Below are 72,089 nucleotides of genomic sequence, written 5' to 3' on the forward strand. Positions count from 1 at the left end.
TGGAGGTGGTGGAAGGAAGGAGACAGGAGAGAAGCGACCATGCAGACCCCAAGGTCAGTCAGTGGGGAGACGAGGAGGTGTGCTGGAGCAGAGACCTCCCTGCACTCTGTGGTTAGACAGCAGCTGTCCCTCTGCAACCTGTGGAGGGTGATGGTGGAACTCAAATCTGCCAACAGCTCATGGAGGACCCCACAGCAAAGGGGATGGCTGTTCCCAAAGGGGATGTGAGTCTGTGGGGAGCCAGTGTTGGAGCAGAATGTGCCTGGAGTTGTGCTGCTGTGGAAGAGTTTGTGAGAAGCTGCAGCCCTTGGGAAAGGCTCACACCAGAGAGGTTCATTAAAGACTATATCCTGTGAGAGGGATCCCATGTTGGAGTGGGAGAAGATGATGACTAGTCCTTCTCTGAGGGAGAAGGAGTGGTAGAGACCATCTGTAAGAGACTGACCACAGCCTCCATTCCCTGTCCCCTTGCCCTGCTGAGGAGGAAGGAGGCAGAGATACTGGGAGCAGGGAGCTGAGCCCCAGCAGAAAGGAGAGGTGGAAGAAGATCTTGATGTCCTGGTTTATTTTTCTCATCCTGCTCTGCTTTTGCTTTCTGACTGTTCTATTTCTAGTTGCTAGTGGATTAAACTGCTCTTATGTTCTTCCCTAAGTTGAGTAGTCAAGTCAGTTTTACCTGGAAGTATAATTTGTGAGAACACCTCTTCTGTCCTTGTCTCAATCCACAAAGCCCTTGTTTTCTCCTCAGATCTTCACCTTTCCATCACAGGGTAGGGATGTGTGTGGGGGAGGTTGCCAGTTGGGCTTAAACTGTGACAATTTGTTACAAGTGTAGCAAGTGTGCTTCAAGATTCTCTGACTACTACATTTTAGCTGAAAAGAATCCTAACAAACACTCTGGTACTGGACCTCTAGTATCTAATTAAAGAGCAATTTAGCTTTCAATCTAAAGTGCTTGGACATAGCCAGCTTGATTCACATTTCTCTGGTTTTCATAGATTTAATTTTCTTTGTTTTTCACAAGTTATGTGAAACTGTATGAACTTAAATTGACTCTTGATTTTGTCTTTACTTTCTTATTTCCCAAGATTTGTTTTTTTCATTAGTCTTTATCTTCTGGTTTTTTTCCCCTGGTTTTTCTTAACTACATTAATTTTATCAAACTCCAATTACTACTTCAACATTCTGCATTTATTTCCAAAATAGTTGATATTGCACTCTATTATGCCAGCCTTTTAGTGTGAATAGAGTGGACCTCATCGTACTTCCTGACCCATTATTACTAAGGAGAAGTGGACAGCCCATGGTTGAAAGGGAACTTCAGATTCTGCCGTCTGCATTTATTGGTACCTTTGATGAAGGAGCTTAGATCCCATATACACACCTAGTAGAAGACATGATATCTCTGCAGTCAGGTATGGTGTCAAATTGCATTGCAGGAGACATTTACTGTACCCTAGGGTAGCACAGATTTGAGAATTTTTCCCTCTGAAGTGTTTCCTCTCATAGCATCATCTTGTCCATTTTCTTCTAGTAAAGTGTACAAAGACTGCCAAAATTGTGTGCACTTCAATTATGGGAAATAGGGAGCCTTGTCTAGCACTGTCTCATGGAGATCTCCACTTGTAAGACAAAGAATAATCAATTTGCAAGAATCCTGTCAGGATTTAAAAAAAAAGAAGAGAGTCATTACTATATCACAATGATATTTCAAAGGCAGCAGGTTCTTCTGTGCATGGGCCTATCTGTTAAGCAATGCATATCACTAAAATGGGTCCACACATCAACCTGAGTCACATCATTTCATTCTACAGCAGTCCATTACTCTTAAAGTTTAAAAAAGGTACTATTCAGTGAAACAGTGCTATTTTAATAACATTATGATAAAAATATTTTTTAAAAAAAGTTTTCATACATTACATGCAGATGATTACAAGTTATCATTGTCAGATCTGTTATATTTTATAATTAGAAATACACAAATTCAAGAAACATTTGACTTTTATAAAGCTGTAACCAAGAGAACGTTACAGAATCCTACTTCCCTTCTCTCTCCTGGTGGCTATCTGCCTTAGGTCTTACTCTCAACTTCTCCCTCATTACATCTGCCCTTAGTTTCAGTCTCTGTCGCTTCTTTACTTCTTCTACCCTGCAGCACCACTTTCCCTATAGAACATAGGATCTGAGGATTTGTGCCATTCTTATTACTGCTTCTCTTCTCTATGTGTCACATCAGACTGTTCCAGATGATTGTCTCATCAGTCACAGATTCATCAGGCTCACAAGAGAGAATTTTATCAACATTTAAACAAGACTAAAAATCTTTTTTCCTTCCACCTCCTTCAGAACAGCCAGAATTCAGTTAAAAAAAAAAAAACAAATATGAAAAAAGACTTCAATAAAATCAACAGTATTGAACTCTTCATGCTAATATAACAATGGAGTTGCCCTTTTTCTCTTGTTAAGTCCTCTTTTCTGGCCTATTAACATTCCAATGAAATACATTCAAAAGCACTGCAGAAATATTTTCAAGAGCACTGCAGTTACTTTTGACCTATGTCTGACTCCTTGGCAGCAGTCAAGTGTTTAAGTAAGTCAGATGAATTAAAATAATGGGATTTTTTGTCTTTTTCAGGAGAACATTGAAAAGTTTAAAGTAAAAATAGGCAGCTTGACACTTCCAGTAGTTCTATGTCATAACAAGGAAAAAGACTTCATTTTTGTAACCATTTTTTGTTCTGTAATATGGTATTTCCATATTTTTTTTATTTTTTGTGGTTTTGTGATTTGGTTGCTTTTTTTCTTTTCTATTGGTAACTCCTCCATTAAAGCATCTTTTCAGTTTGTCTTTTTTTCCCAGACTATCTGCTTCCTTTTAATGGTTCTGTTCCTTGGAAACTCTTTATCTAGGTAAATGATGGACTATATCTTTTCATACTGTTAAGTGTTTTACTGTGACTATCTTGTCTATTCTTGTATGCCTATTGGTAGAATCCTTGTAGATGTTTCTTTTTCATGGTTTATGGCTGCTCTAACGGCTATGAATTCTTGGTCTTACTACTAGGTTGTGATCTAAAAAGCTAGTCCTGTGAAGAAAATATTTGCCAGTGGTTTAATATGTTCCATTATTTTTTTTTCTTTTTTTCCTTTTTTTAATCTAGCTGAATATTTGACTAATTTCTTAATGTGACATCTTTGATTGATTGTACTTCTCTTTAGGTTTCTGTGTGCTGTTTCCAGGCATTTAAAGGACAAGAGGGTCATTAGGAGCAGTCAACATGGTGTTACCAATGGGAAGTCATATTTGACCACCCTGATAGCCTTTCATGAAGATGTAACCAGATGGATATATGGTAGTAGAGCAGTGGATGTGGTTTATCTTGATTTCAGTAAAGCATTTGATTCCATCTCCCACAGCATCCTTGCAGCAAAGCTGAAGGCTGAATGATAAGGTAGTGAGGTAGATTGTTAACTGGTTGAAGGGAAGAAGGCAGAGAGTTATGATCATTGGAGCAGGGTTTAGTTGGAGGCCTGTGTCTAACAGAGTTCCTCATGGGTCAGTGCTGGGAGCAGTACTGTTCAATATATGCATTAATGATCTTGCTGAGGGAACAGAGGGCACTGTCAGCAAGTTTGCACCTGGAGGGAGTGGCTGACACACAGGAGGCTGTGTTGCCATCCAATGAGACTTGGACAGGCTGGAGAGTTGGGTAGGGAGAAATCAAATGAAATTCAACAAGGGCAAGTGTAGAGTCGTGCATCTGGGAAAGAATAAATCCATGTATCAGTACAGATTTGGAACGAACTGTTAGTGTAGGGGAAAGAGACCAGAGGGTCTTGGTGGACAGCAGGATGACCTTAAGCCAGCAACGTGCCATTGTGGCCAAGAAGGCCAATAGCATCCTAGGATGTGGTTAGTAGGTAGAGAGAGCTTCTCCTGTCCCTCTGCCTTTGTGAGATCTCATCTGACCCCTTGGTTTGAGAAGGACAGGGCGCTGCTGGAGAGAATTCAGTGCAGGGCCACAAAGATGGCTAAGGGAGTGGAGCTTGTGAGCTGCGAGCGCCTTTTCCTTATGAGGAAAGGCTGAGAGAGCTGGGGCTCTTTAGCTTGGAGAAGAAGAGACTGAGCGGGGATCTCAGTAATGTTTACAAACATGTAAAGGGCGGATGTCAAGAGGATGAAGCCAGCCTGTCCTCAGTGATGTCCAATGATTGGACAAGGGGCAATGGGTACAAACTGGAACATAAGAGATTCCAAAGAAGTAAAGGAAGAATTTCTTCATTGTGAGGATGAACAGGCTGCCCAGGTGGGTTGTGAAGTCTCCTCTCTGGGGACATCCAAAACCCACCTGGACAAGTTACTGTGTGATCTACTCTCGGTGGTCCTGCTCTGACAGCAGGGTTGGACTAGGTGACCTTTTGAAATCCTTTCCAACCCTTAAGATTCTGTGATTCTGTATCTTATCATTGTTTTTCCAAACTCGCCAAGAAATGGTCATGTGATTACCCTTTCCAGACTGAATATTTAATAGATTTCAGCAGAACCATAGAAAAACAAGTTTGTGAAACACATTAACAATTTCAGAAATGTGACAAACTTTCCATTGCTGAAACCTTTAAGGTCAAGATCAAGAGGGAACATACATGTTAAAGAGATGCAAAAGAGGGGTTTTTTTTCTTTCTTTTTTATTGGGTTTGATGCTGGAATTCTTAAGATGACATTCTGTCTCTGGGTCATGGAGAAAAGTTAAACGCAAATGATTATTATAATTCTCCTCGCCTTAAAAAATTGCAAATTTTCTCACTTTTTTCTTCATCCCTATTGGCTTTCTCACTTTTTCAGTTTAGGATGTTGATTTTTTATGGAATCTTGTAGTTAATTTCCTGACCATATGTGAAAATAGCAGTTCATGATCAAGTGTCATGCCTTGGACTCCCACTTTGTATTTACTAAGGCTCTGCACTGTCCTTTGTTAATGTTGTAGTAAGATACATTAATGGGATTAACATTCTTGAGACATTTTAGCATTGTCCAGCTTTCCCTGTAGGATATTCTTTATTGTGATTTTATTAAAAAGGTTTTAAGTCCCAGCTCAAGATTTATCTTTGACATAATTTGCCAGGATGTTCTTAATAACTCTTTCTTCTTAAGAAAGAAATTCCTTTAGATTTTCTTGTTTTACTTTTTCAGATATTCTCTAGCAAGACACTAACATTTATTGCATTCAATGATTTAATGGAATTACATGTGTCTTCTGGAGCAAGGGATGAGGACTGTGTTAACTCCAACATGCTCCCATGATTTACATAACAGTTGTTTTAGGCTGAACCTGGCTGAACACCAAGTGCCGACCAAAGCTACTCTATCACTCCCCTTCTCAACTGAACATGTACAAGAATATAACGAAAGGCTTGTGGCTCAAGATAAGAATATAAGAGATCATTTGCCAACTACTATCACAGGTAATACAGCCTTAACTTGAGAAAAAGTAATTATTAACAATCAAATCAAAGTATGATAATGAGAACTAAAATGAAATCTTAAAATATCTTTCCCTCATCCCTCCTTTTTTGTTAGACATAACTTCATTACCAATTTTTTCTACCTTTTTCCCAAGCAGCTGAGGGTTTGGGAGTTGTAGTCAGCTCATTACACTGTCTCTGTCACTTCTTCATCCCCACATGGAGGACTCTTCACACTCTTCCCCTGCTCCAGTGTATGATTCTTCCCATGGGAGACAGTCCTCCATGAATATCTCCAATGTGAGTCATTCTCATGGGCTGCAGTTCTTCAGAAACAGACTGCTACAGCATAGGCTTCAATCTCTCCATGGGTCCACAGGTCCTGCCAGGAACCAGCTCCAGTTTAATCTTCTCACAAGGTCACAGACTTCTTCAGGTACATCTGCCTGCTCCAGAGTGGTGCCCTCCCCAGGCTCCAAGTGAATGGCTGCAGGGACAGGGTCTGCCTCACCATGAACTGCACCACGGGCTGCAGGAGAATCTTTTCTCTACTACCTGGAGCATCTCCTCCCCCTTCTTCACTGACCTTAGTGTCTGCTGTTGTTTCTCACACATATTCTCACTCCTCTCCCTAGTTGCTGTTCTGCTGCAGGGTGTTTTTTTCCTGTTTCTTAAATCTGTTAACACAGAGACACTGTCACCATCACTGATGAGCTCTGCCTTTGCCAGCAGTGGGTCTTAGAGCTGTCTGACTTTACGTTTATTGAAAACAGGGGAAGCTTCTAGTGCTTCTTACAGAAGTTAGTCTTGTAGTTACCTTGCTACCAAAATCTTGCCACACAAGTCCTTTATAGCAATATGCTACAAACTGAAGACAAAAAAAATTGTGATGTCACCTACTGACACTGTGTGACACCTTTTTGAGACATGGTAAATTCTAATCTGTAAGTTTAATAATGATAACAGACAGTTACTGTAAGTATTTCTAATAGTTAGATGTCCATTCGGTTTTTTCCTCCAGACATGCCAGTAGAAAACTGAAATGGATTTTTCAAGATCCTAACATATCTTGCTGTTAGGCAAAGATCAATTTCCTAAAGCACAGCTTCCTAGAATTTTCTGTTGGTTACCTTATTTTAAGTGGTTAAATGTGATTCTTCATATTCAGATATTAACAGTAATGGCCATCCAAATGTATAAATGCTGTAGAATATCATGACTGATACCTAGAACAGTTTGCTGAATCTAAGAGTTCACATGTCTGTTCTCTGAGAGGCAAAACCTACATCTCTGAAGCCAGTTGTAATACTTAAGGAGTTTTTTCTTAACCAATTTGCAGGTTTAAAAAAAAAAAAATGAAGTATTAGATTCCAGTATAGTTTAAGTGGATAATAAACTGTCAATATAAACCAAACATAAATGATATATATTACATTTTCAAATTCAGTTGCTCTTAGCAGACGTTCCACACAATTAAGGTGTTTATGAAGAAAAAAGGCTCATTCCCCCATTGTTTTTCCCATTGTCTATTATAGCTCTTCCATAACCATTTATATCTATTTTCAAATTAAGGAAACTGATGCCAAACTAAGTTTTATGACCATTTTATTCTGTTATCTTTTCCTCATTGAATTAGCAGGACACACATCCCTATTCTCTCTAGATCACCTCACATTTTTTTTTCCCTAATAATAAAAAAATCCAAATACTTGAAAAGTGTCTCACCTACACTACCCATTTTTGTTTCCTTTTCCTCTTACATTACAGTGGATTGCATTTTTTGAGACTTCTGCTATAATTTCAAATTCTCAAATATTACCTTATTCTAATAGAATTTAGGGCTTAACTTTTGTTGTCTCCTACAGTGAGTAAAAAAAGAACAAAAACCCCCATAACTGTGATAGTTTTTCTTTCAAAGCTATCTATCTGCTACATCTTTCTTATTGTCATTTCATTAAAAGCAACGTAGCAGATGGTGTAGGAGAGTTGGGCAGAGAGGAACCTCATGAGCTTCAACAAGGATAAATGCAGAATCCTCTATCTCGGGAAGAACAACCTCATGCACCAGTACAGACTGGGGGTCAACCTGCTGGAGAGCAGCTCTGGGATCCACTGGAGAGAAGGGAAATATCTGAGGGTTCTAATTGACAATAAACTGAACATGAGTCAGCAATCTGCTCTCATGGCCAAGAAGGTCAATGACATTCTGGGATGCATCAAGAACAGTGTGTCCAGTAGGTCAAGGGAGGCTCTCCTTCCCATATATTCTGCCCTGGTGAGGCCTCATCTGGAATCCCGTGTCCAGTTCTGGGCTCCCCAGCTCAAGAGGGACAGAGAACTTCTGAAGAATGTCCAGAGCAGGGCCACCAGGACGATCAGGAGACAGGAGCATCTTCCTTATGAGAAAAGGTTATGAGATCTGGGTCTGTTCAGCTTGGAAAAGAGGAGGCTGAGGGGAGATCTTATTTATACTTAGCAAGTATTTGAAAACAAAGTTGTCAAGAGGATGGGGCAGCACTTTTTTCTTTAATATCCAGTGATAGGATGAAGGGTAAGGGATAAATGTTGGAACACAAAAAGTTCCACTTAAGGAAAACCTTACTGTAAATGTGAGGGAGCCGTGGCACAGGCTACCCAGGAAGGGTGTGGAGTCCCCTTCTCTGGAGATTTTTAAAACCTGCCTGGACATGTTCCTGTGCAACCTGATCTAGGTGGACCTGCTTTAGCAAGGGAGTTGGACTCGATCTTTAGAGGTCCCTTCCAACCTCTACCATTCTGCGATTCTGTGAAAAATGGAGAACCATCTCATAAAGCACCTCAGTCTTTTTTTGTTTATAGGTATTCTAAAAAAAATCTGTTAATACATAATTTTTAACTTGCTACTCTGTGGAAAATCAATAAACTTAAGTGAGTAGAATTAATGATACTCATCCTGATGTCTTTACTTACTTTAAAATATAGAGCCTTTACCAGAAGGAAATCCTCCCTGAAACATTACCAGAGCATGGAATGACTAAAAATGCCATTAAAGTTTCTGAATTTTCTCTAATAAACTATCATTACATTCACTTTCATCTTGTGCTGTGTAAAATGATTACTGTTTTAGAAACAAACACCATTCTTTGGTAGAAATTGAGTTTTAGGACATCTACATGTCTCTTGTTACCTTTATGTAAAAGGATGTGGAAATGAATACAGTGCTAGGAATGACTGCTGAAGGAATTATTTATAAAAGACAATATGGAATATTGATTGAAAATTCTCCTTGAGCCTTTGTCCTCTGATGTTTTAATGAGAAAGTTATTCTGATGAGTGTGTGTACTACATAGACCTTGGCCCTTAAATGACTAGTTAGGAAAATGTGATCAATTAAGAGAGAGTGAGAGAAAATAAATGAAGTCACACAGAGACTTGGAAGTGCCAAAGTAGTCCCTGGTCTTATGTTTTTTTCTTCAGGAGGAGCTCATCTTTCTTAATATAGGGTGATCTTTAGAAGATCAACCAGCTAGTGTCAGTAGCTGAAGGTGAGTGTCATTAACCTTGTAGAAGGATTTTAGATGATATAAGACAGAGCTGGAAACAATGTCAATTATATTTAGGGAAATCTACATCTGCTAAAATTTTGAATAAGGCTTTTTATTGCATAATGTGGATGGTAAGAATCATCGGGAAATACGGTTTAATACTACTGAATTACAGACAAATACAAAACCAGGAAACAGCAGCTGAAATAACTGCTGGAGTTAACTTCTAAACCAACAAACAAGTTAATCTCACTGATTAGTCTGTACTTAATCGTGATTAGTAACAGTATTTGGGATACCATTCAATAAGTATAATAGTGATAATGTGACATTTTTTTTCCCCAAGTAAAAATGTTTTTATGACTATGAAACTAAAGAAAGAACTTAGGAAATGTTTTAGTAGGAGGAAGACTTATATATATTTGTAGGCAAAATCCAGATGCTAGTTGGTAATTTAAGATATAAGATTGAACACTAATGAACTCAAAAAAGCTTTACAGAATCTTATATGTATTAACGTACTGTAGCCTCAGTATGCAGAAATATGATCTTTCAGATCTTTCAGCCCTGGAAAATTTTTGAGGCATCAAATTCTGAGGTCAATGTGTTTGAGAATTTAAAATATAGTGTTTTTATTTAAAATATAAGTATTTTTAAAGGTTTGGTTTAGTTTTTGAGGGGTTTTTTTGAGAAAATAGCAGGTAAGAGTGGAATTTAAAGCTATTAGACGATGTGAATATGAAAATAAAGTGGAGAATTTGGAGTGTCTTTGTAGCTTTTGTGTGAGTTACAAAATCTTAGACACAAAAATTGCTGATATCATATTCTATTTTGACATTGCAAAAACGGCACCAAAGACACGTGATGGAAAAAAATGCTGCCAAAACCCCATGATGAGGGCATAACGTCTGAAAGATAGGAACTCTACTGAATGTGCATTGTTTTACATTTGGTCAAGTAAGCTGAGAAATAAATTGCAGGCTTTAGTAGTTGTAAGATGATAGGTTTCTTTCATCATGCAAAATTGACTTGGAAGTTAGTTGGTATTTGCTATTAACTTCACGTACATATAGAATTTTCTATGCTTTTCTTGTTTATGATGTAGAGGTGGAAAAATCAAATAATGGTTTTAAGGAAATTAGTCAAGTGAAATCTAAGAAGATGAGGTCATAGGGACCAGGGAAATTGTTAGATTCACTTAAAGAATTTAAATTTCTTTTAGACTCTGTATTTGCACTCAAATTTTCCTTTAGGAAAATAATTTGGACTCGGAAAGAAAGTCAATCTGCTGGATTTTCCTAGCAAAAAGTCTTCTCACTTGTCTCAGAGACATTATACTTGAAAAAACTGTCAAATACATACAAATTTTGTAATTTTGCAACTATGATCTCTCATTTACTACTGAGAACACTGACAGTTTTTTGCTTGTGAAATTTGTTGTAGTAGCTAAAGATACTTTTTTTGTCATACAGCATGTGACTAAAACACTCCTTCCACATGTCCCTTTTCTTTTGTCCTCATTATCATTCTGCTGTTCATTTGCTTTTGCAATACCCAGTTTTAGAGACAGGTGATTAATGCTCTGATTCTTGCACAGGCAGAATTCCTATACTTTGCATAGAAGACAGATAGAAACTGCATTTGATGACTAATGGTATGCCTATATAACCTTACTATTTTGGAATACATTCCAGCATCTCATTATGGAAAAGGTAATGAAATCAACTGAGTAGAATAGGTTCTGTTCAAAGAAACAGAAGTGCCAGTAGGGAATTTCTGTCCTATTTTAAGGCCAGATCATTTGAAGAATTCTGCTGTTCTCACTTTTAAATAACTTCAATAAGAACTAAATTAATTAAGAGTTTGAATCCTGCACTCATTATTACTACCCTCAAGTACTTAAAGAAATCCTTATACATAGATTTTTAAGCACAGTGTATAAATGATTATGCTGTTATGCAGAAATGTTGATCACTGCCTTGTTTTTATCACTTCAGAAACTCATTTTTGGTAAAAGTGTTATAAAACATTCATTTAAAAGTGATACAGCTTGCTATGCTAATCAGTCTGAGTGTTCAGACTGACCAGAATACACTGTTTGCAAGCAGAGAAGATTATTAGTGATCTATGAATATTGTCATTGGTTATATTTAAAACAGAAAGATACTTAAGGTAGCATGTATTCACAACTAAATTACTTTACATTTGTAGACAATAATAGACTGTTTCTGGAAATGCATTTTTAGACCAGTAGGTACAGTTTTGGACATCTGAAAGAAATTGACTCCAGATAAGAATTCTGCTTCTCCATGAAGTTTGCATTATTTTTAATAATGCAAATAATTTTCATCTCTGAAAAGCCTTCTTCTGGCTTTATCCATTGTCTTATCTGACTACTCATAGGCTCTAAAAAATCCATCAAATCACAGAGATGTTTTTTATAATCATTTTCAATCTCAAAGCTTAAAAAGATAGCATTATAATACATTAATTTTGGTAAATGTATTTAACGGGCTGTTTTGGTAATACACAGTGTCTCCAATGATGAAATGTATAAGTGAAAGATGCTGAAATCCCCAGTTGTAAAAAAGATCTTTAAAACTCCCAAGAATGATCAAATTTGTTGTATCTTGAATATTGACTACTATAATTTCTATTTTTTATATCTCAGTTGTTAGAGGTATATGTCGAGTGCACAATGAGCTGTTAAAAACTGATGTTAACTGTGAATTTAATGAGTCCTGCATTAAGAGTCAATGCATTACAAGGGAATAATGCAGAGCCAGGTTAGAATTCAGTTTTTTTTCCTGAATTCTCCCTTCCATTCTCTCTTCTTGCCTTTTGCTCCACAGGAAATATTGGCATCTGACTCTTACTTGTTGCAGGTTATTTTTTAAAATTATTTTTTTTACATTGGATCCTACGACTAGATTTCATCTCACTTTCAGTATGCCAGTTCTCTTGTCTTCCCAGGATGAGTGACATACCCTTGTGCTCTACTTCTGATACAGATTGCAAGTGAGGGTAGATGCAGGGATTTACTCTTTTGTAGACATACAGAAAGTGACTTAATGAGACCAAAATATTCTAAATATATTGTAGAAACTTCTCCATTGATTATACCATGAATCTATCAGAGCTGCACAAAAGTAGTACTGTTGTTTTAGAAAAAATAAATGCAACTGTTGACTGTCATTCCTTCATGACATGTCAAAGTAATTACTACTTATGAGGAAGGAAAATAATTTCTCTACAGATATTTTTCTGCTTATCCATCTTATGCCAAAATGTCCTCCTATTACTGTTTATATTAAAAAAAAAAACTTTTCTGATGACATAAATCAACTTGTGTAACAAATTGCAATAAACTGTGATTTTTGGAGCTAATATTTCCTCTCAGATGCTACTATTGTCAGACTAACCCTTTGTGAATTTTCTCCTTTAAAATGAGTCAATAAAGCCTTGGAAAGGACTGTGAGGTCAGATCCTGATTTTAGGGGATAAGCCAGGTATTTTGAAGCACATTTATGGATATTTATATTTATCATTATCTATGTAAACTCTAATTGGAAGTGCAAAATATGTAAGTTAAAATTGTTTTTGTTAATAACTAGCAACTTGAAGTACACTATGGGAACATACTCCTAGTATGTCTTCAACTCAAATTATTGTGATTTGAGAGTGTAAAATATGCATTGTGCCTATATAGACATTTCTCTTCAAAGCTTCCTCTTCTGTTCTGTGTAAATAGTACTTAAATATGAAAAACTTCTGTGTGGAACTAACATACTCTGACAGTATTGGTAGACTACATAGCTTTTTTTATTCAATTAAGTGAAATAGAGTCCATTTAAAATTACAGGACCAAATATGCTGTCATGTTTCCTCTTAGGCAGAATAAGAAGTAGAGATGAAAGCATGCTCAATACAATTCCTCCCCACACAAGAAGAATACATACAATAAAGGTAGAAAGAAGCAAATATGAAAGACTCTATCAAAAAAATGTCTGTTATCGTCTGTTACTTATAATGAGTCTTAACAATCTCCCTCTGGAAAAAAAAATTCCCTGCATTTAGTTTGTAGGTTTAGTACTAACATAGATTTGTTTTGAAGTATCCATGAAGAAACTAATCTAGTGCCTGCCAAGAGTTCAGTTATTTGTATCTTGTTAGTTCAGTTATTTGGTGTGATCTCCAAAATCAGGTTCACCTGACATTTCTTGACAGTTTTTTTTGGTGGCCAAGTCAAGATCTTTGGCATGAGTAGAAAGTATACTCTTCTGGAACAATTAACTTGAAAAGTTACTCAAAGACTATATGTTATGAAGTATGCTCTTCATAGAATCACAGGATGGTAAGGATTAGAAGGGACCTCTAAAGATTATCTAGTCCAATCCTCCTGCTCAAGCAGGTTGACCTCAATCAGGTCTCACAGGAAGGAGTGCAAGTGGGTTTTGAAAACTTCCAGAGAAGGAGACTCCACACCCCCCTTGGGCAGCCTGTTCCAGTGCTTCTTCACCCTCACAATTCAAGTGGAACTTTTTGTGTTTTAACTCGTGTCTGTTAGCTCTTGTCCTGTCATTGGACACTACAAAAAGACAACTCACTCCAATCACTTAACACCCTCCCTTTAGCTAGTTTTAATCATTGATAAGTTCCCCTTTCAGTCTTTTCTTCTACAGGCTAAACAGCCTCAGATCTCACTGCCTTTCTTCATAAGAAAGATACTTCAGTCCCCCAATCACCCTGACCATCTTGGTGGCCCTGCACTGGACTCTCTCCAGCAGTTCCCTATCCCTCATGAACTGGGGAGTCCAAAACTGGACACAAGACTCCTGAGGAGACTGTACCAGGGCAGAATAGAGGGGGAGGAGAACCTCCCTCAACCTGTTGGACACTCTCTTCTTGATGCATCCCAGGATGCCATTGGCCTTCTTGGCCTTGAAGCACATTGCTGGCTCATGGTTAGTTTGCTGTCAACAAGGACTCCCAGGTATCTCTCCACACAGCTGCTCTCCATCAGGTCAGTCCCCAGCATGTACTGGTACATGAGGTTATTCCTTCCCAGACGTGGGACTCTATACTTGTCCTTGTTGAAGATCATGAGGCTCTTCTCTGCCCAACTCTCAAGCCAGTTGAGATCTCTCTGAATGGCAGTGAGAGCCTTACAAAGAAGTGCTGTTTCAATGTGAGCCACGTGACTTTTGCTAACATCTTACTTTCTGGATCAAGATAAAGAGCAGAGGAAGAAACTAGTTTATCTTTTATGTATGCTGGCCATGGATAATATAAAAATAAAAACAGAAAAGAAAGCTTAAAAAAAATAGTTTGATTGTGTTGATTTTTTATTTTAAAATTGATTAATATTAATGTCTTTATCAATATGGATACTCTACGATATCAAAACATCTAGGAGAACACTCTCACTTCCTTGTGCAGCTGTTTCATAAAAGAGAAGATACAGAATAAACAAAAAAAAGTTTTGGAAATACTAACACAGAGAAAACCGCAATTCTTAAATTCCGGTTCACTTCAAATATTTTGATAACATATTATGATTCAAAAATGCTTAAATAAACCAAAATTTTTATGCTAGTCAATATACAAATTAGATATCAATTAGTATTTTTGCAGCTCAGGTTAAATATAATTATTTTAAAAGCTTTTTGTTTGGGAAAAAGATAAAATTAAGACTTCAGGAATGACAGTGCAGACTCTTCTGTATGATACTGCCTTTCATACATTTCAAAACCAAATGAACATAGCATTTGTTCCTAAAGTCTTAAGTAATTTTGACAACAGGTACATTTCAAAGTAAATAAACAACTGTGGAATTGTTAGTCAGAACAGGTAATCACAAGGGAAAAGAAGAAAGTAACAATGACAGTTACGTGTTGGTATGTTACCAGAAATAAATGTGACCAGACTTGAATAGCTGCCAGGACTGTGGTGGGAACAAAACACCATGCACAGGAAATATATGAGAGGAGTAGGTTCATTATCTACATCTTAAAACCTTAAGTAAAAAAAAAAATCAACAACTCTAAAAAAGTTTTGGATTATTTACTTATAAACTGCTTCCAGTTTACAGACAATTCAAACAGCAAAATATATCTGATATTACCTCAATAGAAATCTTGCCAATGGACTCCTGGTTCATAGAAACATTCCTAATCAGGGTGGCATTACAGTGTCCTTGTTTATGGTATGTAATGATATCTCAGAATCTTCTTTGAAAGATGAAAATTAAACATATCATTCACTCAAGCGTGACGAAAGCCAGTATTACTTATTCTAACTAAAAAGGGAGTAAAATAATACGTGAATCTGAGCATCTTCAGAATTTGTATCTGTATCATGTCCCTGTCTATATTCTAACAATTGTTTTGTGTTGGAATTGTTATTTGATTTAACTGAAAGGATTGGAACATTGAGGTAATACACCTGGGATTAGGCAACAGTTGAGAAACTGTTCAAATTGTGGTTTTCTTAATCTGGGATGAATCTAGAACATACTTTCCAGCCCCCACCCCCCCCACAAGAAATGCATGTTAACAGCACTGTATAGCAGTTCAGTTTGAAAGGTTCTGATTTTTCACACTGAGACTTTTAAATGGAAACAACTAGCTATAGGGCACTGAGCAGCAGGAAAAATCCCAAACAACTCACATGAGAATGGAGAGTCATCTCATGGTATGTTTTTCAGTAGACATAAATTTCCATTCTGAAACATTTTAATTTTTATTATGTAAATATTTACTAGTGCGCAGCTAGGCCTAGATTATTCATGGCTTTGGAATTACTGAAACATTATATAAGTTATTAATGCATTCTAAAAACATATATTTTTACATATGCTTTGGCGTAGTCATTTGCACATTTTATACAAAGCATAAAATTTGTCCTGCAAATTCATAAGAAATAGTCAGTTATATGGAAGCAGCCTATGGCTCATGAAGCTTCTAGAATGATGATTCTGTGAAGATGAAAGGGTGTTTTTAGAGATGTAACATGTCTGTTGTAAGATTCCTCAGGCACAGGGGAAGCAAATCCTCAGCCCACAGTTTCCATTTCAGTTAATATCCTGCTTTTTTGCCTCAAGGACCAGTAGAACAGATTCTTTATGGCAGCCCTGTAGACATGTCTGCATTGCATCAGAAATGCACTTCTGAAGTGAAACTCCTGATACCAATTATTAAAGCTTATTGTTCTTTGGTTTGTATGAATGTGGTACGGGACCACATAAACTGGATTTCATTTGGATGAAACTCAATTGGAAACTACATTCCAGCTATTCATGGGTGTTCAATTCATTAGCTTTGGACCAATCCAGCGCTAGTTTTCATTAGAAACATTTGAATCATGTTTAATGTCATTATCATATTCTGAGCACAACTGTTTCATGCCACAGATATGCTCCTGGCCAATATTCGCCCATGCAGATTTGGTTGTATAATGCCTAGATTTCTACTGGTATTAACTTCTTGAATTGTCCATAAAAGTTAAGCTTGACTCAAATGGAGGATCTCATTCCTTACATCTAGAAAGTCTTTAGTTTCTTACATGTGTATTTATTTAACATAAGAAAATTCTGGAATGTAATGATATAGTGCCAAAGAGCACAGAATATGAAGACATATTTTAACAGAGTTCATTTGTTTCATTTTAAAACATAAATCAGATTTATTAAATCTGTTTAGAGCACAAGTTCATCAGTAGACCGAAAAACCAACAAACCCAAACCAAAAACCCACTCCCACTTTCATGAAAGTTGACCTGCAAAGGAAAACAGTGTGAGTTTATAACCTTTCTAGTTTTACCACAGTGCAGTCAGAAAGAGAATATGGGGGAGAGGACATAATGGTTCTGAGTTTTATTTGTTGCTTAAATCTAGGATTTTACCTTAAAATCTGCAAAAGGAAAAATTCCCTATATTACCTAAATTCCAGTTAGACATTAAAAATCTCTTTCGGGCACTTATCTATGTTCCTTTAGAACGGTGAGGTTTTCCTTCTTCATGCACACCAAAATAAGATTACTGCTTGAATAACAGAGACAATGTTGGATCAATGTGTTGGGAGAGAAGGGAGAAAAAAAATTGTGAAATGCAAAAGAAAGACTTAGCATCTTAAATATTTCTAATTATACATTTCTTCTGACTATGAGATATAGTTTAAGCTCAGTTGGCAACAAAGCACCGTACAGATGCTTATTCATTCCTGCTTTCCGAAGTGACAAGAATTGGAAGAAAAAGGTAAAACCTCATGGGTTGAGATAACGATGATTTAATAGAACAACAAAACCAGAAAAGAAACAGCCATAACAACATTAAAGCAATGTATAAAGTGAGCCATGCCTAGTGTAACTGCACACCACCAGGAATCTGACACTCATTCCCAACCAAAAAAACCACAGTTCCAGTGTACTACTGTGCCCCAGTCTAAGCATGACATGAGCATAGTATGAAATAGCCTGGCTAAAGCCCCTCTAGGTGGCTGGTAAAAATTAACCCTATCCCAGTCAAACCCAGGAAACTGATTATAAAATAAACTGTACTTTGTCCCCTAGTTGTATCTTGATATAAAACTATATGTCATGGTTTTGCCCATCCAGGAAAAAAACAAACACGACTCCTCCCCCTCTGAGAGGAACGGGGAGGGGATCAGAGAGAAGGGAAAAGAGCCTGCATAGGTTGAAAAACAGTTTGATAGAACAAAGTTCAAAACAAGTTAAGAAGGAACAGCTGTAACAATAAAAGAGGGAATATACAAAAGGGACTGTTGTGTAATCCAATTGCTCACCACCCAGCACCCAGCCCGACTGACTGCTCTGGACTGTCAGCTGAAAACCACAACCCCGGCATAGAGTGCCTCCCGGCCAACTCTCCACCTCTATACTGGACATGATGTCAGGATGGTATCAAATACCTGCTGGCCAGCCTCGGTCAGCTGCCCAGGCTGTATCACTTCCCAGTTCCTCATAGGAGTTAACTCTATCCTAGCCCAAACCAGGACACTATACAATAAAACCATACATTTACTGGATTTTAGACAAACTAAAAATTCCACTGAGCTATTTTAGGAATGTCTAAAAAATTTGAATTCAAAGTGAGGGCTGAGACAGTCTGCACAGCCAGTTTCATTCTAAGACCTTCAACTTAAAGGGACTTTGACCTAACCACAGTTGGTGTTAGGAAAGTGTAACTAAAGAAAGTACTGCTTAGTTCCTACTTAGAGAAAGGTGCACACTTCAACTCAGTCTTCTTTTCACTCCCTCTCTGCCCACTGATGTAGGTAAACACAAAAGAGATCACATAGAACTGAAAATTCTGAAGTGTATGAAGACTCCTTCCACTGCACAGCTACATTATGGCTATGAGTTTTTCACATTGTTCTAAGCATTTTATAGTAGTGGGCTTGAGCTATGCCAAGAGTAAGGATAGGATCTGGGACCTTTTTAAAATTAAAACTTTTGTTGTCCTTTTTAAAGATTGCTGTAGTCCACTGATATCTCAACATATTTCCAGTTGATTGCCAGATCTACCAATATTTTACCTCAAAATGACCTGATTCAGTTGCAGCTCTGGCTAATTAATGTTATGGGAATCCTGGTTAAACTCTACATTCACTATCTAGTGTGGCCAGGAACGTTAACTATAGCTTGACCTAACCTTTATTATTGCTTTAGATACTGTAGCAATAATAGTGACTACCTTGATTAACTTTTAAAAAATTCTTTCTTTTCCTATCAATCCAAATGGTTTTGAAGTAGTGTGTTTAGTGAGTGGGAAAGCCCAACATGTGTAAGTAGTTTCTGTACAAACAACTTCCAAAGACCTACTGAGATAATGAAATTTATCTCACTGTACATGAAGTTGAAAACCAATATTCTGTTCTCTTTAACAACATGTTCTGTGTAATGGCTTTGTGTTTGTCTGTCATGAATAATGCAGTCAGTTGCAACTGTCTTTAGGTTCCACCAAGCTTTCATTTCTTCAGGTATGAATTCAATCAAGATTCTAAGCTCTTCCGTACATATTACCGTTGAAATTTTCATGGATAATAAGTATAAATTCATTAAGTTAGAGACGTTTCTGTGATGAAAAGCTTTGCCTTTGCCCATGGGATATGAATGATTTTTCTTCTATTTATATTATGAAAAAAAAAACCCAAAACAACAACCATAAAAAAACCCCCAATCACAGAAAAAAGAAAGAGAAGTATGCCCAAAGAGATGCAGGGAAGCTGCTATTTATATACTATGTGAAACAATCTAGTGAGTGTAAAGGGTGAAAGTATAATTTTTACGATGAAATCAAGAGAAAATGAAGTGAAAATGAACAGTTTGTAAAATTTCTTGAATGTGAATCAAATATTTAGAGAAAGATTATCCTTCAAATCATTACTTTGACACATATTGATTCATCACTTACTGTACATTCTTTCAGAGTCCTTTATTTACGCATCATTTTAGTACTCTTTCACTGTTGGTAAAGTATAATTTAGGTTTGCTTTGTAGTTAAAAGGAGTAATTTAAGAAGTATAGGACACAGTTACAATGACTGAAGCCAATGATGGAAATTTAGCATTTGGTAATGAAAACTGATTCTGATTTTCACAAATTGACCTGGATTTTTCTGTAATTACAGTTAAATCTATTGAAGTGAAGCTTTCTTATACTGAAGAAAAAATCCAAAAGCCCAGGCTTTATAGAAGTCACAAATATAAAAACATGGAATGGATACAGAAAATAAGGTAGTTTATGTTCGCTTACTCAAGTTCCTAATCAAACCTAGTAGAAATATTCAGGTACAGTATGCTTTGAAGTAAGTGACCTATCATGACTTAAAGCCCTGAAATATCTTTTGCCCTAGCTTCTTCCAGTGTTTACTAACCTGGAGTTTTACAATCTCTGGATCTTTCTCTGCCAAAGACTTTCTAAGACCTTGTCTTTCTTGGAAACCTTATAGAGAATATTCTTGTTCCTACTAAGCACCTTTGTTCCTTCGCCTTTTCAGATCAATCCCTCTTTCTCCAGCTGTATCCAGGTAGCTCTTTCTCTCTCAGTTAAGGACACAGCTCACCTCAAGGTTCCTCACCTCTATTTCTTCTGCAACAGTTCCTCTACTCCAGGAATTGAATTCCAGACATTTTACACCTTCATCTAGCCCATGCCATTATACTCTTGTCAAATAAAGGTTTTCTTGCCTACCTGTCTCTTCAGAGCCATATCCCTGACTTCTGTTTCTAACAGGGAATGAAAATAGATTAATAAATATCCTAAATGATTTCTGAAGCAAGACAAAAGGCAAAAAAAAAAAAATCCTACATGTATGATAGCCTAAAATTTTGGGCAGAAATAAAATTATTGTGAGAGAATAAAATACTCTGGTTGTGAAATGACATCTTGGCCCATTTCTTCCTTATTACATGTGTTCTCTGTCCTCAAGGAATATTTATTAAGTATTAAGCAACCAGTTACCAGAACTATTAGTCCAAATGTAATGATTTCTTTTTAAAATCACAACCTAGAGACATGATCTCTTTTAGTTTCTTTAGTTTCCACATGTCTGCTTTCATTCTTGACTTGATACTACCCCTTTATGGCTGCAATCTGTTGGTAAAGCTTATATTAATATTTTCACCAGATTTGCAAATCTTTAACTTCAGGTGGTTATATTGCCATTTATTTTCTCTGGTCAGTTTTGAGAATATAGTCTTTAATATTTCCTTTTATTTATTTATTTTTCTGAGATACTAATTTACTTCTACTAGATTCTAATACAGGTTGAATTTCTGTTTCTACTTATATGTTAAAGTAATTCAGCTTTAAAATAGCCTAAAAAGCCTATAAAATATTCTTCATTTTAAGAGTCCTACAAAAAGTAGTTCTATATTTCCAAGTTTAGCAAAAGGGTTTTCTAAACCACTGCCAGATGCCTAACATGTTTTTCAATTATTATAAACATTCTGAACTCACTTTTATAACTGATATTACTACTGAGTTATAAGGTTATTCAATTCCACACTTGTTCATAAAATATTTCACTACTCATGTAGCAATAATATATTAGTATATTAGAATTTTATATGTGTATATAAACAGCAAATCAGAATCATCACAAAATGCATTTCTACCCTACTAAGCATGTAAGAATAAATACTTTTTATTCTTTGAGAGGAAAAGTCAATTTGTTGTAAGCAGACTGTTTGGAAAGAGGGAGGGTTTTGAATGGAGAAGGAATGAAAAGAGAGACAAAATTTTGTGAATTCAAAAGAATTCACAAATCTACACTCAATTCCTAACTAAAAATAAAAAAGAGAAAAATGACAGTAGCTATATATTAAATACCTATTTTCTATTCAACCACTCTATGACCCATAGCCAGGATTAGGTATCCTTTTAGTATGACCAATTACAAACCCATTAATTATTTGAAATACAAGAATAATCCATTAAAATATTTAATAGTGAGGGTAGTCTGCTCATTCAAATGTTTAGAATCAGATTGTATGATGTATTTCAGAAAAAAAGAACGAAGATATACCACTTTGTTGTCTAGAGCATGGAGGTTGTACAAACTGTTTTCTCTGAAAGGGGAGATATTGTCCCTTAACTTTGCTTAGGAAAAAGGTCAGTTTCCTTGGAAATTTTCTGGACATGATAAGATACAGTTATATACTCCACATTACTCTCACTGTGCTGAATTACATTTTTCACTGCCTTCTTTTTCTAAGCTGTCATTGTGCACCCTGGGAATCATTCTGTCAGATCTTGTCATGGTTAATGTATGGTAAGACTAGTTTGTGAAGACAAATGAAACTTTACCTAAACTACAATTTTTCAGGTTTGAGACACTATTTTTTAAAATATATTTAATTAAATTTAATTTTTTTAATATATATTCACATACATATATAAGCATTTTGATATTTTAAAGGTTAAAATCCAACTTTAAAGATTTGCATTTAAAAGAAAGATTCTTTAGACATCATCTCAGTTTCTTGAAAAAATTAAGATAAAAATTAATTCCTCAACTCCAAAGCAGTGAGAGAATTGCCTTTTTTCTAATATTGACATCGTATTCAAATAGAATAGAATTGAGTCTTTTTAGTGGTTTTATTATATTTTATATATACTATTTTCTGGTAAGAAGTTCCAATTTATACTGAAAGAAGAGGACGATAGTTTAATACCAGGGTTTTAGAATAGGTAGGGGAAGCATAAGAACCTTATCAGACTGTGAACAAAATGTTTTAGTACTTTACTATATTTATGGGCATTATTTCAAAATGGAATATGAAAGTTGAAAATCTTCAAATATAGAAAAAGATTGAGAAAGAGTAATTGTTGTAAATTTGATTATAAGGCTCTAAATTAGTCTCTTCTGCCTACCTGGAGTATACTGGTAATCCATTCCTGAAACAGGGCCATAGACCATGAGATAAGGAATAAAGGCTTTTACAGAATCCTTCAGGCGATTCAAACTCTTCCTTCACTGGGGAGAATTAGAACCTGTTCACAGACCATTATATGGATTTGAATAATTTTTTCATAATTACTCTTCAGTAAGTATAAGCTTCTCTCTTCCCCTTCTTGCCCAGTTGCTCTTATCAGTAGTTTTTTTATCTTTAACCATATTGTGAAGTAACCTCTACTGTTACCAGAACATTTGGTCAACTTTCCATGAATAATAAAGCTTTCCTGTGATTTCTGGATAGTTTGTTCAGATATTCACATACACCATGATATAGATTTCATTTGAATTCTATAGCTTAGCACTGAATGATAGAAAGAAAGTGTCTAATTAAAATTTGCTTTGTGTTTACATCTAAAGTTCTACAGAAAAAAAAAGTCCCTATCCTGGAAGTGAGTACTTGAATCTTCAGAATCGAGGGAGTGTCAGGAGTGGCCAAATATATGATGCTAACCATATTGCAGTTCTTGTGTGCTGTTAACCAGAGAAATTATAGTGACAACTGGGTTAGTTCAGTGTACCCATGGAACAGATATTTAATTATTACTATTATTTCCTGTATTTTATTGGTGCATCTCAGAGTACTATCAGCTGTCCAGAAAGTTAAATATAAAGCATGTAGTTATGTTTCTGGATGAGGAATGGACATGAGGCATACAATGCCACGTATCTTTGAGTTGATTTGGTTTCTGTTCATGTACAATCTTAAACACTGAGAAAAGAATTTACTAATTCTCTCAGGGGTAATGTTTCAGATAATGTATGGTTGAGTAAATTAAGAGTTTCCTGAGGTAAAACACAGTTCTGCTGTTGAATTTAAAAATCAGACTTTCACTTTACATTCAAGCACTGACACATCAGAATTAAAGGAGTTTTTAGCCTGTCCTTTGCTATTAGCGCCAACTGATGAAATACTGGTATGAAACCTGCTGCAGAATAGGTTTTAGAGATCTTTATGTTACCCATATAAACTGTCACAGCTTCAGACTGTTTGTGGAGGAGCACATGCAGAAATACATAGTATATACACAAACTGACTAGTTGCTTATGTGTCTCTTTCAAAAATAGAAAACCTGTAATGCACCAAGACACAAAATACTTAAGTCTTGGCCAAGGTTTTAACAGCACAGGTTATCAAAGAGGAATAACCTTTTCTCCATGCTGAACAGCCCCAAATCTTTCAGCCTTTCATCACAAGGAAAATGCTCCAGTCCTCTGATCATCTTGATGGCTCTGTGCTGACTCTCCCCAGAAGTTCGCTGTCCCTCTTGAGCTGAGGAGCTCTGAACTTGACACAGGACTCCAGATGAGGCCTCACCAGGGCAGAGCAGAGAGGGAGCAGAACCCCTTTTGACCTGCTGCTCTCTTCTTGATGCATCCCAGGATGCATCCATTGGCCTTCTTGGCCATGAGGGTATATTGCTGGTTCATGGTTAGTTTGTTATCAAGCAGAACTCCCGGGTTTCTCTCTGCAGAGCTGCTCTCCAGCATGGCAACCCTGAGCCTGTATTGGTACATGGAGTTGTTCCTGTCATAGTACAGAGCTCTGCACTTGTCCTTGTTGAACCTCATGAGCTTCATCTCTGCCCAGCTGTCAAGCCAGTTGAGATCCCGTTGAATGGCAGCACAACCAGTCCTCCCAGTTTGGTGTCATCAGGGAACTTGCTGAGGGTACACTCTGTCCTCTCACCCAGGTCGTTGATAAAGATGTTGAACAAGACTGGTCCCAGAACTGATCCTTGTGGAATTCCACTGGCCACAGGCCTCCAACTTAATTCTGTGTCCTTGATCACCACCCTCTGGGCTCTGTCATTCAGCCAGCTCTCGATCCACCTCACTGTCCACTCATCCAAGCCACACTGCCTGAGCTTTCTGATGAGGATGTTGTGGGAGACAGTGTCAAAAGCCTTACTGAAGTCAAGGCAGATGACATCCGCTGCTCTCTCCTCAACTAGCCAGCCAGTTATGCACTCATAGAGGGTAAAAGGTTAGTCAAACAGGATTTCCATTATTAATATTGTTCCTATAAATATTATTATTATTGTTCCTGGTTTATACTCTGCTTTATATAGCGTATAGATTTTCTTTATTTGTATATCATTGCCATATCATTTTTGGAAATATTTCTGTTTTCATGAGTCTTATTCTCTGAGAAACTAAAAAATTTAATTATTAAATTGATATGATCTTTTGATACATTCATAACACCTTCTTCCACAAACATGTTTATGTTATTCCATGCAAGAACTACAACAAAAACTGCCTGCAAAAAACCAAAAAAAACCAAAAAGCAGCTGATTAAACTAATAAGTGTCATGAGGAAACAAACATTGTATATTCAGAAGAGCTGCTTGTTAACAATTGTTACAAATTTTCATGGTTTTGTGTTTTTTGAATGTAATTGGAAACACCAGCTAAAAAAGTTAGAGAGATAAGCAGCTTCTACTGCTTAAAATAACCCTTAGTGTAATTACATTTTTCACCTGTAGTGCTCCACTTTTCTTTCTTTTTCACCTTCCACTGGATTTATCACGTTCTACACAATTACTTTACAGATGAGAAGAACATATAAAGCATGATGACCACAAAATAAAAGTTGCATTCGAAGTGGATGTGTACTTCTGTTAAAAAATTATTATGGAACTGTAGCTTGTTCTGTAATATGTGATTTGTAATGACTGGTACATACAAAGAGGCCATGCAAAGAGTACAAATGGCAATTCTGCCTTATCATGATGCTTCATACTATAAGAGAATGACACAATAAACGTGTGCTTTTATTATCAAGAGTTACAGAATATTTATAGGTCAAATTTCCTCTACATCTACTACGTAGAAGCAAAGCTGTGGTTAAATGAAGTTTAATTGTATTTTGAGTTTACCATAGGAGAGTCTGAATTCTCATGGTGCTTCTGGTGCCCTAACGTTTTTTTTCAATTTTGTTAAATTAAGACTTCCTTTTGATTCGATTTTTCACTTCCCTCTACTCCTGTAATTCACTTTTCTGAGGTCTATAGGAGCTCTATAGAGCTCATCGAGTTAGAGGTTTTACGACTTTATGTTATCGCATCTCTCACAGACAGCCAACAGTCACTTGATGTTTCCTCCTACTTGTTGCAGATTTTAGGCTATTTCAGTGTGGGAGATTTTTGGTTACTAAATTGGATCAAAGGCAAATATGTATTTCTTTATTGCAAAACCAACTTTACCTTTCATTCCTTTGTCTTTTTTTCAAGTTTTCCTGTCTGGATTTTGAGGGGATCTAACATGCTGTCTGAATAAGAATTCCTCCCTCCCATTGTGTAAACCAGATTGCAACTGGTGATGTTCTGCAAAAGATCTTAGGAAAAACTATCTTCATTCTAGCCTTGTATTATTGCTGCATAAACTGTTTTATCTGTTTTGAGCACTTGAGTCCAGTTGGTTGACCAGTTCAACATATAGCTAACATAGTTCTTCATTCTCTAGGTAAAATCATGGTTTGAGAACATATCCTCCAGATGTTCATCTGTCTAGCTGCCTGCTGTGAATATCCCTGTTACTTGACTGAGCAGGTGTTATATTTTCAGAGCCTAAGTCAGCACAGAGTGAAATTAACAGAAAAAATAGTATCAAGTACTATGCAAACTGAATGGCTGGATGCCCATGGGAGACTTGTTACTTCCAGAAATATGTCAGAACAAACATAACGTTGTGAAAACTCTAATGTAATCTGTATAAATTCAATAAACAAATACAAGAAAATATCAAATCATGATTTCAGAAAAAGTGTCTATAATGTTGATACTGGAAAGAATCCAGCAAAAGGCCAAGAAGATGATTAAAGGACTAGAGCTTTTTTCCTATGGACAAAAGCTAGGAGGACTAGGACTGCTTAGCTTAAAGAAGAGAAGGTCCAGGAGGAATCTTATCAATTTGTTCAAATACCGGCAGAGAGGTTTCAAAGAAGACACAGTCATAATCTTTTCAGTGATGTTTAGTGATAGGATAAGAGGCAATTGGCACAAACAGAAAACCTGGAGATTCCCTCTGAACATCTTCTCAGTTGTCCAGAGAAGCTGTAGATGCCCCATCCCTGGAGGTGTTGGATGGGGCTTTGAGCAATCTGGTCTAGTGGAAGATGTCCCTGTCCATGTCAGATAGTTGGAATCAGATGGTCGTGAAGGTTCCTTCCAACCCAAACCATTCTATGATTCTACTATCAAGAAAGCCTTTTTTACTGTGAGGGTGACTGAACACTGGCACAGGTTTCCCAGAGAAGTTGTGGAAGCTCCTTCCTTGAAGATATATTAAAAATCTGTCTGGATGAGTTCCCGGACAAGTAGTGAGTCGTGATTTTGCCCAGCTAGCAAAGAAACACCGTGATAGTCTCCCACTTGGTGTCTCTCATTCACTCCCACCCTCGTTAGGATGGTAGAGGCCCTAGAGAAATGGGAGGAAGAAGATAAGCAAGGTTGTTGTGAATTGAAGCAAGGACAGGGAGAGCTTGCTGCCAATTACGGTTCCAGGCAAAATAGACTCCAGTACTGGACTTAGAGAGGAAAGTAGGAAAGTTTATTCTACTAACTGACTCTGGTCCCAACGGCTGTCATGTCAAACCATGACATGATGCCAGGTGGCACTACTTGAGCAGGAGTGTATGACCTCCACAGGTCTCTTACACCCTCAACCATTCTGTGATTGTTTCATTCTACTCCTAATTTTTTTTTTATTTAGGAATCATTCAGTCACTGTGAATATGTACATATTGTCCAAATACCGGAACTTTTATTCTGCCTTTTGTTTGTGAATCATAACAGACAGATGGCAAGTATTGAATAATCTAGCTCTAGAGTTTTTCAAGTATTCTGATAAAGAGCTGAAACACCACAAGACAGAAACTGAGAAACACGGCATTATGCAGTAGTTTTGTTAGAACTTGGTGAACATATCCTAGCCTGTGCTGTAGCCACAAAGGGATAATCTATGATCGTTTTTCCTTTCAAACTAGCAGCATAAGAGACTGATATTCTCCTCCTGCTTTTTTAATTTCTTCAGTCTGGTGAAGTTTAAAAGGTACAGAACAGTACAAATGTTGCTATTTTATCAGCAGGGGTATTTTTAAACTATTAATTTCTTAGGTCATCTTTTATAATGTCAACATGCTAGAGGAAGACTGCAACATTCTTCATTGTCTTTTTCCCTGTCTGGGAGATAGGGGAGATATAAATAGAATTTCTGAATTGTTTTCACAGTAGCTTTAGGCTGTATCTCCAAATGATCTTTTCTGTTATTTATTTTTCATTTTTTCCCCACAATTACCTAAAAGGGAAACCCCAGACTTCTTAGGAGATAGGAGATGGAGTATTTTTATTTCAGGCAAATAGTACTTTTCTGTTATTACACAAAATCAGACAAATGCATTTACCTCCCAAAATTTGTTGGCAATAGCAGTTTCCTTAGTTAATTGTATATTTTCCATATCAGTACCAGTAACTGTATGGCCTACAATATGTTTGAAGTCAGGGCACTTGCAGAAGACAACAGTATCATGGGATACTTCTGACACAAAGGTTGCAGCAAGCACTGTCTGACATTTCATTTTTGTACCTGACTGGTAGTCTTTAGAACAGGCAAAGGCAGCCTCTAAAAATGAGGCAGCAGTGATTGATGTCTATGTAACTGCTGTTGAAGTTTCAGAGCTTCTCCTCAATAAACATTTTACTTTTTTATTTTTCTGTATTTTTAGGAAAGATATTCCCTTCAGATGGAATGACATATAAATGTTTCTCTCTCACATAACTACAATCGTGTTTCTTCATTATTTGCAATGAACAAAACCATAGACAGCTGTAGAGTCTGTCAGAATCTACTGTCTCTCTTGATTTTTGGGTTTTTTTGCAAGGTCTTTTATATATGTTTCTAACAGGGAAGAAAAAAGTGCTACCAGTAACTGCTGCCTTTTATCTAAGAGGCTTGACGGAACTTCCAGAAAGCCTTGGTTATCTCCAGGGTCAGCTTTGACTTGTTCTGGCAAAGTGACTATAGCACAATGTAATGTCATTTTAACTCCACTGTACTGAAGATGGGAGTGAAATTAATGTGTAAGGCTACTCATGTTTTCCCTTTCCTTAGTTATTGGCCTTGTTCCTGAACTACAAGATGAAACAATAAATTGAAGTATAATTTCACTGCTAGGAGAGATGCATGGTGCTGTTGCAGTCCAAGTTTTTACAGTGTGACAGCAAAAAAGTGTGTCATGTAAGTATAGAGAGGTCAGTGTTTCTTGAAAAGGTGATGTGATGAAACTAAAAAGAACTAACTTTTCATAAACAGAAACTGAGATGCAATCTAGGTTAAAACTTCTGCCTCACTGTCTGCAGAATGCCTTTTTGGTGTTGAAAAACAAATACATGGTGGAGTCATTTGTATTCCAAGTAGGAAAAATCTCATAACACAATGTCCATGAAAGAAACAATAGTCTTTAGTGTTGCCAGAATCTGCAGTATTTATTACATGAGGCAAGATAAATGGAGTTATCCTGCTGGCTGTGTAAGATGTAGACCTTCTCCAGGTTTAAATGTTTGTTCTCGGTCATAGATGCTGTCATATTACAACAGGATAACTTGGTAGTGCTGCAGCTCTGGACAGTAACAGTTCTATGGTTAACAGAAAAAATACCCTTCAGTATTGACAGAGCTACATGCTGGTACTACCTACAGCTTGTTCCAGGGAAAAGGCTTTCTGCAGGTTTTTAAGTGTTTGGGTATTTTGGTGGTTTTTTTTTTTTTTTTTTAATAATGTAATGAAGCAAATTCCTTCAGATATCTTGAAGGAAATGAAAGCAAAGTCTAATAAGTACAAATGAAATAAATCACATGTTGGCAAAATTAGAAAATGAAACTTCGGAAAATGTGACATCAAAGATGGAAATTCAGACTTCTATATTCACATTTAGGAATCATTCTGTCAGATGGACGGTGTAAAGAAAATTTTATTGAGTGAATGGAATCTGGACAGAGTCTACTCCACTGGGAGCATGCCATTAGCACTTAGACACTGTGAAGTCTTATTCTGTTATATATGCCCATAAATTATAGGTCATTCTATGCCTACGGAGAGCATATAATCCATGCATTAATTACCAGAGCAAGTAAGTAGTTCTGAGCTTCCACAAGATTGCTAGACTCAGAATGAAAGTAGAGTTACAAAAAAAATCACTTGTGGTAAATGCACTTGCATCTTAAGGCATCTTTTCTAAATCATATACTGGATTCAGAGATAACTAATACAACTCCTGCTATAAAATGGTAATACTGTAGTGAGAAACACCATTCATACAAATCAGAGCTTAACACATTAATTTTTCCTTCTGTTACCATTCAAATCTTTATTAAGCTCAGTGTGATGTTTCAATGTCAAGTCTTGTCCTATTTTATATAATTTCTTTATATAAGAGTTTGGAAAAGATTTTTTCATATTAGAAAATATTTTGTCATATTAGAAATCTTACTGATTTCATAAAGCAGTGTTCTGTGTTCGCTGTCCCGAAAACCACATACTATTCTCACTCCGGGAGAGAGACACCTTGCTCAATTCACCATTAGCAAGTGAGTACTGCTGTGTAAAGGAGATTATTTCATATTCTCTCAATCAAAAATCTTTCTTTAAAAACTTCTGATTTGTTTATTCTTTTTTGGTTAAGTCACAGATTTTGCCCTTACTGTCACCCAGATTAAGGGTGGAATTTATCTATTAAATTACATCTGTTTAATTTCACACTGTACAGTGTGAAAATATAGTCTATTCCCTTCATAGTAAATGGAATAGGTGCTTATAGGACATAATTCAAATCGACTCTTTCAGATTGTTTTAGAATAAAATGAAGTGTCTTTAGTCAATATCATTAACCCTAAAAAGAATACAGACATCTAGCTGGTATTTAGGTGTTAGAACTTAGGCAATATCGGTTCTGTCTCTATTTCAAATATAGTAAACATTCACATCCATAGTTACACACATGTATCTTCTAAAATAAAATAAAAAAAAGATTACTTCCAGTTGGCAAATTGGAAAACAAGCTTTTGGTTGTATATACAATTGAACACCAAGTGTAAGTAATCTTTTCCATTAATTATTATATTGCATATTATATCTGTGACTTTATGTAGGTGGACCTGCTCCTGCAGGAGGATTGGACTAGATGATCTCTAAGGGTCCCTTCCAACTCCTGCTGTTCTGTGATTCTGTGATTCTAGTAATCATCAGTTATTTATGGGTTTTTTTTGTATCCAGTATGAAAATAGTCTTGAAGTTAGAGAATGAAAGAATGTTTTCTTTAAGACATTTTCTTAAATCCAACATGATTTTCCTCAAGAAATATGAAATGTAATCAAAATATATCTATGGTTATTGAACTTTACAAGATGGTGAAATTTCAAATCTTATTGAAAGGAAAATTATGCCCAAACAGCAGAAGACAATGAGATATCTCTGGTTTTGTTTACGCAATTTTGGACTGGACATGAAAGGTCACTCTGTAGAACTTCCAGTTTGTTTTCTAGGTTGTCCTTTATTCGAAAATATTCTAACCAGAATGTGTTCTATTTCAATGATGATATTACTTCTGGTTTATTACATGCATCCTATGTCTTTCCACTGCTACAATGTTTCAAATCAATATTTCATTTTATAATGTATTCAGCATTGTAATTGGCACATGCTAGAAACTCACACTGAAATTACTGTCATATAATGTATAAATACTCATATTCAGCATAACATGATGGAAATTTTTTGATCTTAGGTATTCAGTACTATGAAAATAATAAAGAGTCCAAAGCTATTTCTGGAAATGGAGTAAAATAAAAGTTAATCCATGCTATACCCTCAGAAGAGTGTCAAGTCTAGATATTTCTTTGTTTTAGAGATTTCAGTTTCCAGCTTCTCTATGTACAACCTAACCTGTCTGTTTAAAAGCTTTTAAAATTAAAATTTTCTTTGCAAAAAAGCAAGAAGATTGATTCAACAACCTTATCATTAAATATGCACATATATGTACACACATACTTTTTTCATGTCTATATCGCATTACAAATATTAGTGTTTACTAAGATTTATCCTTTTTTGACATATTAAAAAACTTTCTTTACTGTGGTCTTTATATATGTTTGGTAATGATGTCTCTTTAGGCAAGATTTCTGTACAGGAAACTGCTTGAGAGTAAGTCTTAATGATAGTGCTGTGACACTTCTGTTTCATCTCAGTTTTCAAAGGCACTCTGAGAACCCAACAAGAAAATTAACCTGCTATTCATGCATCTATAATTTCCTAAGCTATCAGCCATAGCTGAAGCAGGAAGGATTTAGAAACAAAACCACAACTTTGGTTTTCACAGGATCACAGAATGTTAGCTATTGGAAGGCACCTCTAGAGATTATCTAGTCCAATCGCCTTGCAGAAACAAGTTCACCTCAAACAGGTCACCCAGGAATGTGTCCAGATGAGTTTTGAAAACTTTTAAAGAAGGAGACTCCACACACTCCCTGGGTAGCGTGTGCCAGGGCTCTCTCACCCTTACAGTAGAGAAGTTTTTCCTCATGTTCAGACAGAACTTCCTGTGTTCCAGTTTGTGCCCACTACCCTTTGTCCCCTCACTGAGCACTACAGAAAAAGGACTCACCCCATCCTCTTGACATCCACCCTTTAGATACTTAAAAGTGCTCATGAGATCTCGCCTCAGTGTTCTCTTCTCCGGGCTAAACAGTCCTAGGACTCATAACCTTTCCTCATAAGAGAGATGTTCCAGTTCCCTCATTGTCTTAGTAGCCCTCTGCTGGACTCTCTCCAGAAGTTCTCTATTACTTTTGAGCTGAGGATCCCAGAACTGGACACAGGACTCCAGACGAGGCCTCATCAGGGCAGAGTAGAGGGGGAGAAAAACCTCCCTTGACCTGCTGGCCACACTCTTCTTGATGCATCCCAGGATGCCATTGGCCTTCTTGGCCATGAGGGCACATTTCTGGCTCATATTTAGCTTATTATCAATCAGGACTTCCAGGTCTCTCTCTGCAGAGCTGCTCTGCAGCAGTTTGACCCCCAGCCTGTACTGGTGCATGGGGTTGTTCCTTCCCAGATGCAGGACTCTGCACTTATCCTTGTTGAACCTCATGAGCTTCCTCTCTGCCCAATTCTCAAGCCAGTCGAGATCCCACTGAATGGCAGCACAGCCTTCTGGGGAATCAGACAGTCCTCCCAGTTTGGTGTCATCAGGCAACTTGCTGAGCGTACACTCTGTCCCCTCATCTGGATCACTGATGAAGATGTCGAACAAGAACTTACCCGTGTGGAACTCCACTGGCCACAGGCCTCCAACTTAATTCTGTGACAGTTCTTGATCCATCTCTCCATCAACTCATCCAAGCTACACTGTCTGAGCTTTCCTATGTGGAAGTAATGCAATGTCAAATGCTGAAGCCAAGGTAGACAACATCCACTGCACTTCCCTCATCTAGTCAGACAGTTATACTGTCAATGAAGGCTATAAGGTTGGTCAAGGAGGATTTCCTCTTTGTATATCCTTGTTGAGTCCCTTTATAACCATATTTTCCTTTGTGTATTTACAGGTGGCATCCAAAATGAGTTGTTCCATCATCTTTCCAGGGATGGAGGTGAGGCTGACCACATTGTAGTTTTCCTCTTTCTTGTTCTTTTTGAAGACTGCAGTGGCATTGGCCTTCCTCCAGTCTTCAAGCACCTGATCATTAAAAAATTATGGAGAATGGCTTAGCAATCAGTCAGCTCCCTCAGCACTCGTGAGTGCATCCCACCAGGACCCCTAGATTTCTGGGTATCCAGCTTACCTGACAGGTCTGTAACTCTATTCTCCTCCATGAAGGGGATATCTTTCAATCTCCGTTTCCTCCACGGACTGGGCTGCCTGAGGGCCAGCCTTAGCAGTAAAGGCTGAAGCAAAGAAAGCATTCAGTAGCTCCACTTTCTCTGCATCCTTTATCACCAGGGCATCCTCCTTGTTCAGTAACTTTTTATGCTGTATTTTTGTTAATTGTACTCATTGTTGACTCTGGAGCTTAAAGAGTGTGTGTCCAGTGTGACTTTATTTCCCCAGCCATTGCATGGCCTACTACTGTCTCTCTGAAGAGAGTAAGTGAAGTAGTCTGGCTGTCCGGGTTGTATGTGTGCTAAGACGATGTTTAACATGGCCTTCTAATACTTAGCTTCCTTTATCTTGTTCTGGAGGTATTTTCAGGTGTTTTATTTCTAACGAGATTTCTTAATCCTTGTGCTCCCTAGTCATTTCTTATCAAAAGGATTGAATCTCCCTTCATCTCTCTCATGATCATTTTGAAATTGGAAGAGTGTTGTATATGAACTAGTAGGGATAAACATAAGGGATACTGTCTTACTGACTGTAAGCTCAATTTTCCTGTTGACTGAGTGATTTGCATCCCTTGTGAAAAATCCTTAAAGTTGCTCCAGGTAGTGGGAAAGACTCATTTTTCTTTAGCAATGTATGACATTGTTTTTAATGGACTACTGATCAATTTATAGATGTAGCAATAGGGGTAACTTTCAGTTATCACCTCATTATGCTCTGTAGTGAACACCACTGTACTGAATCCATTGTGATATTTATTATACATTTCCCAAGAGCCTAAAAACTTTATTTCCAAATGTAAAATATAATTTGGAAAATATATATTTGAAAACCCATCATGATTTCTAACACTGCAGCATAGTCACAGAAGAGCAATCAGATTTCATGTTTCCCTAGTTACACTAAAGCAATGCTTACTCATCAGAAATGTAGCTTATTGCAGAACTTTTAGATCTTAATTGTTAGGTAGAACCTTCCCTATCTATGGAATTTGTTGAGTCAGAGACTATTTGTATGTTTAATTGCTCTGGAAAAATATTCTTGCTTTTAGACAAAGCATCAGGGAATTATTTGTGGGCAAAAAATGTCAGAAATTCTCTTTTCTTGCCTCTTTCTGGGAACTTAGAGAATTGCTGACTCCCAACACTCATCACCTTTGAAAGAACTGCCAACTTAATGTGTAGAGCTCATTTTCCGTATAAAAAATAGTCCAAGTTAATTGACATTAAAGGAGAAAAAATAATGTGGGTACCTGTAACAACAAAAAATATACAGTTAGTCTTTTCCAGTTTTTTGGTTCCCAGGTCCTTGTGAAGATGAAATAGTTTCAACTTCCAGTGTGGTGTTCATGTCTGAAGGTTATAACAGGATCTACAATGAATACTGAATCACAATGAAATTACTTATTGTTCTTTATTCACTTTGTTACTGAAATTGTGTGTATTTGGTATTTTCGTCATCCTTGTCATAAAATGCACCTTGATCTCTGAAGAGACAATAGGCCTTGAAAAGAATGCATCCTTGGACTGATGTTCGAGTACTGCTTATTAACTTCCACTTGGCTAAGGAAAGTTCACACTATGAACAGAATAAGAAATGCACAGAATGAAGGTATATCTGCTCATATAATAAGAAGGAAGTCAGACCTGTTTTATTTGCAACATCACAGTACATCTTTCCACAGTCATTTGGGAATGTTTGTCTTCCAGATTGTATTTTCTTCCATAATGACACAGAAGGCTGAAGATATCATCAGAACAGAAGCATGGAACCTGAGGGGCCCCAGCGCCAAGCACTGGACACCTCCTTGGGGTTGGACTGAGGTTGTGTCAGGACATGGGCTAGCTTGATGGAGCCCATGGCCAGGCAAGGCAAGACTGTGGGAACCTGGAGACCAGCACTTCCGCAACATTGCTGGGGCAGAGAAACACAGACCTGGGGGCTGCAAGGGGGGTTCTGAGACTTAGGCAGAATGGGGAGACCTCTAGGAGGTCTAAGCAGGTACAAGAAGGCCATTCATTCATGAATTGTTCTAGTCTTTTTTTTTTTTTAACCTGATTGGTTTGGATTATTTCTGTCATGAGTCTGTATCTCACCAAAGGGAAGACAACCTACAATTTCCTAAAAATTTCTGTGTTTTTCCAAGAAAGCAAATTTGGATTCTTCCATGTCTTGACAACATTTTCATTTGTTCCTTTGATTATTTGGAGTTTTTACAGGCGTTGATAGGTTTCACAGTACAAGGATTCTAGATTCAATATTACATGATGTAAGTCCAAGAATATTTGGCAAATTTATTCTCAATTCTCTCTCCACCTAGCCAGTAATGAGATTCCATTGATATCAGTGGAGAGGGTGTATCATTCTTGGCATTTTTCATGTTGGTGTAAAGTCTCATTGCTTGCATTATACTGGTAATGAATGTAGCAAAAATAACAAATGTGTCTTTGTTACAGTGAGCTGATGATATGGACAATTAAAAATGAACTTGTATCTAATAATGCTGCTTAGTTATGGTCAGTAGGGTATCTGTTCTATTTAATTCATTATGTAGTTAGCAAGAGATATTCTTCTCTAAATTTCTTGCACTGAATCATGTAACAGTTACTGGCAACAGCTAGGCTGCTGTCTAGGTTATTGCCTGAGTCACAATATGTGCTACAGAGGAAATCAGAGGAAAACCAGGACTGCAAGGTCTGATATCTCAAATGTTGTTTCTCATTTTGTCGAATGCAGTACTTTGTTATTTCCTAGTGAAAACAGTTTTGTAGTCATAACTAACCAATAAATAATAAAAGACCCTGGAAAACATACAATGTATTTAGAAAACTTCTAAACATGTTTATTTTCACACTCTTTCTGAAATCGTTGCATGCTTCTTAATGATGCCTGTGCTTGCAATGCATTTCATTGGCTCTTTATTTATTTTAAGGGAGTTAAATCCTTTTGCACTGTATTAGGTACAAAGACATTGTGCACTTAAGAGCTTATTCAAAACAGAAATGTCAAGAAATGTAATAAATATGCATAAATAGCCTGTACTGCAGTATTATGTAAAGTATATAAAGCACATAAAGCAGAAGAGGACGTAGAAACATTAAATAATTTTAAAAGTAGACAGTGGGTTTACTAAGCCGGTAATACACATCTAGAAAAATTGTAACTCTATAAGCTATTACATGTATGTATGTGTGTGTGTGTGTGTGTGTGTGTTTGTACTCCAAATATAAAACACATATCCATAAAGTATGCTTGTAACAATTTTATAAATTTATTAAATATCTGTGTATTGCTTATTAGATTTATTAATAAAGGCTTATGTTTCATGATAATGTCTCTCACTCCTGTTAACATGATGTTTTCTCCTTCCAATATCAAGATTGCATGCTTAATTAATCTTTTTAATAGCTATGGTAAAAATTACAAGGTTTTTAAACCAATACATTAATCATAATATCTTTGGCAAAATGTCATTGGCACACTTTTACTTGCAAAACAGAAATGTGAATCATTTTTTCTACATGTCCTTATTCTGTACTGAATTCAAAGAAAGTTTTGAAGTCTTTGTACTGCCTTCTAATCTTGTGAGCAAGTGTGACTTCACAGGAAAGATTCTTTAATATTGGTAACACAAAGACCGATCCCAAGGTGAGAAGGTGTTCTATTGCTATTTCGTGGGAGGTAGTCTTGTCCTAAATAATATTTGTCACGGCATTTTACTTCTCTTAATTGCCATTGAGGTCTCATGGTTACCCTGAGTCTGCGAACATTAAACATCTTTCTGGATGTATTTGTTCACAATTCTAGGCTTCCAGAATGTAAGAATGGTTCATAAACCAAAGCCAATATAGTTTTCTAGTTTTATTTTTCTAAGTCTGGCAACATTGAGCTGAAGATATAAGCAACAGTTTCCCAATCAGTTACAAAGCAAATACATATTTTTCCCAGTAGCACTTGATTTATTAATACCTGTTCAAATTCTTGATTTAAGAGTCTCCACTATTATAAAGAGCAAGAAATAGAAAACAAGAGGGATCCAAAAGGTCTGGTTCTGGCGTTCATTTTACTCTTGGTATTGAAAAACTTGAATGATCTTATTTACATTTGTTTTATGAATTGTCATCGCATCTTAAGATTAAATATTGATTAAAATTTTTGCATCCTTTAAAAGTATTATAAAAAGTGTTTAAAAATATCTAGCAGTTTAAATGTAGTGTGACTATTTACATTAGCTTATGCTCCTCAGTTTTCAAAGAGGAGAAGAGTTTTAAGCTAGTTCTGAAATTTAAGTTGAGATTTGTACAGATTTTTTCTCAAGACAAAGACAACAGGTAGAAAGCAGAATGCTTGTTTGAAAATTAACAATTGGACGATTATGTTTGGCAGATATGGTAAGCAGAGCAAGAGTTTACATAACTGTGAGTGTGAGCTATTGTATAAAACAGGATATACCACTGAGGAGGGCAAGTGGCTGACAGCAAGTGGCCAACACTAATGTAGTAGAGAAGAAGGAATCAGCAGGAGAAAGCAAAAGCATTGACATAGTCAGAGATATTGTGGACTGGAAAAATTATTTTTACATTAACATCCTGAACAATTTGGACAAAAGGTATATGAATGCAAGGGAAGCAGCCCAGGATTCACAAAAGAGAAGATAGAGATGATCAAATTTTATTTAAATCATTATTGGCAGCTGCATTAAATAGAAAAAAAACCCTCTTAACATGGATTCTTAATCACCTTCCTGTACCTTGTGAGGGTATGAATGTAATCAAACATCACGAGGAAACCCTTTAGGTAATTGCTTGTTCTTTTAGTATATTTAATGATAGTTTTTTGTATTTAAGTGTGTAGTCCTAGAGTAAAGATGCAGCATTTCAAGTTCTATAAACTACCTCTGAAACTGGACTTTTGTAACAGCAATACTGTAACTAACAAGGATGCTGTACCATGGAAGAAATCACATTTATATTATCTATGTATGTTAGAATACATTGGTCCAGTATGTCTATCTATCACTCAGAAGCTGAATGGGAATTTTATTACTCCTAGGAACTTAAAATAGAAGTTTAAAGATGTGAAACACACTTTTTACACTTTTTATATATATATTTATATTTATAAAATTGGTAAATGAAGCTCTGAAAGTTCAAATCTTGATTGGTTAATGCTTTCTGAAATACTGCAAGGGAATGAAACATCAGTAAAAGGATCACACTGATAAAAGTTATAAGCACGTTTCTCTTAACCTTCAGTGGAAGTGTAACTAAAATATTTAGTGGCAGAGATGATCCTTTCATACCAGAACCTGTCTGATGGGTCTCTTTTATCTGATCTTAAAACGTCAACTGATTCTGAAATGAAATGGAGTAGTCATAAAAGCTCTTACAGTAAGACCTCTTGAAAACACCTTTAGCCACTCAAGTTGAACAACAGTAACTGAACACAACAAGCAGAACAATTTGTATCCATGATCTTTCCCAAAAGGAGAGTTTGACGCTCATATTTATATTTGCACAGATCAATCAATTAAATCTAATAATATCCACTTGTAATCTTTCTTTCCATTATCGGATATTCCATTTAGTTATTCAAATAACTGATGAGTATTTTGTAACCCAGAGGTTGACAATCACTACTGCTAGGAAAAAAAGCTATATTTTAATGGTAGTTGCTGAACATATACATGAATAGCTTCATGAGATTTTTTTTTCCCCAGAACTGGTAAAGGAACCACACTAAATTGAAGAATTTCTTTCTGAAACCTCATGTTATTTTCCATTAATGTCTGCAAAGGACACTATCTCCTTGGGGCCCAGCAAGAGTAGTAGAAGGTAGCTGAAATTATGCCCCCAGCATCCACATATATTTTTGTAGCATTTCAGGCATGGAGATGTATTTGGCTTACTCTTAAGCAACACACTCTCATTTGGCATCAAACCTGATGCTTTGTCTGTTCAGGTGTGGAAAATAGGCTAAAACCTTAGAGTGTTTCTTTGGCTTCTTACTGAATGAGAGCTTCCAGCTTCTGTTACCTTTTTTTATTTGGCAGTTTTGAAGGCCCAGTGAAATGTGAACGATGTTTCCTAACAGGAATAGAACAACATTATTTACATAAGTTCTTATCACAGGGGCATAAATAAATGCCAAAGATGTGAAAAAGGACTTTTCCATTTTACTTTACACAGTTTTCATGGCAAGACTGAATCAATTTGATTTATGATTGAGATAGTCAGTTGTGGAATCTGGAAGACACTGTAACTAAACTCTATAAAGGAGTATGCAAATACGACTGAAAATGAGGACAACAATAAAGATTTCAGGTGAAAAAAATATGATGGCTTTAAAGAGTATTCTAAACCTGGTATCCTTACTCTTTTTTCCTCATAATTTCTTTGTTTTCTTTTTATTTTCTATCCATCTATGTAGTTTCTTGATTTTTTTTTTTTCTTCTTGCCAGGACCTTTACTAAAGCATTATTAAAAATTTTAAAAGATTTGCTCTAGCAAACTAAGTCTAGTATATTCATTTGCAATGAAAGACATTTTCTTCAGCTGGACTTCCATTTTTCACATCAGTCAGTTTCTAATTTGGCAGTGAGTTAAACTAATCTTACCATAAAAGAAAGTACTATTAGGGCTAAACTTGCATTTGGATGGGTTAGTGTTTTTTTTTCCTTATACATGTCAAGAATTAAAGTCATATTGTATTATTCCAAAATTTCTTAATTGATGATTTTGGAAAGATAGATATTTTAATAAGGTAGAAGCTATTTAAGTACCTGAGAACTGAGAAGATTATAAATAATAAATATCAACAGTTCCCAGAATCTTTTAGGGAAGTTTAGGAATATATGGACATGGAAAGTGACAGTCATTTATAGTCTCTTTCTGATACATATGTCTATGACTGTTTGACAGTCACTATTTAAAAAATTTACTATTCTCCTTAGAAATTGCAGACTAACTGCATATATGTAAAATAAAGGATCATGTATTAACTACTGCTGCTGGTCTGACTATGTAAAAGCTAGATCCTACTTTCCAACACAATTATGCAGACAATTAAAACAACCATCCCACTAATATTATTTAAGTTACTTAGTATGGACTTTTAAATATCAGAGTATATGATTCATTTTTTTTTAAAAAAGTTAAATTTTCAACACAAAGTGAGGATATGAAAGAAAATTGGATACAGTTAATGAATGGAAGAGGAAAGAGATCCTTACACTTGAACTCCTTTCTTGCTACTTTTCCCTCCACGTGGATCTTGTGGAGGGGTGGGAATTATGCCATTCCTGTATTTCTTGTGTTTCCATTAATCACCTTATTTCCATATTCTTTTTATAAAAGGGCATACTATAGATGTTGCATTGCTATTGCATAGCTAACTCTCTTTTTCTTGCCTTTTTGAAACTTTTGAAATAAAACTTTATGAATATCTGAGTTCTGCTTCTTATGAGAGACTTAAAACAAGAACATTCAGCTTTCTCTTCAGTCTAAAATATGCCTGTCTGCCTATACAAGACTGAGTTCTTTAACTGTCAACATGGAGTGACTGTGTACTGTGAGAGTTGTTTAGGGAGTAGGATGTTTTTTTTCACTCAATTGTTTGCTTGCATAGTTTTTCTACACATTCTAACAGTGACTCAGATTCCACTAAAAAGCAGAAGTGCTTCTCGTACCTTCTGCTTTTTTAATAAAGTAAAAAGCTGCCTATAACACATTCTTTATCATTGCTTCTGTCTCAAAAGTCTATAAAGAAGGATATCCTGAACCATTTTGCCAAGTGAAGGTGCAAAAGCTTTGAAGTGCTAGAGAAGCTTTGAAGTGTTTCAGTTCTGAGTTGAAACAACAATATATTCTTCTGTTCAAGAGACTTAGAATATCTTCTTTTCTCAATCTGTTCAAAGCTGTAAAGTAGAAAATATGCTTTTGTTGACTTTGTGCAAACTGTACAACAGAGATGTTGCAGAAAAATAACAGTACTGACATAATGAATTGAAGACAGGAAAGATGTGGCCAATAATGAAGAATGAAATAATTAGGAATTGAAAGCTTCTTTGACATCCTTATGTTATGTAACATGTAGAAAATCAGTGAAAGATATATAATTGTATATCACATTGTAAATCAATTGTAAAAAATGTTAACAATACAGGAAAAAAAATACAAGCAACAGTTAAGAGCAAAGGTCACAGGTTAGGCTAAGGTGGAACAGACAATTTTAGAGCAAAACCACAGGCACCGTTCTACAGAATGGTAATTTATGGATTTGATATTGAAAAAAAAAGGGTTATCTGAGTCCAACAAAGCTAAAGATCATTCAGTATGTTTGTGGGGGAAAAAAAAACCAAGTTAAAAAAACCTTACAGTCGTAAAAACTCAACAAAGGAGGACAAAACACAGGGGAGAGGATGGTGTTGGAATTTGATACCTTCACAATCTACCTTGCAGCCATGAAAACAAAATTGTTTTGTCTATATATTCTACACAAATATTTGCTTATTCAAACTGCCTGAAATACTCACAATAGTATATTAAAATCACTATAGTGAGCAAGAGTACAAAGATGCTAAAGCAATTCCATTATCATATAGACATTATTTGGCAGAAAAAAAGAACAGGCTTTCCACATTTAAAGTAATGGTCCTCTCTAACAGCAGGGATAATGGGACTTCAAAGTTACTGGTATTGTCATTACCAATACACACTTGCTGTATAGGTCAGACTCTGATACAATAGGTGCCAGTCCATATTGCTGAAGGATTAATCATAATATTTATATAGAATTAACCATCAGTGGAAAACATATCATTTAGATCGAATAACATGAGAGATGGGAGGCTACTACAGTTCTATGCTCCCAGGCTCAACAAGTAGTTAGGGTGAAGAGGTATTCTTGGTAGGCACATGCAGACAGGTACGTGGCATATATAGATGTACACATATGTACATGACTAGCCATATAGATCACAGGCAGACAGACACACAAAGCACTCGTGAACAAAGAGAGCACCAATGGCCTCATCCTGCTCCCCTCTCTGATAGAGCAGGGTGAAGGTCCCCTAGTGAGAACATATGCATAATATATGTATGTATGTGTATATTAAATAGATAAGTGTGTAACACATATACCTGTGTTCAGTGTGTATGCCTCTAGGATCTGGTCTCAGGCACTGCAGCAGGCTGGCCAGCAGGTCTCCCTAAATTCCAGTCTCCCCGGTTGCTGTCACCTGGACATACAACCCCAGAGGTTGTATTCCGCCTTCAGCTACTGGTACAGACCATCTCACTGTTCTTTACCATGGTACACACATGTGCACATGCACACAGACAGAGACATTTAGATGTGGCTGAGCTTTCCCAGGCTCCCCAGTCAACCCATATTTGATTCTCTATACAAAATTTATAGTCCTATATATCCGCATAGGGATACTGCAGTCTGCTAAGTGGTGTAGATAGAAGGTGTTGATATGCTGCAGTGTTAAATCTATTAAAATTATTGCTAGAGACAAACGAGATAATGTCTTCTGATAACAAAAAAAAAAAGCATGTTCAGAACTTTTATTTATGTTGCTTCTTAAAATTCTGAATAATCAGACTGTAAATTTCACAGAAATGTCTTTTAACAGTCATCTAGCAGCATTTGTATTCCTATTATCTTGATCTGTGTTCTTCATATTTTCATAAAAACTTTCCTTACTTGTATTTCTGTTGCAGCAGATCAATGCATTGTGATGGTTGTTTACTTTTATGGTGCTTACTTGCTCTAGATAGGGTGATGGAAAGACATTGGGTGACTTGTCTTCCATAGATCTTTCAGATACTGCAGATGTATAGGCTGGTATGTTCGATAAGATGGAAACCTAATTGTAGAGTTTCACTGTCAGTCCTTCTTCATCATTCTTTGACGACAGAAAAAAAATGTTACATAGCTGCACAGTACTCTAATCTTATAACATCTGCACAGCATCAGGAGATTGGACAGGGGACTCAGCAAGTTTAGATTTAAGGCAGAACTTCTGCCTCTTCACCTCAGACATTTTCAAATAGAGTAGGTAAATTCTCAAATCCTATCACATACTTCCAACCAAACTTTCCCTCTTTAACCTCTACTTAAGTTCTGTCTTTTTATTTCTTTTATTGGCACGGTTTATACCACTCACCATCTAGTTCTTGAAGCTGTAACTTGAAATCCTTCCTAACATAATCACAAAGGTATCAGTGTCCTGGCTGACTCATCCAAATTAGCTGTGAGTTCAAAACCAATTTGGATTATACTAATGTGATACAACAATCAAAATGAGCAAGACCAATCATACAGATAGGTCTTACCATGTAGGGAGTCCACACAGAGCAACTACTCCAGTCTTTTGGTTTGGGATTGAATCAATGTTGAAGCCAGACTGATTTTTCTGTAATTCTATCTATAGCCTAGAACTAAGAAAAAGCATAAAAGAATGTCATGCAAGTAAGATGAAGTGTAGTATCCTGCTACTTTAAAGGAAGAAATAGAATCATAGAATCATAGAATGGTAGGAGTTGGAAGGGACCTTTATAGATCATCTAATCCAACTCTTCTACAGAAGCAGGTTCACCTAGAATCAGGTCGCATAGGAACATGTCCAGACGGGTCTTGAAGACCTCCAAGGAAGGAGACTCCACAACCCCTCTGGGCAGCCTGTGCCACTGCTCCGTCACTCTCACGGTGAAATAGTTCTTTCTTATGTTTAAGCGGAAATTTTTGTGTTCCAGCTTTAACAACAGAAGCAGAATTCTGGCATGAAGCAGAATTCTGGAAAATACACAATACTTGAATCCTGAGAAGAACAAAGACTGTTACTGATACTTTTATGCAAAACTCAGAGCATGCGTAGCGTTTCTGTAGAGAGAAGTGATTTTTTGTAGGCTCAACAAAAGGCTTTAAAGTGTTTACCTAATCAGTAGGAAAAAAAAAAAAACCAGCATATACCCTGTCTGACCAGCCTCAACCACTATGGAATTTAGGTATTTGTTATCTAAAAAAAGCAAAATAAAATGAAAAAAAAAAACAACTAAAAATGTTTAATAATAGAAACATAACAAATTACATACTACTAACATTTTGCTTGAATTCACATTGTCATAAAACTGTATGTGTGATCTTGTTGTTGTTTAAAGAGTGTATTTTCATAATATTACTGGGAAGATATATGAACAGATGCCTCGGAACATTATATTGCTATGGAGGAAATTTAGCAACAAAAAAATAAACAGAAAACATGTTTTATCTACATTCAAGTACTGAACACTAGTGAATATTTGAAATGACCATGCTTGTATGCAAGCCTAAATTTGTCTTTGCCAATATGAAGATCCTTACTTCTTTTATCATACACTGTGCTGTCATGATATTTATAATACTATTTTAGCTCAGACATAGGTAATTTTATTATTCTTTATTTTTCTCTCTTTAGTAAAAAAAAGTTATTGATGCTAGGGATTGTTATTTTCCATGTCTGTATAACATAATGTTTCCTTTCATTTCTTGTTCCTTTCCACTTTCCTTCCTTACCCTTCCCCCACCTGGTTTACTTTGCTTTCTGTGCTGAAGAAAACCATTGTGGAGTCAGCATTCAAACATGGACTCAGTGTTTAAACATATACCAAATTTAAAATGAGATGGTCAAACAACGCAGTGTACAATCTTCTTTCCTTCCAGGGACAGAAAATTGGCAATGATGCTCGGCTTTTGAGAACCAATTTCTCAAGGAAAAATGAACAAATTATCTTCCTCTATATTATTCTATAAATTCTCAATACTCTACCCACATAGAATGTTGCATATTTCCATACTCTATGTGAATAAGAATACTTGCTGGTTCAAAAACATGTGGAATACCATATCTAAGGTATGAGAGGTTGCTATATATCAATCATGACTAAGTTCATTAAATAAAAGCCACTGTTCTCCATGTAGATATTTTAAAAAAGTGTAAACTTCTGCAGAAAGATGAGCTATGATGACTGCAGTTTAAACCAGGCATTTACAAAAGGGCTCATCTTCACTCTAAGTGTAGCTAAGCTTTCTTGAACTGTATTTTCCTCAGTTTACACATGCAAAACTAGCCCAAATCCAAAGTTGGGAAAAGTTATCTCTTTGGAATTTATATATTAAACACCTACACTTTTATATCTATTTTATGTACGTGGATTTGATACCTATTTGTACATAGATATGTTAAATCAGATATTTGTGTGCAGGTGTATATATTCATACTATCATAATATTCAACATACACGGGTATAAAAATGAAAATATTTCGTGTCTAAATGTTATTAAATGGTTGGAATAATTTTACTTAACAGCTACTCTATAATAAATTTTTGTTTTGATAAAACTCTGCTGGAAATTTTCATGAAAATTAGGGGAAACTTTTCCAAATGCCTGTAGATTTTCAGTCAAGATTTTTACTTTACAGCGAAGTATACTTATCTGTAAGAATAAATTAGTCATGACTGCATGGCATTCAGAAAGCTTTGGGTTCTAAAATTGGCTATTTCTACCTCAGGACTCAAATGAGAAAGGAATTATGCCAGCAAAGAAATGTGTGTTGAGGCTGAACAGAAATATATATAAAAATGTAAGCATTAGCTGCAGAGGCATGCTGCTACGGTCCTTGAGTTATTTATCTTCAGGAGGGAGATCTGAAGAGTGGGTTCACTTGTTAATGTCAGGCACTTCAGAGAACTTTGCAATGAAGTCCTGAGATAGCATCCAGCAACTGAATAGCAAAACATCATTTCAAATATCTTCTGATAATTTCATCTGAGAAGCAGAACTACCCTTGCTCAAGGTGGCAAAGGTATATCTACTAAACACAGCAGTATGTAGTATTTCATAACTTTTCAGTAGCATATTTTCTCTAACTGAGAACTGTAGCACACATTGTCCAATTAAGAACTCATATTTTCTGTTCTATCTTATAGTTATGTGCAATAAGGAGAGTGTGGCCAGCAGGTCGAAGGGGGTTCGTCTGTCCTCACTGCTTTACTGAGGGTAGGGAGCACTGCAACAGACTACCCAGACTACCCATGTGCAGTCTTCTTCCTTGGAGATCTTCAAAACCTGCCTGGACACATTTCTGTGTGACCTGATCTAGGTGGACATGCATCTGCAGGGACGTTGGACTACATGTTCTTTAAAGGCTCCTTCCAACCCCTACCATTCTATGATTCTATAATTCTATGAAACACAACATCTACTAACTAACATTTCATCATTAATGACGCACTGCATCTTTTACTAATGGAATAAAAACTATAATCATATATTGCCAAGTCCCAGTAATAACCCTCTACATTTTATTCTGATGTCCTCTTGCCTTAATTGAATGTTAGTCTGTGCAACATAAACAGTAATCTTTTCTTCTTCATGTCCTCTTTTAGTCCAGTCATTTTAACACTACAAATCTCCATTTATATATATAATTTATCTAGATATAATTTGTGCAGGTCAATTGCAAAATATTCTGTAGATAGATAAAAATGAAAGATTTGCATATATTCAGTACACATTTATTTCAATGTGTTTTTTCTTGAATATTTCCTCAAAATATTATCACTGAACTTAAAGTACTGTCACGGTTTTTTGTGAAGCCAATTATGGTAATGTGGAAGGGACTGTAAGGATGGCTCCTGTAAGAAGTTGATTGAAACTCCCCAGCTCCAAGTCAAACCCATGTCTGGGGCTGAGCCAACTGGGTGCCTCCACAATCACTTTTTAAGAGGAAGCTGGAAGATGAGGATACTTCGTCTTCTTTCCCTTCCACTTTTTCCTCTTTTTCTAGTGGTGAAAGCAGTTGAAGGAAACAGAACAACCATGCAGGTCCCAAGGTCAGTGAGGGGAAAAAAAGGAGGAAATATGCTGGAGCAGACACCCCCCTGAATTCTGTGGGGAAATGGCAGGCTATCCTGCCACACCCTGTGGAGAGGAGTGGTGAAGCTGAGATTTATTGGCAATTCATAGATGACCTCATGCCAGCGGTAGTGACTATGTCTGGAGGAGGCTGTGAATTTGTTGGGGGGGTGATGTTGCAGCAGAATGTGCCTAGTATCACAGAATCAAAGAATGGTAGGGGTTAGAAGGGACTTTTAGAGATCATCTAGTCCAACTCGTCTGCCAAAGCAGATCCACTTGAACCTCACTCTCAAGCCAGTTGAGATCCCGCTGAATGGCAGCACAGCTTTCTGGTGAATCAGCCAGTGCTCGCAGTTTGGTGTCATCAGCGAACTTGCTGAGGGCACATTCTGTCCCCTCATCCAGATTGTTGATGATGGCCTAAGTCATGACAATCCATTTTTTGCCTTTGTGAATCATTTTTTAAGAATTAGATAGAATTGATCCCTTGTCTCTTCACCATAGCTAGAACAAAAGATATACTCTCCAGTTAATATAGCACAGTACATGTTTTGCCCTTTACCTCTCCCAGTTAGTATCCTTATCTTGAATTTTATCTCCAATGTCCCAAGCCCCACTGCCTCGACCCAAAAGTTGGGTGCTAGAAAAGGAGAATCTCTGCTCCAGCACACCTCCTCCTCTCTTCCTTTGCTGACCTTTGCTCCCATGGTTGCTTCTCTCTCTTCTAACTCCTTCCACCACCACCACCAGAGAAAGAACAGGAAGAACCTTTCTCTTCCAGCTTCTTCTTCTTAAAAAGTGATTGTGGAGGGGCCCAACTGGCTTAGCCCTAGAAGTGGATTTGACAAAGTGCCAGGGAAAGTTTTCAGCAACTTCTTACAGGAGCCATCTTTATGGCCCCTTCTCCATTACCATAAATGGCTCCACACAAAACCATGACAAGTATAAACCAGACCACCTGCATAAGTAAGGAAAGAAAATATTGCTGCTAAATAATACATTTTACAGAGATGCCTCATGAATGAGAATTAACTTTTGTTTATCACTCTATACATACAAAGAGGTTACTTATCTATGCATTAGACAAGAAATAATAGAATAAGGCAAACTGAGTGAGGAGCACAAACTCCTTCTTATCTTTTACTATATTTTGATTGTACTTGCTATAGATTTAATTATTTTTATTTGGTTTTATTTCAATTATGTTTAATTACAGGAACTTAAAACTATGTTGGTAAAGATTCAGACAAAAAGAAAAGTGGCAGTAGTTCCACACAGCACTCTCTGATCCATTGCCAGGAAAACAAAATCATAAAAGATCAGATACATCTTAATGACTGTATTGCTATATACAAATTAGTTAAATTTCTACTAAAGTTAACTGTGTGAGACAGCTGCAACTATAAGGTAAAGATAAATTCAATCCCTTTAGGCATCCTTTAAGTAAATGTTTGCAGTGATTCAGGATTTTCAATATTGTAAAATTTGGACTACCTCCAAAACACAATAACTTTCTATGTTCTTACATGATTGTACAGAGACATCTACAGAACAATATGTGACAAAAAAAAATCAAGTTTTTTACTGAATATTCTACCTGTTCGTGTCTCAAGTCACATTGAAATTATTATAGAATATTATAAAAATCATCCATAATTGCGTGCTCAAACTATATGCATGTTTGTACGGGCATATGGGCATTATAAAAGAGTCTGTGTTTGTAATTAAAACACTTCCTGTCAGTAGAAGTAACATCATAACTCTGTTCTGCTGAGCAGATAAAAGGATTTACCACTAATCCACCAGTTCCTACCCTATTTACCCCACTTGATACCATACTTTCACCTGAGCTTGCTGGAATAAAGCACTGACTGAGGAATAAAACGAATACCATATTCTGCAGCATGTACCCCCAAGCTTTCCATACATCTACCACCTGTTTTGTTGAAAGTCACACCTTTCCCTCAGACAACTATATCTGGATGGAAAGTATTTGGCTTAAAAACTGAGAGCTAGGTATGTAATCTCCAGTTTATGGTTGAATAATAGGGGAAAAAGTGAACTACAAGGGCCTGAAAACATTGTAAATGCATTAAGCAGCATTTTTTCAAACTCTTCATAGTGTTGAAATGCAGGAAAGATACTACTGAAGAAGAGAAAAATAAGAAGGATTTTCTCCACCTCATCTTTTGATTAAAATATATATTCATTAGACTGCATGCACTACATTTTAGGAAGCTCCCAGCCCTCTTTGAGACTTACAGCATTCCTACCTTAAGATAATTCTGAGAAATAAAGGCTAGCTGTGCTAACGTTTAGAAGTGCGTTTTATGCAAAACCAGCAAGTATTGATCAGTTGGATTTGCTTAACAGGTGAATCTAACTAACATAGCATGCAAGAACAATTTAATCTACTAGGGTTTTTTCCCGCGTTAGGTATTTACCTATGTAGTGGGTCTGGGATGGTAGTGATTTTCCACAGCAGCTCTTGCAGTGCTGTGCTTACTGTTGATATCAATATTATGACTGCTGCTTGCACAGCATCAGGGCTGTCCCTCCAGCATTCCTTCCCCCACCTTCACCAATAGCTGTGGGTGGGCATGATCTTGGGAGGGACCATGGCCAGGACAGCTGACCCAGGCTGACCAAGGAGATATTCCATACCATATGACGTCAGCTCAGTAATATAAACTGGGGGAGAGGAGCAGGAAGGGGAGGCGAGATTCATTTCTGGCCCTCCAAAAGCAACCGCTACGCGTACTGAAGCCCTGCTTCTCGGGAGGTGGCCGGTCATCGCTGCTGATGGGAAGTAGAGAGTAACAGCTTATCTGCTTCTGCTTTGCTTCCCACGCCCGCAGCTTTGCTGCTTATTTATTAAACTGCTTTTATCTCAATCCACGAGACTCCCATCTTATTTTCTCCCCTTCCCTGGCTTGCTGAGGATGTGGGGGATAGAGCGGTGTGGTGGGCACCTGGCATCCAGCTAGGCTCAAACAACCACAACCTATAATGTATGTATGTATACCATGCAGATAACCCAGATGTTCCTGCTATAACTTATATTGTAAAAGTGTATTTTCTTATGAGTTACAGTTTTCTTTCTTTTAGAACTTGTACCTTTTCACAGTTTTTTATGAAATACCCAAGTAAAGAGCTTTTTTATTAAAAAAGGGAAAATAGTCAGAATTATATATTTCTAGTGTTATTAGTTCTTTAAGCAACTGAAATGGAACATGTTCAGAAGGGAATCAGAATCACAAAATCTCAAGGATTGGAAAGGACCTTGAAAAATTCTGTAGTCCAACCCCCTTGCCATAGCACGACCACCTAGAGTAGGTCACATAGGAACATATCCAGGTGGGTTTTGAATGTCTCCAGAGAAGGAGACTCAACAACCCATCTGGGCAGCCTGTTCCAGTGCTCCATCACCCTCATGGTGAAGAAGTTTTTCCTTATGTTTCTTTGGAAACTCTTATGTTCAAACTTGTACCCAATGCTCCTTGTCCTATCATTGGACATCATTGAGAAGAGTCTGGCTCCATCCTCCTGACACCTGTCCTTTACATATTTGTAAATGTTAATGAGGTCAACCCTCAGTCTCTTCCAAGCTAAAGAGCCCCAGCTCCCTCAGCCTTTCCTCATAAGGGAGTTTCTCCAATCCCTTAATCTGGTATCACTAGATTGAGGATATCAAGAGGATAGAACTTGTTGCCACTGAAATAAGTTAGTTCAAAGTAACAATGATAATTGGCTACTGTAAACTTAAAGGGCTGCTAAAGTAAGTTGATGGGTTTATGCCTTATTTTTTTCCATATAATTATCTCAAATAAGAAAATAACATTTCTTTCTCAGTTTCCTGCAGATTATCACATCCAGAACATATTTCCAAACTTCTTGATAAGGCAACAACTTCTTGATTCTGAATTGGATTATTGATGAATATTTGCATAAATGTTTTTGAGTACTTTGGTATCTAAATCTGTGGGGTTTGTCTCCCTTCTAACTGTGATGATTATAAACAGAGTTGTTATTCTTGTGTGCACTTAGGAGCTGAACCATTAGTTGCCTCAAATGCCTTATTTGAGACGGTGACCTTGCATTAAATGTTTCTGAGGAAAGCTTCAACAAAAATGCTTTTGATTTTTTTTTTTCTGTGAAACAGATCATTTGAGGCAAGTATTACAGTTCTTCAAACACTGAGAAGCTGTAAGGGATTTACACTTTGGGTCAAGAATTTGAAATGAGCAAGATTCAGTTTATGGACTTACTGCTAAAAACATGAGTTCAAAGAAATTTTGTAAAAAATTGAAAAATATTATATATATAGATCAGGTGCTAAGGGATATGGTTTAGTGGTGGACATGATAGTGTTAGGTTAACAGTTGGACTCAATAATCTGAAAGGTCTTTTCCAACCTAAACTATTCTATGATCCTACTATTATTATCCTTTAAAGAACAAATCTGTTACAAAATTAAAACACCTCACCTTGTGTATAATGCAGTTTACACAAAAAGAACAGTAACTTCTGACAAAATTTAGTATGAAACAGAGTCCTTGAGGACTTTTGTTTGTTTTTATGTACTTAATACAAGTAAGGACAGGAGGTTCTTCTTCATCTGTCCCTCAAGACCTAAGACTTAGGCTAACACCTATCTAATTCCGTGTTCATGAAGTTTCATATTTGAAATGGATCTCTTCCTTGATATAAAAGAAGTAAATATTGACTCATTACAATTTATTTCTATTCCTAACTGAATTCTAACTTTGAATTCCATAAATAGAAACTGTTAAAATTATATTTCAAAAAATAACAGGGACCATTACTATTCAATATATCCATTAATGATCTTGATGAGAGAATAGAGTTTGCTGATGATACTAAACTCGGGGAATGGCTGACACATCAGAGGATTGTGCTGCCATTCAATGAGACCTGGACAGGCTGGAAAGTTGAGCAGGGAGAAATCTAATGAAATTCAGTAAGACAAGTGTAGAGTCTTGTATCTGGGAAAGAATAACCCCACGTACCAGCACAGGTTGGGGAATGAGCTCCTAGAGAGTAGTGTAGGGGAAAGGGACCTGGGTTTCTGGTGGAGCACTTCTGGGCCACTCAGTTCAAGAAGGACAGGGAGCTGCTGGAGAGAGTTCAGCACAGGGCCACAAAGATGATGAAGGGAGTGGAACATCTCCCTTATGATGAAAGGCTGAGGGAGCTGGTGCTCTCTAGCTTGGAGAAGAGGAGACTGAGGGGTGACCTCTAGATGTCATCTACTTTGACTTCAGCAAGGCATTTGACACCATCTTCCATTACTTTCTCATCAAAAAGCTCAAGCAGTGTGGCCTGGATAGGTGGATGGTGAGGTGGATCAAGAACTGGCTGAATGACAGAGTCAAGCGAAGTTGGAGGCCTGAGGCCAACGGAGTTCCACAGGATCTGGTTCTGGGGCCAGTCTTGTTCAACATCTTCATCAACGATCTGGATGAGGGGACAGAGTGTATCCTCAGCAAGTTCCCTGATGACACCAAACTGGGAGGACTGGTTGTGCTGCCATTCAACGGGATCTCAACTGGCTTGACAGCTGGGCAGAGATGAAGCTCATGAGGTTCAACAAGGACAAGTGCAGAGCTCTATACTATGACAGGAACAACTCCATGTACCAATACAGGCTCGGGGTTGCCATGCTGGAGAGCAGCTCTGCAGAGAGAAACCCGGGAGTTCTGCTTGATAACAAACTAACCATGAACCAGCAATATACCCTCATGGCCAAGAAGGCCAATGGATGCATCCTGGGATGCATCAAGAAGAGAGCAGCAGGTCAAAAGGGGTTCTGCTCCCCCTCTGCTCTGCCCTGGTGAGGCCTCATCTGGAGTCCTGTGTCAAGTTCAGAGCTCCTCAGCTCAAGAGGGACAGCGAACTTCTGGGGAGAGTCCAGCACAGAGCCATCGAGATGATCAGAGGACTGGAGCATTTTCCTTGTGACGAAAGGCTGAAAGATTTGGGGCTGAGCAGCATGGAGAAAAGGAGACTGAAGGTGGAGGAGACTTTATTAATACTTACGAGTATTTGAAAGGTATATGTCAAGAGGATGGGGCAGCAATTTTTTCTGTCACGTCCATTGATAGGAGGAGGGATAATGGAAAGAAGCAGGAACCCAAAAATTTTGACCTAAGGAAAAATCTTTTTTACTGTAAAGGTGAGAGAGAATTGGCACAGGCTGTCCAGGGAGGTTGTTGAAACTCCTTTTCTGGATGTTTCCAGAACTCACCTGGACAAATTCCTGAGTGATCTGATCTAGGCAGACCTACTTGAGGAGGGGCATTGGACTAGATGATCTGTAGAGGTCCCTTATGATTCTATGAATATCTGCTTCTCTATGGAGAGTGCTGCTTGACATAGGGTGAGGGATACCTAGTTACCCATCCAGACCACTTACACAAATAGGATTCCAAATAAAATAATGAAATTGTTAGTGTTCATCACAAGGTTAAACTAAAAACTTTGTAATTTTATTTTAAATCATCAGATAAATATTTTCGCTGGAAAAATCCTTCTATTTCTGCTTCTCAAATTTACACATAGCAAAGGAAATGTAACAAATTGTTTCAAAGACAAAATCACTTTGGGTGCCCTATTTATTGCAAGCCTTGAAGTCTTATAGAAATTAAAATTATTTTTTTCACTTCCCTACCATTTACTTCACTATCTTCAGTACAGCTGAGTCTTGCAGTGGAACATCTGTTAATTTATATCAAGTGCTATTAGATGTTCGTTTTGTTGTTTATTTTTGTTGTGTGGTTGATTTTTTTTCTTAAAGGATGATGATTTTCAACACTTCAAGTAAATCATCAAGTTATTTTACATGAGAATAAAATCCTTTACATAATGATTTTTATAATATATAGGAGATTGATGGTATGATTAATTTCTGTTGACCCTGCCTTTATTTCTGCCAGTATTTGAAGGTTCAACAAATGTACTTCTCTGTGATTCTTAGGAGTACTGCCAAAGAAGAAGATGCCAATTTGATCCACTTACTATATCTACTGGTGTAAAAATAGCCTGACAGTCACTTTTTCTTCCTTTAGTTTTTGGTAAAATCTTGCAGGAGAAAACAATGATAGATGACAAAATCCTTGAAGAACAATTGTTTGGGTTTTTTTTCCACAGTACGTGAAATTTAAATTTAATTAAACTTAGTGATTTAACTGACTAAATGGAGAACTGTTAGCTGTCATTGATCCTATCATAAACCTACATTTTCAGGGTTTTTTTCCCAAGGTGGTTGGAAATCCAGCCACATTAGTCACTTTACTGTACCTTTTCATACAATCATTTCTCTCTCGCATCAGGTGACATACAGAAAAGGCAGTTATAAATTATATCTATATTTTTCCGGGTCTCGGAATTATACTCATTTTAGATCTTCTTTTTACTGCTTACCCATCAGAGAATGATAAATGTCCAAAACATGAGTTAAACATGACTTTGGTTTTAGATATTCTAAAAAGAAATTATTTTGAAAATAATTAAATTGAAAGCTACTATCAAACATTCCTTGCAAATCTGAAAGTAAAATTATATATATATACCAATTCATATTTCACCAAAGTGTCTGGAAAAGCAGTCTCCTTCCTATTTTAGTGAAAATAAGCAGTAATGGACACGCTTCAATCTGTAAGCTTTTTGTGAAAAAGCAAGCAATCGCTCATCTACTGTCCTTTTCCACTACCAGTTCCTAGACTCCCTCTATACCAGTAGACTTCTGCATTCCAGTTAAAAATAAATCTTAATACTTAAAAAAAAATTAAAATAACAAGTAACCTATTGTTTCAATTTTCCATATTTATTTATAAAAAGAGCACACTGCTACTTCTGAAAATATAGAACGTTTTCACAAAAGTGTAAGCAATACTTTTTCATGAGCTGCACATTTACAGGAAGTACCATGGTCTTCTCTCAGTAAATATTAAACACATGAGCTCCAATACTGAACCAGAAGGTTACAGAATAATCTAGTAAGGCTGAAGAGATTTTTTTGTCAAATTTCACATAAAATTTATATTTTTCACCTCTTTGTATATTGCATATTATATTTTTTTTAATTAGTTAAGTAACGTACAGAGTATTTTCTCTTTGAAGTGTTTCATAAATACCTTGAACTGGCTAGATTTCCTTTTACGAGGTTACTTAGGAGTAATGCAGTACTGAAAGATTTTTCCTAAACTGGCTATCCCTCACAGAGAAAAACACTTCTCTTGATTATTACAAAAATCACCATCAACTTCCTACTGTTTTCCTTTTCTATATAAAAATGTGTTGACTGAAGAACGTAAGAAATGTACTTTCAGCAAATGTTAGTCTATTGGATTTTAATTTCCTGTTGATCAATAATTATGAGAATGAATAGGTGAATGAATGAATGAATGAACAATGAGAATGAATAAGTGAACTTAAAAGCCTGTGTTAAAACTATTCACATTATTAGTCTACCTATACCAAAAAAAAAAAAAAAACCAAAAAAACACAGCAGGAACAAGTGAAGGAAGTTTTAAGAACCATCAAATTAGCAGCTTCTACCCTGGCCTTTCTGCTGTGTACAGGACTAATTTGCTTAATGTTGATTTAAAATGATGTAAGAAAAATTCTTGCTGATTGTAATCAGGCTTCTTACACTGACAGCAAAAAACACTTTAAAAAATGTAACAGCATGCTGCTAAACAAGCTATGTTGTTATGATTTTTCTCTACATGCAATCTGTCTATACAAAACTTTCTGATTTTGTGTTAGTAATGTTACATATTTCAGTCCTTCACTAAATTGTGAGTCACCATCTAAATCTACTGGAGTAGCTTTGGAATTCCATAGAAATCAGTTAAACAAAATAGTTTTATTGCCTCAGAGAGGCTGTACTCAGGCCAAAATGGAGATTAATGGGTAGAAGGAAAGTAAGAGTCTAAAGAGAACGCAATGCATTGTCTTTGACAAAACTTGAACATCTTTTAATTATTTGACATGCATGACTTAATGAAACAGATAATAACTTTTCTAGCTCAAGTAGGTTAGGTTTCCCCTGTAAGGGTAGAGTGTTTATATGTAGCATGCTTCACTTTTTTCATCTATCAACATTGATTTTATAATGATACTGAAGTTAACAGCTTTCAGAGTCAGCTAGCAACAAGTCTTTTGTAAAATGTTGCTCAAGAACAGAAGAAAGCAAGGCACAGTGTATCTGGAGACTTCAAAAGTATTTTTTTAACATGATATCATACTGTTATTAATTTGGGAAATTATATAACCTTGTCTCTGACTTGCAAGATCTGTCAGTCATATACAGGAATAACTTAACTCTTTCCAACTGAAGTACAGATAACCGAGGAGAAAAATACCACACAAGCATGAAAAAAAGTGAATGTACTGTTTCAAAAATTTGTTTTACCTTTGAGCAGGTCCTGTTTAACTCAGTACAAATTTAAAGCTTGGACTACTGAGACAAAATATGCTAAACAGTCATTTGCTTAGTCACAGAGATCAAATCCATAAAAGTAAAAACAATGTTGAGTTGTTATGGCTTAACCAATCATGGTAAATAAGAAACCCTTGGGTAATCAATTATGTAAATACATTAAATATGTGACGTTCTCCAAGTTCTGTTGCTTAAATGGCAAGAATTTATTAGTCTGTGCCTGGACGAAATACAGATTAAAACACTATTGCCGTGTACTTAATGTAAATTGAGTCAACCTCAGTGCAAAATAGCATAAGGCAAAACTCTGAAAGTTCAAATCTGAAAAGTGAAACATATGCATTCATAATTTTTAAATTCCTTTCAGACTCTCTTTCCTAATAGCAATGGTGATCAGATTGCTTGCCCAGTCCCATAGTAATGTTTGACTACTTGCAAATTAAATCATGTGCTTTTAATGAAAATCGTGTTTGACCAACCTATCCCTCTATGAGTGCATAACCGGCTGGCTAGGTGAGGGGGAGCAGCTATACATACAGATACTGTGACAGTCACTTGACTAATTTGGGTAAGATTCTACATGTGTACATACACACAGTTATTTGCCTCTGAGGCTTTTGGTTTATAGACTTTAATTTTTTTTGTGATTGATCCACTAACATTTACTTATTACCTGCAATATAGTTGTTGTAACAACATCGAACAGCCATATATTATACTTTCCTTTGTTCTGAATTATCAAGTTCTTTGAATGCAGCCTAGCAATATTTCAGTGCAGTATTTCCCTTTGTGTTTAAGTTTTGTATAATAAGTGAAACAGCATAAAATTTGTGGTTGAACATTACATTCATGAAGGAATGAACAGTCAGTTTGACCAAAACCACTAGTTAAACCCACAATGAAAAAATGTGGTTGAAAAAAATGAGAACCAATAGTTGAAAGGTTTTAGTTCATTTTAGAAAATGAACAAATGAACAGACAATGGAACTAGGAACTAGTTTTGGAACTGGATTTTTATACTGTTAAACAATCAAAATCTGCTAATATCTCAGCCTTATTTGTAAGATATTGATCTGTCTTGCTTTTCTTTTTCTATGGTTTCATTTTTTCATGGTGTGAATCTCTTTGCACTTGCCACACTTAAGATTCAGAGAATAAACTACAGAGCTAGCAGAGTTTGTCCTCTGCCTGGTTTTATAGTCTCTTTACTACGAATATGTCAAAGTAAGATCAAGGATATTTATTCTATCCTTGATGCATATGCATAACTCCTGTAAAATTTGATAGGAATTGTGTGTCACTTAGGTGAAAACTACCCCTCTGGGGTAGTAAAAAAGAGTTTGGTAAGCTCAATGGAGAGGAAAAAGTCAAACTCTTACATTTGAAGAGATCTGAATTGTCTGGGAGGAAAAAAAAACCCAACAACCAACCTCTCACTTCTTAAAGAATATTGTGAATTTCCACATTAATGCACCCCATGTTTTCCTTCTTTAGCAATGATTTGCTTATAATGGCTCTTCTCTGCGACTTCTTTGAAGGCAGTATTTTGACTTCACATCTAAATTCCTACATTATATAAAATGAGGCTATGAATTGTTCAGTGCCATCTCTTTTATCTGTATTCTGCTTCTGTGGTGGATTGTTGCTTTCCAGTCTCCAGTAAATCACCAGTATAGCAGCAGTGATAAAAATCGCAGTTTTTTATTCATTCTTTTCATTATATTCTTATCATATGCTATGTTTTGCCCCCATATTCTGTTCTAAAGGCAAACTATGTCACTGAGTACTGTGGTTTGTAACATTCAACTTCATAATTTGTCATCATAAGATTTCATTACAGAAAACTTGAATTAAAACTTGGATATAACTTCTAATAAAAATACAAATGCAGGTACCTTCTGAGTCATATGTTGCTTTCCAGTGGAAATCTATCATTGCTTTCTTTTCATTCAAGGCTTTTATTTTTTTTTTTAATTGTCTACTGAAAAATAGCTTGTAGTAGAATCATAGAATTGTTTCAGCTGCAAGAGACGTTTAGAATCATTGAGCCCAGCCTTTGTCCTAGCCCTACCAACCACCAGACCTTTTCCCTAAATGCAACTTCCTCCTATTGAGGAGATCCCACAACTCATCTGGGCTGCCTGTTCCAATGTTCCATCACTCTCACAGTGAAGAAGTTTTTCCTTATGTTTCTTTGGAAACTCCAGCTTGTACCCATTGCCCCTTGTCCTATCACTGGACATCATCAAGAAGAGTCTGACTCCACCCTCCTGACACCTGCCCTTTACGTATTTGTAAACATTAATGAGATCCTCCCTCAGTCTCCTCTTTTCCAAGTTAAAGAGCCCCAGCTCCCTCAGCTTTTCATCATACGGGAGATGCTCCACTCCCTTCATCATCTTGGTGGCCCTGTACTGAACCCTCTCCACCAGCTTCCTGTCCTTCTTGAACTGAAGGGCCCAGAACTAGACATAATATTCCAGATGCAGTCTCACAAGGGCAGAGTAGAAGGGGAAGAGAACCTCTCTAGACCTACTGCCCACAGCCCTTCTAATACACCTCAGGATGCCATTGGCCTTTTTTTTTTTCCACAAGGGCACATTACTGGCTCATGGTCATCCTGCTGCCCACTAGGACCCCCTGTACTACTCTCTCCTGCTGGCCACACATCTTTTAATTCAGGATATGTTTGACCTGCTGCGCTGCAAAAGCACATTGCTGGCTATATTCAGTTTTTCATCCAACAATATCCCTGAGTCCTCCTCTCCAGGTTTGCCCTCAATCAACTCATTGCCCAGCCTGTATTTTTGCTTGGGATTTCCCCAACCCGTGTGCAGGACCTTGCACTTGGCCTTACTGAACTTCATGAGGTTTGCACAGTCCTGCCTCTTGGGCCTGTCATGATCCCTCTGGATGGCACTGGCTTCCCGCCAGCATGTTGACCACACCACACAGCTTGGTGTGGTTGGCAAACTTCCTGAGAGTGCACTCAATCCCACTATCCATGTCACCAACAAAGGTGTTGATGTTAAACAGTCCCAATACCAAACCTTGAGGAACGCTACACATCATTGGTCTCCACTTGGACATCAAGCCTTTGACCACAACTCCTTGATTGTGGCGACCCAGCCAATTCCTTATCCACTGTGTGGTCCATCCATCAAATCCACGTCTCTTCAATTTAGAGACAGGATTGTCACATGAGACAATGTCAAATGCTTTGCACAAGTCCATGTAGATGATGTCAGTTGTTTTTTCTGTTATCCACAAACACTACAATTCCATTGTAGAAGGTCATTACATGTGTCAGGCATAATTTTTCCTTATTGGAGTCATGTTGGCTGTCACCAATCACCTCGTTATTTTCCATGTGCCTTAGCATAGTTTCCAGGAGGATCTGCTGCATGATCTTACCCAGAATAGAGGTGAAACTGATTGTTCCTTGAATCATCTTTTTTCAAGTTAGTAATCAGAGAGTCCATCAATCTGTTATGAAGAAATCTGTCTTATAAAACTGTATAATTAAGAGACAAAGTGATAATGATTTTGCGTATTTTATGTTCTCCAAATTAATAGGTACAAAGCAATCACAATATTTGTCAAAGATGCTGAAAACTTTGTGATCAAACTCAGGTTAAAACTGGGATATTTTGAACAAATTGTCTGAAACATAAATTCAGATTGCATTCACTGGCTCAGAGAAATCTGTTCAGTGTTGCTGGCCTATGTTCTATTTTGATGTGTGACACTTGATGTTTTTCAGGTTAGAGAAAGATGACAACATGTAGGTATTCTCTTTGCAAATCAACAGACTTATATTAAGGAAAAAAAAAAAAAAAAGAGAGCTTTGCCAGAGCTATTCTAAAGGACCATTGAAATTCAAGTGATCTGCATACCTGTATAAAAGGAATAGCTGATATAATTGAATGTGTTTTTCAAATCGTTTGCATCAAAGGATGAAACTGATTCCAGACAGCTTCAGCCATGGACTTAGCTATGCAATCACATGCAAATTCCCAAGCAGAGGTTTCAAAAACATTCCTGCAATATGAACCTGTTCTTCACAGTCCAGTAAATTTACTGCTGAATAACAGATGTTAAAAGAAAATTTAGGCACTGAGGTCCAAGACTGGATTATCAGCTCTCAAAACTGGTCTGGGCTTCAAGAAACACAATAGTGTTCTTGCCAAGTCAGTGAATGTATGATAGATATGCAGTTGGCATGTGCTCAAGTCTTACTATGTGAATGCCAACAATCTGTGTCAATCAAAAAAAAATGATGAATAGCAAAATGGTGTGCATTTTTAATTTGATAAAAGTTGGAAGTGAATTTTGATGCCTGAGGTATGTATTTACTGTATTAAACCAATGTAACACCAAACATGAGAGCATTAGAAATAATAATATGAAGGTATTCAGGTCATAGTATGCTGAGATAATTAACAAGATTGTACTTGTATTAATTTCTTTATGAGCAATAATGAAAGGAAATATGGTATAATCCAAAAGTATACTTATATCCATATTGGGAGGGAAGAAAGATGTTGTCTCTAAAAATACAGTTACTACTACTAAGCTTGACATTATTAATATTTTTATAGTAGGCACAGATTTTTGCTTAGATACTGCTACATTTGAAAACTATGGCTAGAATTTACCACTTCAGGTGGCAGATTCTGCGCTCTTATTCAATGACGACTTTTCTGTATCTTTACTGTATAATGGTAGGAAGAATTTTGCCCCTGGTGATGCATTTTTCTACTAACAATTTTCTTACTGTACTCCAGATTGCTGTCTATGGGATTTATTGCACAGAGATCCTGTCTGGGAATATGTATTCCACACTGTCATAGCTACTTCCATTAGTAATATAGGGTCATAAAGGAACAATGACACAAAATTAGTAGTGGGATTCAATGATCTTAAAGGTTTTTTCCAACTGTAATGATTCTAAAATCTTGAGGGATTCCCACTTTCTGCCATGGAAAGTATTTTTTTTTTTTTGAGATTTGCAGACAAAATCAGTTTTAAGTAAAATATTTCAGTTTCTGGTCAGCCATAAAGGCTTAACTATGACTCTCTGAGTTTGTTCACTCAACTTGTGTGTTGTAAAAAGTACTAACAGGTGACTGTGGACTGCAAATAGTAGGTTTTCAGGCAGGGTGGAGGAGGCAGAGAAAGGGTTAAAGTTCTGAAGGCATGAAGAAGAGAGGGAATTCATCATGAAATGTGATTTTCTGTCCTAGCTGTTTTGCAATTATTGTAATGAGCAAAAAAATCCAAATAGCAGTATCTTGCAAATATCTCCTCATGTGAAACAGTTCAATACCTACACTAGTGGTAATCTCACTGAATACTTTTGATGACAGATTTAACAGCAGTTTGAGAGAGATGTTAGCTATCCTTGATTTGGCTTTTCTTTTAGTTCAGTAACCAACCAGTTATCAGTCAAATAATCATAACTTTTCTACCTCTCTCATCCATACACTCAGGACAGGAGTATATAGAGTAAGAACTTCTTAGAATGGCTCCAGTCTAACTTAAATATACAGAGTGAATAGTATTGTATTTGCAATTTTTTAAGCCAACAGTAACAGTACAGGCAAAAAGGAATTAAGCTCATGCATTATGCTGTGTTCTGCTGCTGTGAATTTCAAATAGCCTCATCTGAAATGTGTTAATCTCCTAAAGAGGTGCTCAGCTATTATTGATGAAATAATTGCTCTTAGTGAATTTAAGGGCAAAGTCGAATTGACTAATTTGAGCTATCTACAGTCCTTTTTAAAATTAAGCAAGTTCAAATATTTGTTTTGAACTAGAATTCAGTTAGATCTAGAACTCTGTTGAGAGGATGTCAATAACAGCTGACTGCTGTTATGTCGTCAAAAAACACATAACTGAGGTACTTTAATCCCAGTATGTAAAGGCTACATTCTGGTCAATTTGCAGAGTAGAGGGGGAGCAGAACCTCCCTCAACCTGCTGGCAACACTCTTCTTGATGCATCCCAGAGTGTCATTGGCCTTCTTGGCCATGAGAGCACATTGCTGGCTCATGTTTAATTTATTATCAATCAGGACTCCCAGCTCCCTCTCTGCAGAGCCGCACTCCAGAAGATCGACCCCCATGTACTGGTGCATGGGGTTGTTCCTCCCCAGATGCAGGACTCTGCACTTGTCCTTGTTGACCCTCATGAGGTTCCTCTCTGCCCAACTCTCAAGCCGATCAAGATCCCACTGAATGGCAGCACATTCTGGGGAATCAGCCAGTCCTCCCAGTTTGGTGTCATCAAGGAACTTGCTGAGGGTACACTCTGTCCCCTCATCCAGGTTGTTGATGAAGATGTTGAACAACATTGGTCCCAGAACTGATCCCTGTGGAACTCCACTGGCCAAAGGCCTTCAACTTGATTCCATGCCACTGATCACCACTCTCTAGGTTTTGTCGTGGTTTGGCCCAGCTAGCACAGCAGCACCACAACAGTCTCTCACTCAGTGCACCCATTCACCCCCACCCTTGTTAGGATAGCGGAGACCCCAGAAAAATGGGAGTAAAAAGATAAGCAAGGTTGTTGTGGATTAAGACAAGGGCAGGGAGGGCTCACTGCCAATTACAGTTCTGGGCAAAACACACTCCAGTACTCGACTTAGAAAGTAGGAAAGTTTATTCTACAAGAAACAGAATGGAATAAAAGCAAAAAGGGAGTAGCATGATGAGAAAATTACAACCAGCACTTTAAGATCTCCCTCCCCCATTCCTCCTTTCCTCCCGGGCCCAGCTCACTGCTCCCCATATCTCTACCTCCTCCCCTCTCAACAGCTCAGGGGGGCAGGGAGTGGGGAATGTGGTCAGTCTCTCACAGATGGGCTCTGCTGCTTCTGTCTTCTCAGATGAGGATGACTCCTGGCATTCTTCCCCTGCTCCAACACGGGGTTCCTCCCCCAGAACACAGTCTTTAACGAACTTTTCTGGTGTGGGTTGTTCCCAGCAGCTGCAGCTTCTGCCAATACAGGTTCCCTCACATGGGACGCAGTCCTTGGTGAATATCTCAGGCGCGGATTCTTTGCCACGGCTGCAGTTTCTTCAGTTACAGGGTCCCTCTCTCGGGACAAGGCCTCTTCTGGGAACAAATTTAATGAGCTGCTTTGTCGTGGGTTCCTCCCCACAGTTACAGCTGTGGATATTGGGTCCCTTCTTTGGGACACAGCGTCCTCCGGCCTTAGTGATAAAGGGTCCCTCCTTTAGGACACAGCCTCTTCCGGCCATAGTTTTAAAGAAGAAAATCACTGCCCCTGTCTCGGGGTCTGCAGTGAAGTGGTTGGGTCCCCTCCATAGGACACAGCCTCCTCTGGCCATAGTCACTGTCCCTGGCTCGGGGCCTTTAATGAAGTGAATGGCTGCCCCTGGTCCAGGGCCAGCTTTAGTAAAATGAGTCTCTGCTCCTGATACAGGGTCATTATCACAATGAGTCTCTACCGCTGATGCGGGGTCTTTAAAGAAATGAAAATAAATCTCAGCTTCACCAGTCCTCTCCATAGAATGCAGGGGAGTTTCTGCTCCAGCACACCTCCTCCTCTCTTTCATCACTGACCTTGGAGTCCTCATGGTTGTTTCTCTCACTGTTCCTATTCCTTGTACCACCACCAGCCAGAAGAAAAGATGGAGCAGAAGAGGGAGGAAGACGGAGGAAAATGGAGGAAGAAACCTCCTCTTCTGGCTTCTTCTTAACAAGTGATCTCAGAGGCATCTAGATGGCTCAGCCCCAGAAGTGGGTCTGGCTCAGAGCTGGTGAGAGTTGTGAACAACTTCTTACAGGAGCCATCTTTACAGCCCCTTCCTCCTTACCAGAAAAGGCTGTCATGTCAAACCACGACATTGCAAAATTAAATGGAGCTTCTGTGACCATCTGACACTTTCAACAGACTGTGTTCAAAAGCACATTTAAGAATTTTACAATAGGTAAAAAAGGAAATACTTTAACAAATGGGAAATAATTATTTCCTTGGAAAATGTTCAACCTATGTTGGCATTAAATATAACTATAATTTATGAATTTAATAACTTTTATTCAAGGGAAAGTCTATTCTCTAGAGTATTCTACTATCCTCCAGAGATTGGGCTTCCTGAATACCTGCCTTGGCAGTGAAGATTGCTACAAAGAAGACATTCAATAGTTCTGCCTTCTCTATATCCATCACCAGGACATCCTCCTTCTTCATCAGTGGGTTTAAGTTCTCCCTAATCTTCATTTTTCTACTAATATATTTGAAAAAATCTTGTTTTTCTTTACTTCCTTTACCAGGTTTAATACCAAAAGGGCTTTGGCCTTCCTGATTTTGTCCCTGCATACTCTGGTGATGTTCCTGCACTATTCCCAAGTAACCAGGCCTTTTTCCAGGTTACATAGATTTTTCTTCTCCTTGAGTAGTTCTAGTAATTCCTTTTTCATCCATGTAGACCTCTTGCGTCCTTTTCCTGACTTTTTACTTTTGGAGACACATTGATCTTGGGTTTGGAGGAAGCAGCACTTGAAGATTGACCAGCTGTCTTGGCACTTCTCCCATTGAGAATCCTGTCCCATGAGATTCTTCCAAGCTGGTCTTTGAAGAGGCCAAAGTCAGCTCTCCTGAAGTCCAGGGTTGCAACCTGGCTTGGTGTCCTGCTTCTTCCACACATACACCACCATCTCATGGTCACTACCAAGGTTACCTCCAACCTTCACATCCCCAACCAGACCCTTTTATTTGTTAACACAAGGTCCAGCAGCACAGCCCTCCTTGTTCGTTCCTCAGTCACCTGTGATAGGAAGTTGTCATCAATCTTCTGTAGGAATCTCCTTGACTGTGCATGCTTGACTGAGTGACTTTGCCAGCAGTATCAGAGTGGTTGAAGTCCCGCATGAGGACCAGAGATTGTGATTGTGAGGCAGATCTCAGCTGCTCGTAGATGGCCTCATCCACTTCCTCTTCCTGATCAGATGGCCTGTAGCAAACTCACACAATAGTATCACCCACACTACTATGCCCTTTAATTGTCATCCACAAGCACCCAACCCACCCCTCCTCTCCACCCAGGCAGAGCTCAATGCACTCTAATTGGTCTGTCACACGGAGAGCAACTCCACCTCCTCACCCTGTTTGCCTCTTTTCAAAACAGCATATGGCTGTACTCCAGTTATGTGACCTGTCCCATCATGTCTCTGTAACTGCAATGAGATCATGGACCTGCATTTGCACCCACATCTCCAGTTACTCCTGCTTATTCCCCAGACTGTATGTGTTCGTGTACAAGTGTCCTGGTTTGACATGACAGCTGTTTTTGGTAAAGGGGAAAGGGCTTCAAAGATGGCTTTTGTAAGAAATTGCTTGAAACTCTCCCCAACTCTGAGCCAGACCCACTTCTGGGGCTGAGCCAATTTTAAGAAGAAGCTGGAAGAGGAAGTTTCTTCCTGTTCCTTCCTTCTTCTATCCCTTCCTCTTTCCCAGCTGATGGTGGTGGAAGGAGTGGAAAGAAAGAAGAAGCAACCATGAGGACTCCAGGGTTAGTGAGAGAAGAGAGGAGGAGCAGAGACTCCCCTGCATCCTGTGGACAGGACTGGTGAAGCTGATGACATTTTTTGGCGCCCAACGTGGGACACAAGTGCTTCTTTGCCCTCTCAGCCACATCTCAGATCTCAGCTCCAGGCAGGCAGCACACCTCTCGCGACTCCTTGTTTGATCAACAGATGTTGATCTGTGCCTCTTAATTATGTCACCCACAGTGAGCACCCATGGCTTCTTTTTACAATTCCTTCTGCCTGTTGCCAGTGAAGCAGTAAGTGGTAGACTGGTTGTTGAGATTTCCCCACCTGGATCTTGCTCCTCCATTATTAATGCAACAAAGTTGTTTTTGACTGGAACATTGGAGTGAGGGTTGTAAAGCAGAGCCCAGCTTTTTTTTTTTTTTTTGTCACTAGGGTCCAAGACTGTCCATTTTCAGTGAAAACTGATAGCTGTCTTTGGATCCATCTGTCAAACTCTTATTCTACTCCTCAAGTACTTTGAATTCTACTAATAGCTTCTTGCAGCTCTTTTACCTGACACTGCAGCTCTTAGATTTGCAGACACTTTTCACACATACTTATCTTAGCAGGAAATGTACCTAAACACCCTCTGCAGTCTGCCTGCACTGAAGCATCCTCACTATCCAGCTCCGTCTGGGTGAATGCATCAATCTTCTGCAAGGCATTCTCTTTCTGAGCCGGGACTTTAGCTCACAGGTTAGTGCTCACCATTGTGTCAGCTTGAGACTGGAGCAGTCACCTGGGTTGTGGTTCTCTGTGGAGTAGCAGGTTGTTCCCTTCCTGTCCTCCTTGCTCATGTTGCCTGCACCAACTGCCACACGAACTGTCGTGTCAGGCCCTGTTCGCCGCGGTTCTAGTCGCTTGCACTCCCTGGGAGGCATTTAAAACCCTCACGGTTGTCCTCAGATGGACAAAGGTTGTCAGTCAGCTAAATTTAAAAATGGAAAAAGAAATGTTATACCATACTCAGACAGGTGTGTCTTATGAATTTGATCTATCTGAGATAAGATTGTGAGAAAAGTAGAAAAAAAAATTAACAAAATAAAAAAGTACACCAATTTTTCTCAGTGTAGAAGAAACTGTAAATGTAAACTTCTATGTCTTAATTAAATGCAGAAGTACTTTTGATTCTCTGAAATGTAACCGTAGTATTTATTTACACTTTGATATTAATGTAATGGTACTCTAGAAAAAAAAATTAGTTAGAAACACATGGTGAACTGAGATGAGCTCTTTTACTGGAATATTAAGTACAGTGTGTGTTGTGGTATATTTCAAAAAGTCTGAGAAAGAGAACAATTGGACTATTCATTTTTTTAAGATTCTTTATGTGAAATTTCAAAAAAAATAATAAATTCCCAGGTATCTATTATTTAGGTTAGTGTAGTGTATCTCTCATCATTAGAAGACTATTTTGTAGCATGATTATATTGATCCTTTTTCATTAGTTTTCCTTAAAGTGTGATTATTTAATGAATTTTATGTAATTAACTTCTATTTACCTTTGTAAAATTCTGTGCTGGAACTCGTGACAAGGAGATGTAGATATTATCTATTTCTAATCACAGAGTGTCAGTGGATGAGCTACTGTATAGTGAGTATTAGGTGCAAAAGGTATGCTGACTGAAGGTTAGTGCTATCTCATCAGAAACAGTATAAAGTTAAGCTTTCAAAGAAATCTGTCCAGAACTACTAAAAGGAGCAGAATGAAAGAACCAGATTTCTGAGAGTCATATCTTTATGCACAGACCTGAAACTGAACTGACAAAGCTAGAGGTTTTGAAGTATTTTGAGTCGTATCAATTGGGCTGCAGAAAGCCAAAGCAGGTAATATCTTGAAACTATTTAGAGATTAAGAGGTAGATTTACTAACCTAGATATGGTCCCTCTGTGCCACTCAGCTGATCATCAGTGGGTGAGATGCAAACTGTAAGCAAAGATCTCTGACATAAGGGAAACTACAAATGCCTTCAGGACCCCTGAAGAGGTGGGATGGTGTTGTGTGCATGTGTGGGGATGAGTTACTGAAATGTTTCTTAGTCCATCTTAGCACTAGGAAATCTGTTAGCTGATAAAGGGTCCATTAAGGATCCTGCAATGGTCTGTAAGCAAAGCTACAAAATAAGAACTCTAAATGGTGCATAATCACAGAGGCATAACTTGCTTCTGAATTTCCCACTGAGCTCTGAGCATAGGCAAGTATCATGTTACAATTTAGTAGCTACTATTCTGTGTGGCTTAACCACACAGGGTATTGCATTACTCAGTCACCATGAATTCCAGCTGATCAGCTCCTAATGTTTATTCTTTTCACTTTAGTAGAATATGCTGTGTCACTCAAATAACCACATATGATCTGTTCTCTTTGCCTTGCTTGAAATGGATTTATGTGTGAGATTTTGTTGATGGTTCTGATCAAGTAAAACCTTTTTAGAGCTTCCCAATATCTCAGTGAATGTATTCACACAGATTTTATGCACTTTTGAATGCTTTTTTCTTCTTTTTTTGATGAGGGGAGGACAAATGACCAAAGATGGATTCTAGTATTTAAGTATGAGAAGAAGTAGGGTGATTATCTCCTTGGAAAGGCTTCCTTCCACCATCCTGTTGGGAAGCAGAGGACACCATTTTACAGAGATAATGCTATTATAACATCAATGGTTTCTCCCTTGTTTTCTAATTGCTTATGGCTGAAAATCTTGAATCTGACTTGAGAGTTGGGCAGAGAGGAACCTCATGAGGTTCAACAAGGGAGAGTGCAGAGTCCTGCATGTCAGGAGGAATAATCCCATACACCAGTACAGACTGGAGATTGACCTGCTGGAGAGCAGCTCTACAGAGAGAGACCTGGGAGTGCTGGTTGATAATAAACTAACCATGAGCCAGCAATGTGCCCTTGTGGCCAGGAAGGCCAGTGACATTCTGGGGTCCATCAAGAAGAGTGTGTCCAGCAGGTTGAGGGAGGTTCTCTTCCCCTCTACTCTGCCCTGGTGAGGCCTCATCCAGAGTCCTGTGTCCAGTTCTGGACTCCTCATCTCAAAAGGGAGAGGAAACTTCTGGATGTCTTTCTGGATGCATTCCTGTGTGATTTGATTCAGGTAGACTTGCTTCTGCAGGGAGATTGGACTAGATGTTCTCTAGAGGTCCCTTCCATTCTGTGATTCTGTGATTTGCATCCAACAGCTCTGAAGACTGGTGAGTTATTCTGAGTTTCAAGTATCTTCACCTTGACTGTATTTGGAAGCCATGTTAGCTTGACAAGAAGACATTTAAAAACAATTGTTTTAAACCCTGCAAAGCCATATGGATGTTCAAGAAAGATTTAAAAATTTTATTTCATCTGGAATTAAACTAAAACACATTGATATGACCTAGATATAGTTTGAATCACAATGTCCGTGTGAGATTTCGTTGTGGTTTAACAATGCATTACTAAGCTAATATAAAAAGTAAAATCATTTAGCTTTAATCATACAAGAAATATGGTTTAAAGCCATTTATGCTCTGAATTTAAAATCAGGTGGCTGGACACTTTATTGGTTTTCATCTCACCCTTTCCTCCGTTCATATACCAGCATATTTCTTAAATTGTTTGTTTCACATATGACCATTGACTTAATAGTTCACTAATAGGTCTGGGGAATAATTACATGCTAAGAGATGATTTAGAAAGGAGGCCATAGTGTAATAATTCTACAGAACATGGTAAGTGCTAAAATTAGTGATTTCCAAATAAATTATTTCATAATCCTCTGTAGTTGTAAAATTAATTTCTTTTTGTCATTTCTCTGTTTCATGGAATTATATTAAATTCTAGAGAATACTTATCAGATAGATGGAAATACTCAGTTTCCACTAGTAAAAAAATACCTTAATGATTTACAGTGCTTAACACTGTGAATACAGCACTTTATCTCAGAGCACCTTTAGGTCATTTACACTTCTAGTAGTTCTAAGCTGTGTTTCACAGTTTTGTCTCTAGCTTCCACTTAAAACCAGAAACTTGATTTTCATACAGTTTTAAGTGAAAGGATTCTTGTTCAAAAATAGTTATCCACGAAAGTTAGAACAAACAAACAAATCCCTAGATTTAAAATAGACATGTTAAGAAATCCTTGTGAATGTGAATCTTTACAAGTACTTATAAGAAAACCAATGTAAGTTGGGTTCCTTAGACTGGAGTTCACCAAGAGCTCATAATATGGAGAAGAGAGCACCAATAGTGCTGACAGAGGGGAAAAAAATGTATAATGTGAAAGCAGTGAATCGACAGCCTTAGTTTATTACTGCTTCATGTAGCTACTGAGGCTGTCGGGATCCATACCTCAATAGAAATCTCATGCAAAGGCTGCAGTTGACAGGGTTTCTAAAATATCTGCACTGCCTTCGAGAAAACCGGGCAAAGCCTTGAAGGTCAAAGTCAAAGCCTTGAGCTGAACTTCCAGTGTCTATGCACCGCTGCACACCCAGATGCTAGATCTTTAATACTTGGAGTTTTAAGCTCCCCACTCTGTCAAAGGAAATCCTTGTTCTGGTGAGGCTGCTCAATCTTTTTACATGCTAATTACACATCTAGAAGATGATGGTCCTTTGGGAATTCCCCATGTTAGTACTGCTCTAAGGATAAGCATATCTTACAAGGAAGCTACCTTGTGCCATAGGAGACTTCAGTCTTGTGTACTTTAGAGTTCTGTGGTGTAAATCCAGTCTTTTGGGCATCTTATGAAACAAATTCATTACAGTAAGACAGATGATTTTTCTTTCCTTAACTTCCAACACCAACTGAATTTAAATGTAAGAAATGGATAGAAGGCATAGCATAGCAGAGTTATGCTTCAGCCCTGATTCAGGGACAAGATCTTACAGGTAGGCTATGTTTGGAAAAGAGTAGTTACATTCCCATGATGCAATGTTACTTAATAGTTGACCTTTGAAGCTTATTGGCCATTACATCACTATTTCTGCAGCTGAATCTGTTCTTTCCTAGCCAGGGAACAGAGAAGGGCAGGAGTATGTAAACTCAGAATGTCACTTAATTGTCCAAGAAATAGTGAGGCTGCAGAAGCTTGGAGTGCTGTTGGGAATTTCATGCCCCTTCAATCAGAATAATACAACATGAAAGCAGTGATGTCGTTTTTACTGCATGAAGGCTGGGCGAATAGAAAAAGATGATCTCATTGGGAAAATTACTATTCTAGGAGTGATTTCACTATGAGGAGATAGCTACCTTAAGAAATGGATTATTGTCATAATAGTCAATATAAAAATAATACCTGATTTAGAGTACGTTACTGGCATTAATGAAAATTCTGAGAATTTAAAGGCAGTAAAGTAACCTTGCTTTCTGCTAGCAGCCTAATTGATCACCTTTCCTTGCAGTAACTCTTCAGATAAAAGGTTAATGATATTTTACATCTTGTCTCCTTCCCTCTCCTAATTCATGTTGATCAAGAAAGAGGTTAGAGAGTACTCCAATAGCAGTCCTTTTATTCTAGTGTAGCTGTATGGAACCTAAATCAGGAACTCCTTCAAGCTTCATGCTGATGACAAATGACCTAACATCTGAAGCTGATCATCAGTACTTGTTTCTGCCTAGCTGGGATCACAAAAGATCCTTGAAATTACAAGCCTCTCATTTTTCATTATATCTATCTCCTGTCCCAAGGATCTTGCAGGGGTTCATTGGCATCCTGCTGAATAACTCAGAAGTATATTGTCCTTATAAATTACTGGCAAGAGTGTATTTCTCTACTATATGTAGACTTTTTCTGTGAGTTCAGGATCTTCAAATGACTTTTTTTTCCCCACAATGGATTA

The sequence above is a fragment of the Colius striatus genome, chromosome 4 (assembly GCF_028858725.1).
Source record: "Colius striatus isolate bColStr4 chromosome 4, bColStr4.1.hap1, whole genome shotgun sequence".
NCBI classification, from domain to species: Eukaryota; Metazoa; Chordata; class Aves; order Coliiformes; family Coliidae; genus Colius; species Colius striatus.